The 72,089-nt window shown below is 36.0% G+C and overlaps 3 protein-coding genes and 1 long non-coding RNA gene across 5 annotated transcripts; all 4 read right to left on the reverse strand.

The window, feature by feature from the left end:
- Positions 1-13,274: 13,274 nt before the first annotated feature.
- LOC110465253 lies at positions 13,275-17,829 on the reverse strand. The gene is made up of 3 exons (XM_021520958.1): positions 16,866-17,829; positions 15,463-15,516; positions 13,275-14,491 (listed from the first exon to the last, which is right to left on the reverse strand). Exons 1-3 carry the CDS (start codon positions 17,122-17,124, stop codon positions 13,857-13,859), a joined length of 948 nt encoding a protein of 315 aa, XP_021376633.1. The 5' UTR covers positions 17,125-17,829; the 3' UTR covers positions 13,275-13,856.
- Positions 17,830-20,750: 2,921 nt separating this feature from the next.
- Positions 20,751-27,380, reverse strand: LOC110465263. 2 transcript variants are annotated; one of them, XM_021520966.1, is made up of 4 exons: positions 24,481-27,380; positions 22,647-22,700; positions 22,357-22,437; positions 20,751-21,494 (listed from the first exon to the last, which is right to left on the reverse strand). In XM_021520966.1, exons 1-4 carry the CDS (start codon positions 24,731-24,733, stop codon positions 20,869-20,871), a joined length of 1,014 nt encoding a protein of 337 aa, XP_021376641.1. In that variant the 5' UTR covers positions 24,734-27,380; the 3' UTR covers positions 20,751-20,868. The 2 variants fall into 2 exon arrangements, with proteins under 2 accessions (XP_021376641.1, XP_021376642.1); XM_021520967.1 differs by lacking the exon at positions 22,357-22,437.
- Positions 27,381-28,453: 1,073 nt separating this feature from the next.
- LOC110465256 lies at positions 28,454-34,621 on the reverse strand. Its single transcript, XR_002464589.1, has 5 exons — positions 34,284-34,621; positions 33,431-33,520; positions 31,665-31,784; positions 30,330-30,383; positions 28,454-29,425 (listed from the first exon to the last, which is right to left on the reverse strand). It is a non-coding gene; the product is annotated as an uncharacterized LOC110465256 (long non-coding RNA).
- Positions 34,622-40,858: 6,237 nt separating this feature from the next.
- LOC110465250 (protocadherin Fat 3-like) lies at positions 40,859-48,895 on the reverse strand. Its single transcript, XM_021520955.1, has 12 exons — positions 48,821-48,895; positions 48,308-48,389; positions 47,706-47,797; positions 47,373-47,555; positions 46,990-47,048; positions 46,628-46,715; positions 45,380-45,502; positions 44,759-44,814; positions 43,639-43,914; positions 42,841-43,312; positions 41,984-42,110; positions 40,859-41,687 (listed from the first exon to the last, which is right to left on the reverse strand). The coding sequence occupies exons 1-11, from the start codon at positions 48,893-48,895 to the stop codon at positions 42,048-42,050; spliced, it is 1,569 nt and encodes a 522-aa protein (XP_021376630.1). The 3' UTR covers positions 40,859-41,687; positions 41,984-42,047.
- Positions 48,896-72,089: the final 23,194 nt, after the last annotated feature.

Here is a 72,089-nt window from a genome sequence, read left to right on the forward strand (position 1 = left end):
AACAGGTAAAAATGACAGAAAGAAAGACGATTTATTTTTTGAGATACAATTGATTTTAAAAATGACAATTTTTACCCTTAAATTCGCAATTCAATGGTTGGACTATATTGACATGAAACGGCCACGGAGTCACAAAATTATTGGTTTCATATGAAGCTACTGTCAAACCCTATTGAATGATACCGATTTTTTTTTATTAAAAAACAATTTTTTCGTATTTAACTTTTTTAAATAGGAGGTCAAGGTCAGGGTTACGTTGCAAAATGACAATTTCAAAAATCTACATATAACTTAAGTTATGAAAAGGATATTTGAAATCCGATTTTTCAGAAAGAAAGCTTTGGAATTTCTGTTTAATATGATGTAAGACAATCTACATTTGACATTATTTTCCAGACTTCATGCCATTTTTCTGGAGGTAGGCATTTCGCAACATAAAGTACGGCAAAACAGGGTCCTAGAAAATTAAGATTTTTCAAAGAATAGGCCAAATGCAGGCTTCTACTTTTCGAATTTACAAAAGAGATAATCAGACAATCTGCCTGTGAAATATTAAGGCTATACCAGCACTTTTACAAAAGTTATGGCTGTTTCACCTCAGGAGTTAAATTTTGTCTTGAAATTGGTCGTTTCGGTAGACCTAGTCGATATATTGGGCGACTTCATATTTTCCACCTCAAAACTTACTTTCCAAGGGTTAGAAAATGCCGGAGTAATGCGAAAGAGGGTTACACAAACCCCCTCAAGAAATCTTTTTTTTTTTTAACCCTTTTTTAGTTTTTTTACATAAGTTGCATAGTCATATCGCAACTTAACCTTTCATAAAATGCCAAATAAAACAATTTTACCGAAATAGTTTAGATTAAAACTTTTTTTGGTTCGACGGCATGTTGAATGTTTTAAATAAGTATTGCCGTTTTTCGGGTTTTCTAATGACCGAAAAACTGTTAAGAAGAGATACGTTGATTTCCTAAATTTCCAATCCTAACCCTGAAAGTAGAAGTCTAATTATAGATTTATTTATTTATTTTTTTACGTTTTGCTGCACTGCGTCTGTTTGTTTGATCCGTCGTGGCAAAATCAGTAGCCATATTCCTACCTACATAGACCATTTAGTAGATACATGTCAATTATACCTGTTGGTAATAATGAGTAGAGGATAAAATGCGGTTGGAGTTGTAACAACCATATGTTGATGCGTAGAGATCTTTCTGGGGTTCAGAATCAGTCAAATGTGTTGATGTAACAAAATATCAATAAGGTTTGGTTTGGTTTGTTTTAGTATTGTTTAACGCCCTATCAACAGCTATGGTCATTTAAGGACGGCCTCCCTTGTGTGCACGATGCAAGCGTGTAGTGTATGCGTGTGTGTTTTGGGAGGCTGTGATATGTACGTGTGTGTCTCCTTGTGATAGCGCGGAACTGATGCCGACTTTATAGTGCTTCCTCACTGAAACATACTGCAGATGACACCCAGCAAGCCCCCCCCCCCCGGTCACATTATACTGAAACGGGCGAACCAGTCGTCCCAATCCGAAATTGCTGAGCGTGTAACAGGGTACAAAATACCATTTTTACAGATTCTGGTATTTCTCGGCCAGGAGACAGAACCAAAAGCCTTCCTCACAGGAGCGAACGCTAAGGGAGACATAAGGAAGGAGAAAGTTATTTAGAAAAAAGAGAAAATATAAGATCTCAAATTTAGTCACCTCTTACGAGGTACATTTGCAGTTAATGAGAGAGAATGGAACCATCTTATAACATGCAAGACAGTGGGTACTGTATCAATAGAGAGCAGTGCTTTGGTCAAAAGTACAGCTAAGGTCAAATCTAACGATTTGGGTAACACCGTGCATTAATTAACGGAGGGATTGTTGAATTGTAGATAGTGCTTACAGGGCTATCCATCTAGTGCCGACCAGGTCCGTCATGGATGACATAGAGATAAGAACGAGAGTGTGAACTCCCCAAACCAGACAGGGGTAGCTGTCATTGCCATATGGTACATCAAAGTATTGTTGTTTTGAACGGGAAAAGTTAGATAAGAAGTTAGATAAAAATTTAGCACGTGTCTAATAATATATGTACAATGGGTGGTACCGGAATCATGAATAATTAACGTTGTACATATTGTTAAAAAGAACTTGGAGACGATTTAAGAATAAAAAAGTAGTCCAGAGCTAGTAGTTGAGAGTCGGGATTCGAGGTTCGAGAATGTGAGCATCTGGAGAGAGAGCCGGGCCAGGGAAGGCTTCGGCTAGATGGGCCTGGGTACGGCTCTTGGTGTGCTTTAGATCTAAGTGTTTGTTGTTGTAACTCTATATAATCTGTCAGCAGGTCGGGTTGCTGTCGTGTTCCAGATCTGTGTTAAAAAAGACATTTGTTGAATTAAAGAGATATATTGAAAGAGGGCCTACTCCATGTATGGACCCTGACTGTCGCGGCTACAACGTGAAGTTAATAAAATGCAAGTCCACATGTGTTGTAAGCGTGTTATGTCACATTGAGCAACGTGATTCTATTTGAGATAGTGACACTATCGCGAGTAGGAAACTCTGCAAAACGATGTCAATATGGTATATGGTCCAGTGAGCAACACAATGGTATCTCAAACTGGTATTCGGTTCGCTTCTGTTGTGATATTGAATCAACTTGCTTTATACAGTCTTTGGGAATTTCTACATGTAGCACACAGGAATGTGTAACCGTTTAAGTCTGTTTTTCTCTTCTCCTCTTTGTGATGATTTTTTTTAAAACTGACTATATAATAAGTGTCACAGGGGTATACCAAGGTATATTAATATATATAGCCGAGTCGGTAGGAAGCGGCTAGTATTTATCAGAGAATTCGTCCTGAGTTTTCTAGGGGTCATAGCGATTCCTTTGCAAGTATCGCTGAGTATTTTTGTCATATCTTACAAGTCCAAACGTATAACAGAGGTCATACTTTTTGTCAATGCCTCCACTAAGAGTCGAACCCGGGACCTCCGGTTAACTAGTCCCACGCTCTACCGAATGAGCTAAAGAGAAATTGTCACTAGCCGAGTCAGTAGGAAGCGGCTACTATTTCACCAGATGACATAAGAATCATTTTGATGAACTGATTATGATGCGCATCATTTTGTTAAAGCAACTTTTGACCGAAATCAGACAATCCAACGGGTCAATGTCATGCTTTGACAATCAGATTTGATAATTGTTTAAAGTCTGTTAAATAAAATAATTGGTTCCAAAACTGCTGTTCAGTAGGATGACTAAGGTTTAACACTGCTATATATCGACTGCCGTGAAATAAACACTTGGTCAGTAACGCCAATATTTCCTTTTTAGGAATTTAACACAAGAAGACTTTCTGGCGTGTCAGACATAGTCATTATCAAACACCGCTACACACGTGGAAACGGCGTCTGGTACCGTTTTGGGCCAGCGATGTTTACCACCTTATGTAAAAAGAGCCTTCCAACATGAAGAAATACCTTCACGAAAACAATACTTTGGAAATATGTTGTCTGCCCATTTACACGTTAACCTCCGCTCCGTGTCTGATCATGAAACCTAGTAATCACGTGGCTTTCGTGAAGACGTCGTTATCCCGGGGAGTACGTTCGTTAAGCTGAACAGTCAGGTCACTGGGTCGTATCGACATATCTGTGTATGTAGGTCTACTGACCATCATTAGTTAAATCACTGACATCACTGTCCGGTCGTAGTCAAACATTAACAAGTCCAATACAATGTCTGTAGGATGTAAATAAAGGATCAGCCCCGTATTCTCTTTTAAACTTTGCAGATGTTTTAGTCGAAAAATTAATACCTCCTTCCATTCGCCAAACTAAAGGTCACAAGCAGTCTTTCTTTATTACATTTTTTTCAATGATATTTATGAAAGATCCTCGATGTATCAGAAAATGTTCTTCCAATCTGACCAAAAAAGCTTTGGTAAATCACTTCTAAAAAGAATGTTATACCTTGCCGAACATGTATAGAGAACTGATGAAAATGAAGGCAAGGTAAACAAAAAATACAGTCTTAAACACCATACATTTGTTCTAGGTCGCCAAATTATAAGTCTTCAAAACACAAACGCCAATTAGTGAAAATCACATTTTGCGTTCCTGTAACGGCTTACAGTAAAATGATTATCCAGTGCCCTAGAACATTATCATGGAGCACAATCGAATTTAAAACACAAACTAATCCATTTCCTTTTATATGCTTTTTATAATTTCTTGTTATAAGTGGTATGTGTGACCAAGACACCTTTGTTTTGGTTAAGGAGTTACCAGTTCAAAGACGGGCATTTCAATAAAAAGGGTGATTTCTTTCTTTCAAACTGAACATCACTTTCGTTCAGCTTCCATTATTGCACGGGCCGGCTTACTTGTCACGCGATGGTTGTGACACCTTCCCAGACAGCGGTTGTACACGAAGCGGTGATTAGGTCTGTTAATTCAGAGAAATCGCCTTTAGGAACACTGTATCAACATCGCGTCCTTTCTGTCTACAGTAATTGTCTAACGGTGGATCATTTAGAGCAAACAATACCGCAACTACACGCATGGAAATATAGTTAGCTACGATGCATGCCCATTGAATTGCCATTGCCATCAATTGAAACAACGGGAATCAGTAACAACACAAATTCTGTCATTACAGCCGTCACATACGATTTTTGAAAGAATTTGTGGTATAACCTTGATCCAAGGACTGGTTGTCACTTAGAAACAAACAGGGTATTTCTTCGCTTCTACAGTGGTTATGTAGAGGCTGTATTACGCCTCCTAATCCCCGACATCTATTTTCGTTTCAATTCTTGGATAACAACATTCCTATACAAGTGTAAATCAAAAGAGACATCCAGGTCCAAAGAAAAGAGCACTTAGGTAATCAATTATGTGATGCAAAATTTATGTTGCTAAAATGGCAGAGAAAGATAACCAAGTTGTAAATAATTCATTTTTCATCAGTTGTTATTTCGAGAGAGTGCGTTGATTAACTGTAAACGTGTCACGTTGGATACACTCTTGAGCTGTCGATATATTCGTTAAATTCAGGATTACTGAATAGGCGCGAAAAGTTGCGTGTAATCATACTATCAGACTACGAATTGTAGAAAGTAAAAATGCAATTGTTTTCGTATTTGAGCCTTGTTTAAGACATTGGTGATAATCTTGTGCAAATATTGACCTTAGATGTTGCGTGAACGTCAATTCCCATATACACGAACATGCATCTATATATTGTATCAATATTAAAGACAGACAGACATACAGATAGGCAGACAGGCAGACAGACAGACAGACAGACAGACAGACAGACAGACAGATAGACAGACAGACAGACAGACATACAGACAGACAGACAGACAGGCAGACAGACAGACTGACTGACAGACAGACAGACACACAGACAGACGAACATAATTTCAGACACACACACAGACACACACACAGACAGAATCGAGATTATAAACTTTCAAACTAGAAATATATTTCTAAGTAAGCTGATTTGTGATTTCCGTATTTCCATATCAACTAGTATGTCATTATAAAGGTATCTGCTGGTAGATTCAATTGTAGACATTCTGTTTTCAATGTTAAAAATAGCATTGGCGCCTTACTCATCCGGTACTATTTCCACTTAATTGACTGAGAGAAGTAGGAAACATACCATGCGAATAATTCCAAACAGTATTTGCCAATACCAATGCCCTTAATAATTCCCATAAAAAATCCGCTAAACCCAATTTCTAAAAAATGTTGAAATTTTATTGCCAATTACTACTCCACAGGATCGATACGGCGTATAATTTTGTCTTACGACACTGACAGCGTGGATTCTCCAGGAGTAGTTTTCGATAAGTTCTTTGACATCAATTGCTCTCTCTGCTGATCTAAACAACTGGTGGCGCCAGTCACGATTCAAACAGGAGTAGATGAAGCTTTAGACGGTGTTAAAAAAGAACAATTATTTCTATGTTGTTTTTATATGTGTGTCGAAATAACCATAGCATAACTCGTTTTCTCTCATTTCCTTGTGTGTAAGATAGAGCTGTCCAGGGTAAGAAAGGGGTGTAGGCAATTTCTATCTTACACCCCATTTCATGTGACATGACGTCACAATGGCTCTACAATGACGTGACGTCACAAAATTTGAACTCTCTGATGCTTCAATGCGGTAAAGGCGACGTGGTGAAATTAAAAACCTTTTACGATATATTTACCGGACACGTTAGAAAGATGTGAATAATTTTCCTGTGCAAACTGTGTTTGCCAATATATATGGGATATGCTTAATCCGGCTGGCTAATTCGTTTTTGTTTAAAAAGCTCAGGGGGGATTGATATTTTCAAAATGGTGGCCAGTCCAAACGCATTTCCATGGAATGAGAGAAAAATACTCTTTCATGCCCAAGGGTGTAGGATAGGGAAATTCCACCCTCGGGATTTCCCTATCCTATATAGCATACAAATTCGAGAACGTGGCGCCTTTTCCTACGTTACAACAACTAACAATTCAATGGGATTCGTCAGTTTAGAAATATATAATATCGAAGTTTTACTTTAACCACAAACATTGTTTGTGCATGAAGTCAAACTTTGATATAACAAGCGACATTATTTTTATTTATAATATTTTGCCGAATATATAAGCAGCATCTTAGGATAACAAGGCATTGTAAATATAAATTAGGTCAAATTACATTGTAGCATACGTCAATTGTCAAAGCTTACAAACTAAAAAACCAGCAAGGTTAATTTAGGGTTTTAAAGATTTTCTATGAGCTATGAATTTTCTTTCAACATTCTACGGATTTTTTTTTTTTCATAACTTTCTAGAACGCCAAATGCTGTTTTAAAGCAGAATTGAAAGGTGTGAATGTGTACACCTCGCCCTGTATATACTTGGCAAAATATCCAAAAAAGGGCAAGCAAAAATAATAAATGCTTGACTGGAATAAGTTTTGACAGGCATAGTACCATATTTTTTTTATTTTATTGCAGTAATAGTGGTACTTTTGGCGGTAATAATGATTTTATGATAATCTTTTATCAAGATTAAATATAACTGACCGCATGTACAGTGCCATATCAAGGTAAGGCTGTCATTATCCCGCCTCTGACAAAAATGTAGCAATTTCATTGGCTGGCACGAACCTCACACAAACCCATATTATGCTACATGCAGGGGGAATATTTTCCGTATTACCCCTCTGTGGAGCCTCACTATCGTGACGTGATGACGCCATGTTTTCGTGACGTCACACCGACGGCAGACGACGTAAACAAACATGGCGGCGAGGTTTGCTTCAAGAAACGATAATGAAATCAAGAGAATTAGGACGGAGCTATTTTCTCGCAACACACAAAAAAGCAACAAGAGATCGGCAACAACACTAAAAGCCTACTTAACGGAGAAACAGCAACCATCCAATTTCGAAACGTTCGACATTGGCTGTGTTCGGCTTTATCTCTGTATAGATAAAAACGAAATTGAGCACAAATACATAGACGTGCTGATTGCCCGGAACATCGTTGTCGTATATTGTTTCTTCTGCATTGTGCCTCGACACAGAAACACTTTTGTCTTAGAATTGACCTAAATTTGCAGGTATCCCAGATGTCGAGTTAACATATAACATAAGTTTATAGTCTTTACAATTTGCTGTGTATCTATGGAAAATAAAGTGATCTTTTATTATATGAGTTAAAGCAATACTAATTAATGGAACTTGGCAGCATCCAGATTGTCAATACGGTAAATATCGTTTTATAATAGGTTTTTGCCTAATATTTCTCTTAGTTACCATAGAGCGCACTCTTGAACAAACTTGATATTTCCCCTGAGGATGTATTACAGGTACCTACACATTATCCTTTGATATTAAGTTCGTTCAAGCATGCTTTCTACAGTTTCCAAGAGGAAAACTATGCAAAATATGACATAATTCACTGCATATTCATTCTTTTTCTATTTTTTGCAAATTTGACCTTGTTAACATCGCAACAATAATTAGAAATACAAATTAATATGTTCATGACAGTGTTCAGGAAGTATTTGAAACAAAAGAAACAGTCATTTCAAAGTTCATATAAAGGTTTTGTATTTTGATGCATTTTCGGGCCAAAACACGGCCAAACCATACATAGTCTTTTCTTTTATAAAATCTTAATAAAATAAGTAAGACATCTTAAATAGGTTTAAGTGAGTCACAAAAATATTTCTTACCAACAGTTTGTTGCAAAAAGGTGCGCTTTATGCAACATTGTAACCACCGTTTTTTCGGGGTTTTATATGTCTCGAAGGGACTTTCATAAATATTTCCCATGTAAAAGTATCAATATCAAACTTTTCTTCCATATTTTCCTTCTCTGTTCAGATAATATTGTTTTCACAGAGTAAATTCGCTAAATTGTAAAACAAATCCCTTATTAGTTAGGTTGAAGGAAAGGTATGATTTAAATATATTTTCCTTATTATGTTTATTAAATTTTTTAATACGTCATAAAACTGTTTGAAGTTAACATAGTTGTACATGTTATTATCTTCCTAAATAATCAACGTTGTAATGTTTTTTTTTATTATTATACCAGGCTACATAAGAGGTACCTCTTTGGAGGTTTTAACAAAAATTCTGCTTTTCAATACTAATCGTCAATTTTTTGAGTTTGTGCACTTCACCATTCCAAATTGAGCTGAACAATTTCGGCAGCTTTTGATGACATTTTGATAGATGCGGAAGAGCTATTAATGTAAGGCAAAATTGTTATTTTATTACATTTACTATTCCAATCGGGGAAATTATCCTTCTTTCAAAGGATTGATAATTGCGTTAAGCTTTACTTACTTTTCTATTTCAAAACGTAGCTTACTGATTAAATGCAAATCCATTTCAAATACAATACCTTTAAGAGTAAATTTTGTAAGGACCCATCGCAAAATTCATGCAGGATAACAAATGTCTTCTCAGTATTTTCTGCTACCTGTTCATAATGTTTTATTTTCCACAACATATATTTGAAGTCCATACATTTTCACAAATGCTGTAAGTTCCTTCATTGCTTAATTCAGTGTCATTTTAGAGCCATAATAAATTGCAGTGACATAAGCGTATTGTGATAATATAATTGAACAATTTTCATTACTCGTTCTCTTCAAATGAAGTTTTCTACAATAAGCGTAAAAATGTATGGCACAATAGGGTCTGCTTGTCTATACCCTCTTTTACTATTGAAAAATTATGAAATATTTCTCCCTGATTGATGTCTAAATTTGCCCTTATGGACTCTCCCCAAAGTTGAAATATTTTAGGACGTCTTCGAAAGTGTCAAAGAGACCAAACACTTTTCCAAAAAGTTCTTATAATTAATAGCATTTCTGGATTCTGCATGATGCATTATATCGTAAACTAAGCGAAGTATTTGCATTTCAGTGAAAAATGTATGTAAATAAAATAATACATTTAGTAGCAGTAAAATTCTCGGCTACGGTTAAAGTCACATCCTAGGGACCTGTAACAGCAAGCAGCATGTAGTCTTATATATACTAAAGATAGTGATCAAAACTTATAAAAATACACAAATCAATTTTAACCTTTATATTTTTAATAGAACATTTTCAGTATACATTTTGCTACATAAGTTCACTGCAATATCATTTACATATCTTATTCACCTTTTTGAAAATAAAACCTTATGAGATTACATAATTCATTTATAAATGAAGGGGAATAACTCCATTTCAAAAAATATAAAGATAAACTTCCTTCGTAAATCATGATTATGTCAAATTAGTTTCTTTTTCGTCGGTTCTTTGTAAATTGTGTATTACACGTAAAAGTATTTAGATAGAGATACAGGACACATTACATTTCATATGTAAAACACAAGTCACTGTACATTAATATTTTCATCCGTCTTTAATCAAAAATTATCAACATGATGAAATATATAACGAGGATAAGAAAGATTATTGAGCGATGACCGTTTGGGTGCGGCCTGAGATGGTTATTTGTCCAACATTTTCATATCCAGAGTTATATTTACACCATAATATACACACATATGTTGTATAGATCTATTCTACGCAGTTGTGTGTAATGCAAATCTTCTTCGTGTCCACCAAAGTCTGTATATATGCCAATGATAAGCAAGGTGACCTAGATAATCTAATTATTCAAATGAGGTTGTTGGACCTGCAAACATTAGTCACATAGTGCACTGATGTCTTCATTACATAGCAAGCCATGCTTTTTTTGGTGGGCATTTCTCATATTATGTCCTTTTTACCTGGTATGTTTGGGAAGTATTTTTCATTATCTGTTGCCATTTGGTCGACCAACGATGGACAATAAACACTGACATCATTTGACAACGGAAACTGTCCCGTGGCTCGCTTGTTTACATATACGGGGAAGGATGTGGGAAGAGCGTTTCGTCAAATACAAACAGGGAAATGTGTGTCGATTGTGTGACCACTTCCCTGACAGCTGTATAGTACCATTGTTGATCCCTCTTGACCTCGATGGTGTATGCTATGTAGTGTTTAAGGATATTCAACAACTACGTCGTAATGCGACAGTCTGCAGCGACAGCCTACACCTGTCACGCAGGGGCGTAGCTGGGGTTGATAAAATCCATAATCTGTAACTTTTATAGATCGGGTTATCTTACAAGAGAGGGCTAAGATCCTTTAACAAAATCCAAACCGAGGCGTAAAGCATTGGTTGGGATGGTACAGAATTTCAGTCCGAAACTAAAAACAAAAACGGTCAGTTACAGGTATTGATAATTTTGTTAACATTGTAGTCCGTAATTACATGGAAAGAAAACACATTTTCACAATGTAGATTATATTTTATTTACAACATTAGGTACCTATAAAACCACATAAGGATACATATAAAAACATTACCGAACTGTTCAAATATATTGACTCAAAACTAGGGTTGTGGAGATATATATTGTAGGTATGTTATAATCATATAGAAAGAGAAAATCTTTTAAAACAAGAGATACCGTTTATATGGAGTGATTTGAAGGCATTCAGAGTTGGAGCAGAGACTTTAACATTGTAATTATAAAGACATTTGTAATTAATCAAGCTCAGATTTGAAGTAATGAGTATACTTCTTGAAGTACCAAACAGATCATGCGTTTTTGCAATAACTCGTGACTTATATCCGTGACTTACTACTTAAAACTATTTTTTTTATATATCAACAATACACATTTTCATTATGCCAGGGCTGTCTCAAATTTGGAGAGAAAGAGGCTTTGACATGAGTCTTCCGGTAATGTCTCAACGTCAAGTTTCACAGGAATGTGGTAACAGTGCGAGGACGATACATATATTATTGAATCGTCTGAATAAACGACTATTCGGAAAGACAGCCGGATACTGTTCCTACGACTGAGACCGCGATGATATCTCTTGGTCGCGTATATCCGCCCGAACTAGCCAAAACCACTTGAAAGTAGACCAATCACAAGCACAATACCCTTACACATGAACCACATCGTCACCGTAACTGCCCGTACAAACCATTGTCGGATGTTACGCCAATTGAAAAGTGAACCTTTTCAGGATGAATCAAAATTCTGCTTGTGATGCCAGGCACAAAGTCCGGAGACGTCGGGGTAGACGCTTTGAGAACTGCAGCGTGTAGTTAACGGGACGGTAGTGTGATGGTTTAGGGTGGTATTTGTCGCAGGTGAGGGTTTTACATTTCTGCTAACTGTGGACCCTTAGATAAAACATTCTACATAACTGCTAACCGTGGACCCTCAGGTGATAAGTTCTTCATTACTGCTGACCTTTGACCCTAAGATGAGGAGTTATATACTACTGATAACTGTGGACCTTCAGGTGAGGAATTCTACATTACTGCTAACCGTGGACCCTCAGTTGCGAAGTTTTACATTACTGCTAACCGAGAACCCTCCGATGAGGAGATCTACCGTACTGCTAACCAAGGACCATCAGTCGGGGTTTCTATATTACTGCTAACCGTGGACATTAACAACTTCTCAGCTGAAGGGTCAACGGCTAGCAGTAATGTATATCTCCTCACCTGAGAGTCCTCGGTTAGCAGTTATGTAGAACTCCTCACCCGAGAGTCCTCGGTTAGCAGTAATGTAGAACTACTCACCTGAGGGTCCACGGTTAGCAGTAATGTAGAACTCCTCACCTGAGAGTCCTCGGTTAACAGTTTTGTATAATAGCTTATCTGGTGGTCATTTTTAACTTCTCTTGGGGTCCACCGTAAACAGTAATGTAGAACTTCTCACCTGGCAGTCCTCGGTTAGCAGTGATGTAGATTTCCTCACCTGAAGTTCCATAGTTATCTGTTAAAAAAATCTTCTCACTTGAGGGTCCTCGGTTAGCAGTAGTGTAGAACTTCTCACCTAAGGGTCCTCCGTTAGCAGTAATGTAAAACTACTCACCTAATGGTCCACAGTTAGCAGTAATGAAGAACTTCTCACCTACGGGTCCACGTTTAGCAGTAATGAAGAACTCCTCACCTGATGGTCCACGGTTAGCAGTAATGAAGAACTTCTCACCTAAGGGTCCTCGGTTAGCAGTAATGTAAAACTCCTCAGCTAATGGTTCACAGTAAGCAGTAATGAAGAACTTCTCACCTAAGAGTCCACGGTTAGCAGTAATGAAGGACTTCTCACCTTTGGGTCCTCGGTTAGCAGTAACGTAGAACTCCTCACCTAAGGATCCACGGTTAGCAGTAATGTAGAACTTCTCACCTAAGGGTCCACTGTTAGCAGTAATGTAGAACTTCTTATCTTAGGATCCACGGTTAGCAGTAATGTAGAACTTCTCACCTAAGGGTCCACGGTGAGCAGTAATGTAGAACTTATCACCTAAGGGTCCACGGTTAGCAATGATGTAGAACTTATTATCTTAGCGTCCGGGGTTAGCAGTAATGTAGAACTCCATCCCTTAGAGTTCTCGGCTAATCGACTATCCTTAATATCTTAGAGAGTCCAAACGCTACAGTGAGCCGTCAGTTAAATAAATACAACAACACGCAATTTACTCCAACTTTGGATTTCTAGTGACTGTCATGATAAGAAACATTTACCGTCTGCATGAACATCCTTTCCTGAACAGGAGGCACCATATTGGTTATGTTAGTTTTTTCAGCCATTACCATGCTTTGTCAAAAGAACGGATCTTTGGATAATTTGTTTGGGATCTTTCGTTAGATATAATTAAAATTATTTGTTTGTTGGAGCTGTGAAATATAACAGAAGCGTTGAAACAAGTTAAAACATTTATATATAATAACAGTATATCGTTTCAAATACAACAATGCATCTTATCACACGATATGTAACCCAGCACCGGTGTTGCCTCCCAAATGTCACTTGCACACGCGTACGCGACACATGTCTCACACTCCACAAAGGGGGATGTATTTCACGTGAATATTGGCCAACACGAACAGTTCACTCGCGATTCTTTGGCATGACCACACACGTGTCGATGTCCATCCCGGACAACGTCCACTTAGTGTCCTACCGCGCTAAACACCAGTCCAGATCATCGTTTTCTCCTTCGCGCCCGTGCTTTCCACCCCAAGCTATCTCTTTCTTTTGGGCCTCTCTGCCTTCTTCGTCAACCTCCCAAGGGCGACAACTCGTTCATTACTTTCGTTTATGGTTGCACACCACCATTATTTAAAACATTAAAAAAATACTATCCACATGCAACAAATAGTGCATGCATTTATTCTGACATGCTTAGACCATTTAATTTTTTAAAATTAATTTTCCCTTTTTTCGTTTAAACAACAGTCTTTAAATAATTAGAGTAAATTAAGGAATCAGTTTTAACCTAAGTCTAGAACAGCCCACAAGGAACACTAGTTATGTCGCTTGCAGTGTTAAGTCGAAAGCGAACAAATGTTTTTGTCGCTTGATAAACGCCGAACACGGGCCACAGTTCCTGAGATCCGTCCACGTTAGTAAAGGTGTATATCTTCCTGTTCATGTTAATGTCAAACACAGCGATGGTTCTGTCAACTCTGTTAATGAAGAATCCAAGTTTCAAGTACCTTTCTGTACCGGAAGTGGCGTCACTGAGAATTTCACTATGCCCTATACTGCCTCCATTACTTTTAAAAAAGAGAGTGACTCCCTGGTTAAAAGAATTGTGCGCATTTATAGACCACGCCTCATTTTGTCGACCGACATAGTGACTTTTAGCGATCGCCTTTTCAGTTGCAAACGCAACCTCGAAAACCAGATTTGTTGCACTTAAATCTTTTTCTATTCGGTAATAGATGTCAGTCTCAAAGTACATTTTTTGTCGGTTTGTAATGCCAATTGACCCCTGTACCCCTTCGTACACCCGGTTTAGGTCACCTCTTGTTTGTCCTTCATATGTGTTATCCACTTGTCGGTTTGACATTGTTAGTTTATCCCTGGACAGGAAACGTGTAAACAGGGTCGCTGGATCCATAAAAATTCGGGGACCTGAGGACAAAATAATGATATTTATTTTTTAAAAAGGTAAATATATGTTCACACCTTGACATTGTCTGTATTATAACTATACGACAAATAACGACGTTTTATACATCCTATTTTCTTTTAACTTTTTATCTGAGTTGCCGATATGAATTGTTGTATATGGTCATAGATCGTTACATTAGTAGAGTATTGTACGTTAAGCGCTGCAAAAACATGTCATCTGCATTAAAAAAAATGGAGATATAAATCAAATACAGCATATCACCAATGCTTCAAACTTGGTTTAAGTTTTTATCGCATGTCTATTTTGTTCCAATATTGCAATGATAAAGTGCACATAAAACTTTATTGAATACAAAATTAACCCCTGAACACAACTCCCGCGATTTGAGTTGTGTGTCACGTTTTCCACGTACTCCGCTATTATCATTTGACAAAGTCCTAAGTAGCTACATCCTTAGTGCGAATGATAGTCATCCTGATTCTAAATATTAGGTTTATAAACAGAAGGACAATACCCTCTGAATTTTGATGATTCATTTGAAGCCCTTTTGCAAAATATTGATTTTTGGTGACACGGAAACAATTAATGTTGTTTGAATGCAAACATATTGAATATGTCAACGCTTGTTACGACATACTAAACATCAACTCTGAAACCTATTTACGTCATATTGTGGCTTTCTGCTCTGCACCACTTAGTGTTTATATTGAAATACTCATAATGTTGTAGCAATTGACATCATACAAATTATCATGTTATATAAGTGAAGAACAAATTTTAGACGTTCTTACAATAAAATCAAATAGAAAAACAATACAAATACTCGAACCTTCCCATTTTTGTTTAATTTTTGACATTTCCATCCTTTATTCGTTCTTGTTTGTGACTCCATAAATATTATTACCAATAAATTAAATATTACAATAATTGTGTCTAAACTTAATAAATATTTTGATATCTTTAAACTTACACTCAAGACCAAAGACAGCACAGTTGTCTGATAAAGGGCAGCCAATCACTGCTTCTGTACAAAAAACAAAAGAAGAACATTTAGTGTCTTGGTGTCTGTTCAAATAATTGCTTCTTCTGTTTTGTAGGTACATGTAGCACCATGGGAGAATCACTACACTTCACTGTGAAGCAGCTATATATACTTTTTTAAATTAACAATACTATTGTGACGTCACTTTACTATTATAGTGTGATGATAGGTAATAGTAACGTCATCACGTTGTCCTTTTGTATTAAACAAAAGGAGCCCTGTGAAGGTTGAAATCTTTGTACAATTAGGTCATTATATCGTGTTCTTTCTATACTTAACCACTTCACATGGATATCTATTATATATATATAAAAAAAATGACAACATAGTTCATTGGTACTTCCTTACTACTTTCATCTCTTTAGAGGCTCATCAGGGGAAACTCTTTTGTCGATTCTTTTACATTCAACCATCACAAGGACTTGACATTTTTGATGTGTATTTATAATTAATACTTAATATTGAAACAGTATTCCTAAGTACTTTCCGTCTGCTTTCAAGAGCTCTTCATCCGACGACCTTGCTGAAAGCCGGCAGGAGGTACGTGTGATTCTTGTTTAAGTGTATTTTATAATTATATAAGTTTGTATAATGTGTTTTTATTACTCATGAAATGTGAAAAAATATAGCTTTATTACTTGTGGAATTTCTTTGTCGACCATTCAAAAAAGCTGTCGTCTTTCCGATCTAAGCACCCCAGCGGCAGTGGGCAAACACAGTTGAATTTGAAAGTGGGTATCCATAGGGGAAAATTTAAATCACGATTTAATCCGCCTTTATTATATATTTACTAAACCATTTATAATGATAATGGTATCAATCATTTCATCTGAAACACATTAGAGTAATATCAATATGTTAAGAAATGTGAATTGTGATTATAATAAACCACACTCGATTAAAACTGTAGACAACTAAGTAGGGACAGGAAGGGAAAATATAATTAACCAGCAAGTTATGTTTTATACTTTATATGATAATGAAGGACACAGTATTTGCAATGTTATTCACATTTTACGTGTCACCAGTCATAATCTGGAAATTGTCTTTAATTATGTAATGAAATTTGAAAAGCTAAAACACTGCACTCATTATATCAAAACAAATCTCTCACTTAATCATTTTATTTGCAAAAGATCAATTTCGAATGATAATTCCAGTTTCCTATATTTATTCAGGAAACACTACAGTACAAAATCGTCATCCGATCTCCCAGTCAACAGATATGCTCGTCTTACCTCCGAGTGGAACTCTTCTTTTCGATTAAAGCTGATGCAGTGGTACCTTTTACCTTAAACTAAACTCTCCCAATCTCCACAGGTTTGTCTTACCTGGTGCAGGCTTTATAGGATTCACATTCTTCAAGGAGTTCAGTTCCGATACAATTCGCTTGTTGTCCTCTTCCAGACTTCCTACTCTTGCTTCAAGAGTATTTGTAATTTCTAGCAATGTAGACCTCACTCGCTCCAACACAGCTTGTTCAAGAAAAACATATTTCTTTTCTTCTCCAATGAGCTGCGTATCTCCATAAAGGTTCATATGAAATAAAACCAAAAGAAACAGAATCGCTGAATTCCGTAGGCCACACATTTTAACATAAAGGTGATGTGAACAGTGTGCTTCAACTGAAGTCCCTTACACGATTAACACGATTACCATGTAACCTGATATTGTCATCTGACCCTGTACTAAGTAGGTGCATCCTGACATGCGAATGATACGATTGATGACTGTCTTCCTGATTCTAAATAAATAGGACCGAGTTGTTCGATAGATGATTAGGTTAGTCACTGACGAACGACATTTTTCCAATCTTCCATAATTTTGATAGCATACTAGATAAACACTCGTAGTTTTGGATGAAAATCAACTGTACGTAAATATTTGTTACCTGTTAGTTTTAACTCATTTGCTGATTTTGTTTTAACGATAAACAAAAAAATAATTTTGCGTTAAACACTGATTAAGCTAATCAATAGTTGAACAACAATTTTCATCGAGTGTCAGGTTTGCCATGTACTCTGCTATTAACATCTGACCCTGTACAAGTAGGTGCATCCTGATACATGTATGCAGCATGATACGATGAATGACAATCCTCCTAATTCTAAATAAATATGACCTAGTTATTCGAAAGATTATTAGCCTAATCACTGTTTAACGACATTTTTAATCTCAAACAATTTGGTTATCATACAAGGAAGAAACTCGTGGTTTTGTATGTAAATTAACTGTACTGACATATTTGTTATCTTTAAGTTTTAACCAAGCTAATGACTGTGTTTTAGAGATAAACAAAAACGTCAATTTTGCGCTAAACACTGATTAAGCTAATCACCATATGAACAACTGGGCCCAGGTTTATAAACTTAAGGACAATACTTTTTTCCTTTTTTTTTCAGGCTCCCTTGCCAATCTTAAGTTTGAGCTTATCTTTATTTCTATTTTTATTTCAAAACATATATGTTGTTGTTTCTTTTTTAATAAATAATAAAACATCAGTTATTATATATATATATATATATATAAATGTTTTTTTTATTTTATTAGGTTAGAGTCACTTGAGTCGAGGAAGTATGATCAGATTTAAATTTCCTGCTCATGTTAGGTACTTTATGACATTTCATCTCACCTTTGCGCATGTACGATACAAGTACCTCATGTGGAATGCCTACATTGGATGTATTTATCTCATCATTGCACCCTGGTGACCCCTAGTTTATTTTACGTACTAGATTTGTCTTCATAAACAAATGTTGGAGTTCAAAATGTTCTGTACCCTATCTGTTGATGTCCTGAGATGTGACGTCATTTTGTTGACACATTGGTCAGCGGTAGAATATCTAATGCAAAACAATAGTTGGCGTCAGGAATCGACTCACAAAAATAAATATTTCTTAACAAAACTTGCTGTGAAAATGTTCTAAATCCCTTAAATATGTACCTCCGAATTGACACATATTTCTCTCTAAATAGGCCCTTGCCTAACTTGAAATAGTACCGGTATCTAGAAAATCTACTATTTTTATTGTTGAGTTCACAATGTCTTTTTACCACGTTTCCTTGTAAAAAAAATGGAAAAAACTGGTGAATTTTATATGCTCAAGTAGCATTTTTCTATCCTCCAAAGCATCATAAGATATATTATATTACCTCATAGCTGTACCAGGATCATGCGATTTTTATGAGTGGATACAGAACAACTCTATTGTAAAAGAGATAATGTAGAATTTTTCAAGTAGAAATAATGTCAAAAAGCAGTTGATGTCTGTCTTAAGGATCCTTGTCTCACCGCAGACAAAACACTCGAGAATTTCGATGTGTTTGTGAATACTGTACACTGGAAACATTTCGCTGAAGTTCAATATTCGCCTTTTTCGCTATCGGTGATGCGGGCGAATTCATCATGACAGCAAAGTTAAGTAAACAGAATAATAAATACAAAGTTATTAATGGGAGAAATTAAAGTCTGATTTCATGGGTTTCCTGGTATACAGTATACTGAAGCAAGCCTTTAATTTCGATTTCGATGTAACTGTAGCGGAATAAGGCAAAAACAGTATCGTTGACCAGGTATTTAGTTTGTTGTAGGGTTTGCATGTTAGTATTACATACAGAATGTTCATTCATAGAACTCTTTTTTTTAATATACATGTATGTCTTACGTCACCATTATCATTTTTTCATGAAAGTTTTCTTGGATATGTTTTCCTTTCCAGAAATGATTTAGTAAAGCTATACTCATGCCGGAAACGATTTCTAATGCTGAGCATACATTTTCGCAGTATTACATGAATCTTCACAGTTTTAAACACTGATAATAAAGGTTTTCTGTTGCCCCTTAACGTTTGGCAATATCAAATATAATTTTTATTGAATTTTTGCGAGTTAACCATATGTCAAATAGAACTGTCCTATTAAACCCAAAAGTCAAATATATCATGTTGGAGAGTCAAAAACATGTTAAATAGCGCTTTTCTTTAAAATCCAAGAGTCAAACATCACTTTGGGGAGTCAAACCATACTTAAAAGGGTCAACTGAAGGCCCTGGTGATACTACTTTTATTTACAACTATTTAACAATCCAGAATATGTTGAATTGATTTTATTGTATTAGCAAACATATATGCATTAATCAATATACAATATCTTAAAATGTACACAGCGTATGGCCAATCCATAATTTTTCTACATATAAAATCTATAGACAACATAAATATATTTCTTCTTTTGAAAAGGGATCAGTGCAATCAATCTCTTCTATTCTGTTAGTGGAAGTGCGCTTTTTGTTTAACTAAGTCAGTCAAGATATACTTACCGGGCAATCACTGGGTTGGGTTGTCGCGCTAATCTCAAGTGATTTTGGAATAACATATCCTAGTCATATCCGGAGGGAAAGTATCCAAATATTGCAGTAAGCTCACCAAATAGGTATATCAACAAGGTAAATGGCCCAATGATCAATTGAATTCCCTTCTAAATCTAAAGAGCAAAGAGTACATATCTAGCGGGAAAGTGCCCTAGTCAGTAGTGACCCTCTATCAAGTCAAAAAATAAAGGGAAATATGCCCAAAAAATCCTAAGCTACGTCTATAGGGAAAGTACCACAGTGATAAAGTAGACTTAACCAAACGTCATATCAAGAGAAGTGCCCAAAACACCGATCGACTCATTTCTAAGCCATGTTTAGAGGGAAAGTGTTCTAGTGATAAAATCGATTCACTATTAAGTCATACATGTAGCTAAAGAGAAATATGCCAAAAATCCAGTCGACTCACTTCTTAGCCTTGTCTTAAGGAAAAGTGTCCCTGTGGTAAAGTCGACTCACGATTAAGTCAAAGTTAAAGGGAAAGTACTCAAAAATAAAATCGATTTACTTCTTTATATTTCTCTAATGGAAGTTATTAACAAATTTCATTAATGTGCTGATATGATTTAACTTCTTGTATATATTTGTTTGCCATTAATCAACTAACTGGTATCTAACATTTGTGTTTTAGTCTCCTGTGTTTTTTTTTTCATATTCGTATATATTGTGTATGTTATATGTATATACTATGTACTTTACACAGCCATGTTGTAAACAAGACAAACGCCTAAACATATTACCTCGTCTAAATAAAAAAAAAGATTTTATCATAATAGCATGTCAACCAAACATCTGACATTTCCCGAATTCACAATAAACTGTCAATTATACTACGAAATCTCAATTTGTGTCATAATTCTGCCACTGTTCTTCAATGTTTGAAATATCAAAAACTTGTAACTTTTAAAACATTGTCTTGCTTTTGTCGTATCCAAAGCAATCATTGATGAATATGAGAGTATTAGCTAAAATAGACCACACGGAACACTGATTATGTCTCTTTCAACGTTCAGTCGAAGGCGAACAATTGCTTTTGTCGTTGAATAAACGCCAAATACGGGCCACAATTCCTGAGATCCGTCCACGTTAGTAAAAGTGTATATCTTCCTGTTCATGTTTATGTCAAACACACCGATAGATCTGTCAACTCTGTTAATGAAGAATCCAAGTTTCAAATATTTTTCTGTACCATAAGTGGCGTCACTAAGAGTTTTTAAGGTCAGGAACTTTTCGCCTTTAAATTGGCTGCAGAGAGTAACACCCTGTGTGAAATTATAAGCAAAAATTGACCACCCCCCTTTTTTTCCACCGACATAGAGACCTTCACCAATCGCCTTTTCTGTTGCAAAACCAACCTCAAAAACCAGGTTTCTTTCACCTAGGTCCCGCTCTATTCGGTAATAAATGTCAGTTTCAAAGTACATTGTTTGTCGGCTGCTAATCACAGTTGATCCCTGTGCCCCTTTGTATTTCCGGTCATTTACTGCTGGCCAGTCATGGCTGCTCTCCAGTCGTCTGTTTGACAATGTTAGCTTATCCTTGGAAAGGAAGCTTAAAAATAAGGTCGCTGGATCCATCACAAATCGGGGACCTGACGACATAACAACGAAATTTTCTTTTAAAAAACGCAACAAATATTTAAAAGATAAAAACAGAAAATTTGAACTTGCATTAGGAAATATGTGTGCATAGATAAAGTCTTCATATTACTAAATTATGGTGTGTTGAATTAATCAATATTTTGCACGTGTATTAAAAGAATGGTATTTGTATTCAAAATCGATGCTTCAATTTTTTCTCTGAATTATTTTCATAAATTGCACATAACACTTTTTAATAGGTATCCCTGAACGCAAATTCTACGGTTTGGTATGAGTGTCACGTTTTACAATTACTACTATCATCCGACCCTGTACTAGGTAGGTTCATCCTGATATGCTTCATGATACAATAACTGACATCATTTCTGCTTCTAACAATGCTTCCTAAATTTTGCTAATTTAAGCTCATTTGCAAATTCTGTTCTGAGCAACACGGAAACAATACAATGTTGACACCAATTAAAATTATATATGCTTGTACCTGTTATACACCACTGTGTTTGTATTATAGTGTACTTAAGGTCATGGTCACGTCTTAGCAATAACAGATGCAATATAAAAAAGTCCCAATGGCTCTGCATTGCTCACCTGGTTTTAATCTCATTCTTGTAACCTTTAAAGTGGACTACGGTCAAATCGATATTGAGATGGACTATAGCTACAGACTAAATATCATTACCTACGACTCCTGGTCAATAGGCCCCTACATGTATGAGATTGAAAATCTTACATAGTTAATTCAGTTAAACAAAGTCAATATTTTATTTATCTAAACATGCGCCTGGTCAAAATATCACCAACCTGTGAATTTTGGTTGCTTAAGAGATGTCATTTAAACATTTATACACATACCTGATTTTGAAAGTGGACATTCGAACAAATGTTTTATTCCTCTATTTCGGCATGGCACTGCCTCGTTATCACCACCCTGGGCTTTTTAAGGTATTGAGAAGCAGTTAAAATATCATTTAAACATTTGACCTCACGGAACTTGAAATAATAGTAATGCTTATACTTGTTTTATCATACTAGTTTTTCTGTTTTAAATGTCACCCAATAAACATGTTGTACATCAATTGAAATAATTACAGTTACCGTATCTTAACTTGATAAAGATTTTGATTGCTTTTAGGTTAACTTACACTCAAGACCAAGGCCTGTGCATTTGTCTGATGCGGGGCAGCCAACCAACGGTTCTGTTCAAAACAAAATATAAAAAAATCAGGTCTGGTGTCGACTTATTCACATACATATAATACTTTCTCCCTTATATTAATAAGCAGTGCTGACTGCTGACTGAAAACAGGCTGAAAGTACTTTTGAATTTTTTACGGAATGCATATATACATTACTGGATCCGAACAACAGAGATATATGTACGAAGAAGTAATAGCAACAGTGTAGACAAAGGAATTTGTCAAATTGTCAAGTGAACCATCCCTCTTTCAAGACAGAAACATGAACAATTGCATAACACAAACTTTAACAAATATATAAACAATCACAATAATCAATATAACCAAAAAAAGATATACATCAAACTTGTACAATAAATGCTGATGTTAACACTTGTCCCTCCAGGGGAACCTATGTAGGTTCGGGATCAAAAAAAGAATAAATCTGCTGTTAACCATTACTGATCGTAAGGAGCGAGTTATTCGGGAATCCCATGTATTATTGAGAATTTGTGTTTGTGCCTTCTCCTTAGGGAACACAAAAGCAACAACTATGTATCTGCATCAACCATTGCAATTTTTGGGATCTTTCTATTTCTTGTTTCTCCTAACTATATTTTGTTTCCTAGTGTGATACCTTAATGATGGCTTTAGTGTTGAACGTTTGCCCAGGTGAGGAAGGCAGTTACCAAAGTCCTTAAGCATGGTAGTTGTAATCCCCTGATTAACGTTCAGTAATTAGGAAAGTGGTAAAATATGTTCACCTCTTGTCTTGTTGGTATATAATGTAACAGGCGGAATGTTATGCTTGATGCCTACGGCATGATATTTCTGTGAGATAACATTATGAAGTCAGTATAAGATCTGCGTTATCGCAAGAACGCAAAAACACCTGACGTCATCAAACATACAGACATACACGCATGCATTACATGAAATCATGAATAGATGTCTTACGCTTATAATAGTAACCTTATAAAACAAACCATACTAAACCCTCTGGTAGCTGATAACCAAAGGTTAAATGCAGTAAAGAATTCATCTTTATCAAATATATGAAACGTTCAATCTTATCAAAGCCTTTTATTGCATAGTTTTAATATGTAGATATAAAAAGACACAACGGCAGATGAATTTGATAATCGCTAACGTTTTCAAGCCTTACGTTTATATACATATATATAACTCCTAAGAAATCTATTTAATACGTTGATATGGTATTGATTTAAGATTTGTGTCATCACCAGGAAATCATTTGATCATATCATGAGATAAAAAGCCTAATAAACGCAAGATTTGTTTTAAAAAAATCCCTCAAATATCTTTTTATATTATAAAATCCCAATTTAAAATGACTATGTCATTTTTCCTTAAAGTAAAGGGTACCAGCAATTTATCATGAATATTATAATATAAACTTTTTCAAAAGAAGTGTCAATGTTGTTCGATATATAATTGTTTGCATATAGGAAAAAACAAATAAAATAAAGCAAATTCGAAATCAGCTGGGTCGAAATCGGGAAACATTCATGACGAAGCCTTAGCGTTATCAACTTCACCACCTTTGAATTATAACTACATGTACCAATGATAAAACATAGTTCCCCATGTATTGGCCGCAACGCTCATGAAAAGATAGTGTGTCTCTAAGCAAGAAAAACTCTTTTTAGCTTGTTTCATCTTCTACATAGATGGGAGTCAAAACACTTCGAGTGGCATTCCCTGTTCTCGATTAAGGCTGATGTAGTGGTACCTTTTCACCTTAAAGCAAACTCGCCAAAACTCAATGAGTTTGTCTTACCTGTTGAAGAATTAATAGGATCATCAATGGAGTTCAGTTTCGATGTAATTTGCTTGTTGTCTTCTTCCAGACGTCCCATTCTTTCTTCAAGAGTATTTGTCATTTCTAACAATGTAGACTTCACTCGCTCCAGCACAGCTTGTTCAAGAAAAACATATTTCTTTTCTTCTCCAATGAGCTGCGTATCTCCATAAAGGTTCATATGAAATAAAACCAAAAGAAAAAGAATCGTTGAATTCCTTAGACCACACATTTTAGCATAAAAGTGATGTGAACGATGTGCATCAACTGAAGTCCCTTACACAATTAACACGATTTCCATGTCACCTGATATTGTCATCTGACCCTGTACTAAGTAGTTGCATCCTGACGTGCAGAATGATACGATTGATGACTGTCTTCCTGATTCTAATTAAATAGGATCGAGTTTTTCGATAGATGATTAGGTTAGTCACTGATGAACGACATTTTTACAATCCTCCATAATTTTGCTAGCATACTAGATAAACACTCGTTATTTTGGATGTAAATTAACTGTACGTAAATATTTGTTACCTGTAAGTTTTAACACATTTGAGGATTTTGTTTTACCGGTTTTGTGTGCAACACTGATTTAGCTTATCACAATTTTAACAACAATTTTTATCGAGTGTCAGGCTTGCCATGTACTCAGCTATTATCCTCTGACCCTGTAAAAGGAGGTTCATCCTGGTGCATGTATGCAGCATGATACGATGAATGACAATCATCTTGATTCGAAATAAATATGACCTAGTTATTCGAAACAACACAACGTCAATTTTGCGCTAAAAACTGATTAAGCTAATCACCATTTGAACAACTGGTCTAGGTATATAAACTTAAGGACAACAGTTCCTCAATTTTGCATTTTGTTTGGCTCAATTGCAAAATATTGGATTTGAACTTATCTTTATAGTTTGTTAGAGGGCTTGAATCTTGGTATTACAATACTGAATATTCATTCATAGAACTCTGTTGCTTGAGTATATTGTTTACGTCACCGTTATTCCTTTTTCATGAAAGTTATCTTGGCTATGATTTCCTTTCCAGAAACGATTTATCAAAGCTATTTTTGAGAGCCAATGATATGTTAAATATAACTGTCTCTTAAAATCCGAGAGCTAAATATCATTTAGGGGAGTGAAACCATACTTAAAAGGGTCTACTGAAGGCCCTGGTGATAATACTTTTTATAAATACTAATAAACAATCGAGAATACTTTTAATTGACTGAATTGTATTAGCAAACATATATCAAAGATTCAATGCAAACATCGTAGACAGTTAGGTAAAAGATTTCACATATCGTTTAACGATAATCAGAAAAAAATAGATTATGATGGGCTTGATGCCCGAGGGTCAACTCTCTCTGACAACAACAACAGTTTTGGTTCACATATCCCAAAAGATTACAAAAATCTAATTCTTTACCATAACAGAAATCTTATTCTTTAACACAAACATGCATGAGTTGTATATGTCTTTGATAGAATAACGAGACATACCTACCCTTGTTTCGATTCAGAAAGACAGGACGCAAGACATGTACCGAAACAAATTATTTTGGGGGGATAGGGGATTGTTGCTGGTAAGTGATTGAATAGACCAAACAGGGAAGTAATAAAAAAGGCAACAAAAAAACAAAATTCAAACCAGAACAAATATTTTAAAACTGTATTTCTAGTGTTTCTTGGGGCAAACCATATCGTAAAATGTACACAGCGTATGTCCAATTCGTCATTTGTCTAACTATAAAAAATATAGAAAATAAAAATCATTTTTGTTTTGTTTTAAAAAATGAATCAGTGTAATCAATCTCTTCTAAGAAAAATGGTTAATAAAATTGCGCCCCTTTTTCAACTAAATCCGTCAGGTTGTAACAATCGAGTAATCAATGGGATGGTTTGCCTAGCTATTCTTAAGTGATTTGGATATATTATTGTCAATTCCTGTCGACTTATTTCTAAGCCACTCTTATAAAGAAGTATCACAGTGATAACGTAAACTGAAACCAAAAGTGATAGCAAAGGGGAAGTTACCAATAAACGACTGACTCACCTCCGAGCCATATTTAGAGGCAAAGTGTTCAAGTGATAAAAGTCAACAATCATACATGTAGCTAAAGAGAAATTTGCCCGAAAATACAGTCGACTCACTTCTTAGTCATCTTTAGAGGGAAATGGTCCCAGTGATAAAGTCGATTTACTATTAAGTCATAGCTAAATGGAACAAACTCGAAAATCAAGTCGACTCATACTAAGTCATGTCTAGAGCAAAAGTACTACAATGATTAAGACAGCTCATATCAAAACTCTTTTCAAAAGGGAACCCTAAACTAATCTGACTCACTATTCAACATAGAGAACGATAATCGATTGTACAGCAAATACATCATTCATTATTGAAAATATTACATGCACTGGAAACGGGTTAATTTAAGTGATTTATGTTTCTCTAAATGAAGTTAATAACATATACTAGCGGAAAAAAAAAAATGTTACAGAACAAGTATTATCAACTGTATATACCTGACAATTCGCACACATGACTGAGTATGACACATACCCACTATCCGTGTGGCGTTGTCAGTTTTCCCCGTTCAGTTTGCTATCTATAGGCGTTGACCAGTTTGCACGTTTTTCTCGTCCAGCCATCCAATTCGACAATAAAAGTTTATTTTTCAACTGTTCGGTCACTCTGTTGGAACCAGTGAAAAGCAAAAACAGCATTATAACGTTTTAATTTGTGATTAATGCTATGCCGAGGCTCAATGAAAATGACCGCCTTCGTATTATTTGTATGCTACAAGCTGGTATGGGCCAAGCCGTTGTCTCTACACGATTTCATGTCCATCGAAACGCAATTCTGGATTTGTGGAGACGACATCAACAGTTTGGCCACGTCGGTGATCGACCTCGTGCAGGACGTCCACGTGTGACGTCACGTCAACAGGACAACCATATTCGGCTTGTCCATTTGAGAAATCGTTTCCAAACGGCAAGTTTGACTGCACGGACAACTGTTCGGAACCGATTGCTTGAACTAGCTATCCGTCCGCGACGTCCTGCAATCCACCCAGTTCCTCTGCCACGTCATCGTGTAGCACGTCTGGACTGGTGGAGAAGGCATCTGCGATTTACTCGACGGGATCGGGCAGGCATTTTGTTTACGGACGAGTCGTGAAATCACCTGGATAGTAGTGACGGCCGTTCAAGAGTGTATTATCGCGTTTGAGAACGTTTCCGTGACTCGTGTGTGGTACAACGACGTTCTTCAGGCGGTGGCAGCGTTATGATTTTGGGCGGCATCACAGCCAACGGAAGAACGTTTCTTGTGGTTGTAAACGGGAATTTGAACGCGCTACGTTACATTGACGAAATCCTCTGGACCCAAGTCGTTCCATTCGTGCAAGGTCAGCAACGTCACATTACGCTACAACGCCAGGCCACACACAGCTCGTGTCGCTATGGACTTTGCTGCCCAGCAGAACGTTGACGTGTTGCCCTGACCTGCTGTATCCCCCGATCTGTCGCCCATTGAACACGTCTGGGATGAAATAAAGCGCAGATTACGGGCATTACCTAATCAACCGGTGACGTTGGCTGATTTGGCTGCAGCGTTGGTATAGATCCGGAATGTCATCCCACAAGTATTCTTGAACCGTCTGATCGGCTCCATGCGTCGACGTTGCCAGGCTTGCATTCCGGCAAGCGGTGGACATACGAGGTATTATCTTTGTGAACTCAGTATTAACCCCTGTTGTGTTTACGTCACTCCTGGACGGAACTTATTGATTCCATAACGAGGAAAATGGAATGCAACTGTTAGAAAATAACAAATAAATTGTCCCTGAAAAATCTTATTGTTCTACGTCATGCACATTTATTTTTATAACGCATTTAAGGCATGCACAGTTTCTTTTTTCCGCTAGTATATTTCATTAAAGTGCTGATATTATTTAAATTCTTGTATATATGTGTTTGACATTAACTTTCCACTAACATGTATATAAATCAAAATTTAATCAACTAACTGGTATCTAACATTTAGTGTTTTAGTCTCCTATGTTTAGGTTTTTCGTATTCGTCTATATGGTGTTTGTAATATGTATATATTATGTACTTAACACGGCCATATCGTAAACTAGACAAACACCTAAACATAGTAGTCAATCATGTCTAAATTAGAATAAAAAAAATCATTATTATAACATGTCAACCCAACATCTAACATTTCCCAGATTCACAATAACTGTCAATTATACTACGAAACGTCCATCTGTGTCATTATTCTGCCACTAGTATACACCGTTTTTATTATCAAAAATAGGTAATGTTTGAAATGTTGTCCTACTGTTGTCGTATCCATAGCAACCTTTGCCTAATATGAGAGTATAAGCTAAAACAGACCACAAGGTAAATTGGCTTTCAAAATCAATGCTCGTGTCGGTTAATAAACTCATCCATGTTGATAAAGGTGTATATCTTCATGTTCGTGTTAATGTCAAACACAGCGATGGTTCCGTCAACTCAGTAAATGAAGAATCAAAGTATTTTTCTGTATCAGAGTGGTGTCACTAAGAGTTTTTAAGGTCGTGATGTTTCCGCCATTAAATTGGCTGCAGATAGTTACACTCTTTGTTATATTATAAGCAAAAATGGATCACGCCCCTTTTCAGCCGCCAACATAGTTATTTTAACAAATTGCCTTTTCCGATGCAGCTGCATTCGGTAATAAATGTCAGTTTCGAATTACACTGTTTGTCGGTTGGTAATCACAGTTGATTCCTGTGCCCCTTTGTAATTCCGGTCATTTTCTGTTGGCCCGTAATAGCTGCTGTCCAGTCGTCTGTTTGACAATGCTAGCTTATCCTTGGAAATGAAGCTTGAAAATAAGGTCGCTGGATCCATCACAAATCGGGGACCTGACGACATAACAACGATATTTTCTTTTTAAAAAAGTACAAATGTTTTTACACTTTGGCGCTACACACATTGCTAAAAAACGCAACAAATAGTTAAATGATAAACAAAGGATATTTGAATTTGCATTGGGAAATATTGTGCATAGATAAAGATATTACTAAATATGGTGTGTTGAATTAATCATTATTTTGCACGTGTTTTCAAAAAATGTCATTTGTGTTCAAAATAGATGCTTCAATTTTTTTTCTGAATTATTTTATCTCCTGTAAAATTGATACCCATAAATCATTAATTGCACATAACATTTTTTTTATTAGGCATCCCTGATTGCAATTTCCAGGGTTTACAGGTTTTACAAGTACTACATTATCATCCGACCCTGTACTAGGTAGGTTCTTACTGACATGCTTCATGATGCAATAAAGAACATCATTCCTGCTTCCATCCATGCTTACTTAATTTTGCTAAATTAAGCTCATTTGCAAATTCTGTCTTGAGCGACATGAAAACAATACAATGTTGACACCAAACTATATCTGTACCTGTTATATACCACTGTGTTTGTTTTGAAGTGTACTTAATGCCATGGGTACGTCTAAGCAATAACAGATTCAATAAAAAGGCTCAGTTGGTCTGCATCGCTCACCTGGTTTTAATCTAATACTTGTAACCTTAAAAGTGGACCACGGTCAAACCGATATTGAGATGGAATACTGAATTTTGAGAAGGACGACATCAGCGTTTTCCGACAAAGAGCGGTAACAAGAACAAATATGAAAATGAAAATAGAAGTTATACTTGTTCTCTTCCTTTTTAAAGGTTTCCCCAAAATAGATTGAAATAAAAACAGTAACCGTATCTAAACACTGTATACATATTTTGATTGCTTTTAAGGAAACTTACACTCAAGACCAACAACGGCGCAGTTGTTTGATGCGGGACAGCCAATCAACGGTTCTGTACAAAAACAAAAATATAAACATAGGTCTGATGTCGGCTTGTACACATACATAAAATACTTCCTCTTTTATCTTAATAAGCAACGACGACTGCTGGCTGAAAATAGGCCGAAACAATTTTTTGAGTGCATATGTATAGTACTCGATCTGACCAACCGGATAAATAAGCAAAAAAGTTATAGCGACAGTGTAGACAAAGAAATTCGTCAAATGTTCAAGGAAATTCATCCCTCTTTCAAGGCATGAACAATTGGATAACACAACTTATAACACAGGTATAAAAAACCACTTTAATCAATATAGCATAAAACAAAAGGCCCAACGGGCCTTCAACGCTCACTTTGTATAAATCGCACACTTGAACCCTTAAAATTGCTTTAAAATAAAGTTTCATGCAAAATATGAGTATTTATGACTATGAGTCATTCAAAACAACCCATTAAAAAGATTTTAAAACATTTGGCCTCTGTGGCACAGTCGAACAAGGTCATTACGTTAAACAAACTTGTTAGCCCTTCATCTCAGCAACTTGCAAAATATCACCACCCTAGACCTTATGTTTATTGAGATTAGGTCATTTAAATGTTTATACATATCTGACTAAATGTGACCTTGAAAGTGGGTCAAGATTATTCTAATAAACACAGCTCAATAGCCCTTCATCATAGCATACTACTGGCTAAATATCAACAATCTGTGCCTCATGGTTATTTAGAAGAAGTCATTTAAAGATTTTAAACATATTTGACCCCTGTGACCTAGAAGAAAGGTCACGGTAATTCATTCTACAAATAAGGTAGCCCTTTATAGCAGCATGTTTCTGACAAAACATCAACATCCTGGTCCTTTTGGTTATTCAAGAGAAGTTGTTTAAAGTTTTTTTTAGACATTTGACCCACGAAACCTTGAATTTAAGGGAAGGTCATTAAATTGAACAAACTTGGTAGCCCTTCATCCCAGCATACTACTGGCCAAATATCATTACCCTGGGCATTTTGGTTAATCGGAAAAGATTGTTTAAAGTTTTTAACATATTCGACCCAGGTGACCTTGAATATAGGTTAAGGTAATTTTGTTGAACAAAATTGGTAGTCCTTTATCCCACTTTGCTTCTGGGCAAATATCACCACCCTAGGCCTTTTGGTTATTAAGAAGTTGTTTAAAGTAAAATATTGACGCTGGACGGGCCAGGTGAGCTAACAATTCAACCATTTTTCTACCTATTGGTTAGAAGGTGTAAACAATTTTATTTTTATTTTTCAGCCACAGTATCACTTACAACATTTCTCATCGGATTTGTCCGAACAGTCGATCTCGTGGTCACATACCCATTCTCTCGGGATACATAAACCATTGTCACAACGAAATAGATTCGCAGGACAACTGTTTATTGACATGGCTGCAAAATAAAAATTGCGATACATAATTAATTCGAACAGTTCAATTCTATTCCAAGTTATTGAAGTGATTTATTTCCAAATCAAGTGCACGATTGATTTCATCAACGTTAACAGTTAAGCTCTAGAATAGTCTGTGAACCCTGTAATGTTTCCATCCTGGATGTCGAAATTAATAAAGTCAATGAAAACCTCATCGTCTAACATGTGATTTATAAAATTGTCACAAATGTATGCTAAATATGTGAAGACAACAACAACAACAAACTTATGTTATTATTTGACTTCCATCTTACAATTAAGCAATTTTAACTAAAACATGACTTATTCAAGAAATTTGGCAATGCAAGATATCATTTATGTTATCACATCAAATTAAACATGATGAAAAATATAGCCAACATGTCAGCCAGTTAACCCTCCGCTGCTGTTAATAACATGAAATCAATGGAATGTAAATATATAATGCAACAATATATCTTTTGTAAGAATTCTGAAATGATCAGGGGACTGGGGGTAGCTCCCAAGCATTGCTGATTATCTTGTCATTACGTTGAGAAGTCCACAATGATTTCTCAAAGGTATTTCAGATGGAAATAAATGAGTTTTTACGACATTAAGATTGTTTGATGTCATAAGGACTTGAANACCAATTGAGCATGTGAAGGGGATATGATGTTTTATTACCATGTCATGTGACCTGAGTATCATTCAAACAGACACGTTGTTATAAAGATGAGGCATAATAATCCGATATATTAACCCCTTGGTGTTTGAACTATCTGAGTAAAAAACACACTTTCCCCCTTCAGGTAATACATGTATCACTTAGGTTGGGTCAAACACTATTTGGAAGTTTTCACTTTGTAATCTCTCATTCATAACGAGAACACAAGACATTTTCGCATCTCTTAAACGGTTCCTAACATATTGTCGTTTGAAACTTTAATTTAAAGCAGCTTTTAACCCACGTTGACTTTTGACCCTGGTAAGCCCTTAAATTTGACCCTTGACCTCATTACTGCAATAAAAAAAAATCACACAGCTGGTTTACAAAACACACCCAAGTATCATGACTCTAGACTAAATGGTTAAGGTATTGTTGTTTGAGGTTTTTAATATATTTGACCCCTGTGACCTTGAAACTTGATCAAGGTCATTTTAATGAGGATATGTTATAGCACTCCATCCCAAATACTTACTGGTCAAATATCATGATCATCGGCCTTTTAGAACTTAAGAACAAGATTGTGAAAGTTTTTAATCCATTTTGACCTTTGACCCCTGACTATCACCTAAAGTTGACCATTGCACTTATTACTGTAATAACGAAAAATATTCACGCATCGGGTCTTCATAACATACCCAAGTATCATAACTCTAGTCCAAATGATACTTAGCATATTGTTGATTAAATTTTTTAATATATTTGACCCCTGTGACCTCGAAGGTAGGTCAAATTCGTTTTGTTATAAGGAAAATCTGTAGCATTTCATTCAAGGTATCTACTAGCAAAATATTATAACCCTAGGTCTTACAGTTCTTCAGAAGAAGTCGTTCAAAAGAAAAAATGACGGACGAACGACGGACGAACGACGGACACCGCAGTACGGCATAAGCTCAAATATTTTCAAAAAGTTTGTCTTACCTGTTGAAGGATTAATAGGATTCATATTTTTGACGGTGTTCAGTTCCTTTTCCAACAGTCCTAGTCTTTCTTCAAGAGCCTTTGACATTTCTAGCAATGTACAAAGAATTTCGTTACAATACAGAATAAATCATCACATTTTAACAACTAATTCGCATATATTTAAGAAAGGATTGGTAGAAACTCCATACAGCTATTTTTGTAAAACAGAAATAGAAACGATAGTTCATTTGCTATGTGAAAAAGTACAGTCATTTTTTCAGAACTTTGAATTTTTATTGAACTCATTATTTATTCCGTTTACTTTTAATGAGGAAACTTTCATTTTTGGCATGCATAACTATAAAAATACTTACTATACAACTGATAACCTTATACTACTAATAATGAAACAGTATATCTATAGATCAAGATGCTTGGAACAAACTCTATCAAATGTAACTCCCTGCCACTTTACTGTTGAAATTAAAATTATTTTTATGTTTCAGGTTAAATAAATGGCTGCACTAATAAACGGACACACATGGACTCAACATCTTTACCACTGTGAATGCTTGTTGTCCTCTCAGACCCCCCCCCTCTCTCTCTCTCTCTCTGTCTCTCTCTCTCTGTGTCTCTCTCTGTGTCTCTCTCTCTCTCTCTCTCTGTCTCTCTCTCTCTCTCTCTGTGTCTCTCTCTGTGTCTCTCTCTCTCTCTGTCTCTCTCTCTCTCTCTCTGTGTCTCTCTCTGTGTGTCTCTCTCTCTCTCTCTCTCTCTCTCTCTCTCTCTCTCTCTCTGTGTGTGTGTGTGTGTGTGTGCAGTGGTACGTTTAACCTTTAAACAAACTCTCCTTATCTCAATATGTTTGCCTTACCTGTTCGCTTGTTGTCCTCTTCCAGACGTCCTACTCTTGCTTCAAGAGTATTTGTCATTTCTAGCAATGTGGACCTCACCCGCTCCAACACAGCTTGTTCAAGAAAAACATATTTCTTTTCTTCTCCAATGAGCTGCGAATAGCTATAAAGGTTCATATGAAATAAAACAAACAGGAACAGAATCGCTAAATTTCTTAGACCACACATTTTAACATAAATGTGATGTTAACGATGAGCATCAACTGAAGTCCCTTACACGAATAACACGATTAGCATGTACTGTTATTAGTATCAGACCCTGTACAAAGTAGGTACATCATCATAACAGGCAGAATGATGCAATGAATGACAGTGGTCCTGATTCTGAGTGAAAAGGACCCAGTTGTTCGAAAGATGATTAGCTTAATAACTGTAAAATTTCATTTTTCAAACCTCAATAATTTAGATTACAAACCAGATAAAAATCCATAGTTTTGCATGCAAATTAACTGTACTTAAATATTTGTTATTTGTAGGTTTATAATCAGCTGATGGTTGTGTTACAAAATGTATGAAGATTAAGAAAAAAATCTTTTTTTGCCTAAAGTCTGATTAAGCTCATCACCATTTTAACAACAATTTTCATTGAGTGTGATGTTTCCCATGTACTCTGATACTTTATTGTCATCCGACCCTGTACAAGTAGGTACATCCTGACAGACAGATTGATGCGATGAATGACAGTTTTCCTTATTCATACTAAATAGGACCCAGTTGTTCGAAAGATGGTCAGCCTTATCACTGTTTAACAACTTTTTCAACCTTTAATAATTTGGTCAATATACTAGGTAAAAACTCGTAGTTTTGCAATGTACATTTACTGTATTTAAATACTTGCTATCTAAGTTTTAACTCAATAAATGTGATTTAGAAATAAACATATTTTTTTTTATCTTACGCTTAAACCTGATTAGGCTTATCACCATTTGAACAACAGGGCCCAGGTTTATAAGCTTTAGGACAATACTTCCTCAATGTTGCAATCTATTGTTCAAGCTCATTTGCATAATGTTATGTTTGGGTTTACCTTTATTTATGATGTTGATCATTTTTATCTCAAAACATATATGCAGTCATAGTAATCTCAATTCTTTAATACTACCTCATATCCAGTTTTTAAAATGTTTACTTTCATATAAGTATATATACCGTGGACAATAGTGTTTTAATTTAACTATTTGTTTTGACGATTCGTTTACTCTTTCATTGGAATTCCCGGGATTCATCGATTGCAAAAATACTAACATACCTTTGCGAAAACAACTCGTTGTTCTTTTTCAATATTTAAAAGTATATTTTTTTGGTTATGGGTAATGAGTCTTTTTCTCTTGTATGTCTTAAAAAAAGAGCGTGCTGCTTAAAAAAAACCCAGACTTTATTTTGTCCACACTGTCAACATCGTTAAGCGTTCTTTAATGTATATGTATATATATACACACAGAAATGTTGTATCTACCGGGCAATGAGAACAAAATACGTTTTAGTATGAACTGAATAAATATATAATAAAGATTAAAAGCAAATTATGAGATTTTTCTCTGCACCCTGAAGGTAAGGGATGAATACATTTTTTCATCATTACACAATGGTAACAAAGGGGATATTACATCTTAACTTGCTGGGACCCTTTAACCTGAACAAAATATAAGGTTTTGTGAGGGATTTGTTAAGCCCTTTTCATATAAATATTCGAAAGCGATATATTCTGGTTATTTGATCGTGCTAGGCACACTTGAGTCGTGGACACATGTTGTTCTGTTAAAAACACATCCCCTTATAAACCTCTAAAGAGGTAAAGTTACTAGGGATTATCAAGACACTATTTGTGTCATTTCTTTTATATTAATATTAATATTAATGTTTATATTATATTATTTCATATAAAGTGCCGTTTAGCTGAAGGGCTAGGGACACTTGAGTCGAGGATGTTTCATTTAGTACCAGTAAATTAAATTTGGAGATTTCTCTGTTGCTTCCTTAATGGAGGGGAGGATTATTCTCCCAGCAGTCCAATACTTTACCAACAATAGTTTTCAGCATTTGTAACCTGTTATCCTGATATGGACATGAACTCGTCCGTTAAGTGCTGAATATGACGTTGTATCTGATTACTCCTGTGATGTTTAAGTATTAATTCTTTGTGTTTGTAATCAGCCATACCCTAAGGTGTGACGGATAAACCATACCAAAGGGGCGATAGTCCCATAAACCCATGAGGATTGCTTCTAAGTTTTAGTTTTATCGAACAGACTGCTGCTTGTAAATTGGTACAGGTAAAACCGTCAGTGAAGAGGAATGGTCGACAGGATCGGTCATCGTCGATTTCAGAGCAGGCATTATTCTACACTATGTGGTTTATCACATTAATTACGGGTTGGAAATTGAACTGACACTTTAAAATGATACATTGATGATAATGCCGCCGGTGGTGAATCTAGCTGGTCTATCTTAAGCAATTGCTGGGATATGTTTATGTTAACAATGGTTGCTTCCATGGAATAATTAAGTGTAGTGAAACGTTGCGCGGGAACGCAGAAACAAATTATATCAGATATATGAAACCGTGTTTAATTATGACATCTTAATTGCAAGGCGCATTCATAAGAACATTTTCTTGGCAGCCGTCTTACTTAACAATTAAGAAAGGTATTTTTCCTAGAAGCGAGATGCATAGTTACAGTTTCTGTCAGCGTAAAAATGACTCTATCCCTGACGATGCTATTTCTTTATCTGATCACCCTCATATTTTCCGTAAAGACAGACTTGATAGAAGAGGTGGAGGAGTTCTTATTTATACCAATGACAAAATTATATCTAAAAGGAGACTAGACTTAGAGAAAGCAGATTTAGAAATCATTTGGATTGAAATTACCCTTAGTCATAAAAAATTACTCTTAGGTTGCATCTATAGACCCCCAAACTCTGTTGTGGATTATTGGAGTAAACTTGATGATGTCTTGGACAATATCACTGAACTTGGTAAAGATTATATACTTATTGGAGACATCAATCAGGATATGCTAAACGTACAACCAAATTCTCACATCATGCGGATTATGACTAAGTTTGGCATTACTAACATTATTCATGAACCTACAAGAACTACTCCTACCTCTTCTACATCTCTCGATATTATTATGACTAACAATACTGATATTGTAAAAAATCCCTCTGTCCACACTCCAATTTGTAGTGACCACAGTCCAATTAGTTGGATATCTGCATATAAAAAGACCATTATGTACTTTAGTGATACTGACTTTGTTAATGCTAACATCTATTTATCTAATATTGATTGGGATACATGTTTGAATGAAAATGTTGATATAGAGACTATGAATAATTTTATTTCCTGTGAAATTCATAATTGTATTGAAAAATATGTACCACATAAAGTTGTCACTATTCGTCCAAATGATAAAGTCTGGATGAACAATGATATTAGATTACACATTAGGAAACGAAATCTTCAACATACCAGGGCCAAACATACTAATACTACTGCAGCCTGGCAAAAATTTAGAGATATGCGAAACACAGTTATTGACCTTGTAAGAGAAGCTAAGCAAAAATATCTACTTAAACTCAAAAAATCCCTTATTGACAAATCTATTCCTCCAGATAAGTGGTGGCGGGTTGCAAAGTCTATTATGAACACCGCTGTCTCTACTTATGACAAAACTGACCTTGACATTCCTCCTAATTGTCCTATCTCACAAGAAAATTATCTTCCATTAGGATGTTCATGATCAGCTCCAACTTATTAATGTAAAAAAAAACTGCTGGTCCAGATGCACTTCCCCTTATTTTATTAAATGTATTGCTGACTCTCTTGTAAAGCCCTTACTGTTAATTTTTAACAAATCCATATCCACTGGTTGCATACCTAATATTTGGAAGTGTGCTAATGTTACCCAAATATATAAGTGCAAGGGAGGAACAGGTGACCCCAGTAGCTATAGACCAATCTCTGTCACATCATTATTTAGTAAACTTCTTGAAAAAATAGTTTTTAAAAATCTCTTTTATTTTCTATCTGAGAATAATGTTATATCAAAAAATCAGTCTGGCTTCCTTCCCAATAACTACACAGTTAACCAATTAATATATTTATACTATGAAGTTTCAAAACAGCTTGATCAAGGAAAAGAGGCAAGGATAGTATTTTGTGACATCAGCAAAGCGTTTGACAGGGTTTGGCACAGTGGATTGATTTACAAACTGAAGAAATATTGAATTTGTGACGAACTGGATTCATTGCTATCTTACTGATAGACAACAAAGGGTATTAATAGTTGGCTACAAGTCAAAATTACAAACATTAAAAGTTGGTGTACCCCAAGGCTCGGTTCTCGGGCCTTATTTATTTTTAATATTTATTAATGACCTAGAAGATGAACTCCAATCCAATGTCAAACTCTTTGCTGATGACACTTCTCTTTACGTTTTGATAGATGGTGATGGCAGACATGCTGCAGATATTCTTAATGAAGATTTAAGGAGAATGTCTCTCTGGGCTGATAAATGGGGAATATCATTTAATCCAAGTAAAACTGAATCATTACTAATGTCTCATAAAAATAATTCTGAGACCTCTCATCCAGATTTGGTATTCTCAAATAGTGTCGTTATCAATGTCAAAAATCATAAACATCTTGGTTTGCTTTTTAATAGTCGTGGATCATGGTCTGATCAAGTTAATTATATATATGGAAAAAAAAGCTGTACAAAACTACAAATAATGCGAATGCTCAAACACAAGCTCGATAGAAAATCTCTTGAAATAATTTATAAATCTTTTATAAGACCAACACTTGAATATGCTTGTGCTGTGTGGAATAATTGCACCCATGGTGAAAGTGACTTATTGGAATCAGTCCAATTAGAATGTCTCAGAATTATATCAGGTTTGAGAAGAGGTACAAGTCATAACTTAATATATAAGGAGGTTGGTGTAGATAAACTAAAAATAAGACGTGATAATTACCAATGTATATTATTTTTCAAGATACTGCAGCATGACTGTCCTGACCATCTTTATGATTGTATCTTACCATATTTTAATAATGATAATAATCCTCGCCTTAGACATCATAGAAACTTTATTGTTCCCTTGTGCAGAACCAACTTGTATAAAAATAGCTTTTTTTCATAGAATGATGTCTCTGTGGAATAGGCCAGACTGTATTTTTCCAAAACTCACTTCATTGAGCCAGTTAAAACTGGAATTACTTAAGGAAAGCACATACGTTTTGCAACCATCTAACTGTACGGATATTTTTAAATACGGTGGCTCCAGGAAGTTGAATATAACATTATGTCAACTACGGAATAAAGACAGCCAATTAAAATCAGATTTATATAATGATCATCTTACAGATAATCCTAAGTGTGACTGTGGTTTTATTATTGAAGATGCAAATCACTTCTTCCTCAATTGCCCCAAATATATAGATGAAAGACAAGTTTTTTTCAATGCGTTATCTAATTATAACGAAATTGACAACATCATCTTAAATACTGTTACTTTCACTAAGGGTGATATGAACCTTAGCAGTGAATCAAATAAATTTATTCCCTCATGTGTTCTGGAGTTTATTGACAAATCTGGAAGATTATAACTTAAACTATACTAAAATTTTTATTACAATGTGTTTGTATTTGCTATGTTATAACAATAACTGGTGTAATTGGGAAGGATGGCACTGTGTATAGTGACAGTGTCTTTGAAGTGCCTCCAATCAAACACTAGGCTATAAATAATTGAAGTAAATAGACTATATTAATTGAAATGGTAAAATCTATGATATTCTAGTTACATGTATTATTTTCTGTGAACATGTATTAAATGGTTCTAGTATTCTCCTATTAATTCGAACATATACTTCATCTTCTCTATAATACTCTCTCTCTATATATATATGTATATTCTCTGGAAAGGGCTTTTGTAGGCAATGCCTTTGCCTAATCCAATTGTGTTTTTTTTTTAATACAATTAAATTGATTTGAAATGAAAAAAAACGGGGATCCTTCTATGATATGACCAACATCGTTTGAACCAACACATTAATACAATCTTCTTTAAATGAGAAAGTACTATTAATCTTGTTTTAATTAAATATTTTTATCACAAACACTCTCCAAACAACAAACGACGTTCTCTTCAAACGTGATTTGTTGCCAGACTATTTCGTACCTGCGAAATGCTCCAACATGACCTACTGATATTGTTTGATTGTTTGATACATTTTCATTATTGTACCAGATGCAGTCATTACCGGTAGTCGATCACAAAAATATCGATGTGCTATTTTTTCCATTATTTGACGAATACCTTCTGCTTTGGATTTAAAATCAAGCACCTTCCCTTTTCTAAAAATTCAAAACATTTGAATCATTTCAAAACTTATAGAAACACGGTTTTTACGAACTAGTGTTAACAAATCAAAAATCGCTTTGTATCAATTTTTTGTTTTAATAATTGGTAAAAAATCATATACATAATTTGAAACTATATTCTTTGAAACGATATTCTTTGGGGTCGTAGGTATCCATGTTACACTCTGCTTGACATCAGAGTTGAAGGCATAAACATCAGAGTATAAACAGAGTATCCGTTTTTGATCTGATTACTATACTATATTTGCATCATTTTAGTCTTGAAAGTCCCACAAGGAAAAACACAGTAAAGGCAACACATATTTAACGTAGAAATTTTAAAACAAAACACTTGAAAAAAGACCTATTAAACAAATAATGTTTTATAAAGCATGGAAAAGAGTAGTTGATACTAACTAATTTGTGCAAAAAAACTGCTACATGTTACATGCTTACAAACGTACATTTTAATTCACATCCTTAACATTGTATGCAAGATCTATCCTCCAGGGGTACGCCATTGGGATGGGGGAGTGGGAATGGGAGTGGGTAGTGGGTGGGGGGACCTCTTCGCTCGGTTAAAAGCAATCTGTTCATTTTTCTACTCCTCCTTTCCGTCACCACGTCTTGCCCATATTTGCTTTGGGACTGGGGGAGGTTTGTCATTTTCATCCTTTGAATCATTAGTCTGAGGAGATTTGGGGAGAATATATTCTAAAGTTTTATCCTCATTTTCAACAAGTTCGAGTGATATTTCATATTTTGTGTATCTCGGATACTGATTTCTCGTTTGATCGACAGCCTGCGTCTTCATGGCTGCTTTGACTGTACATCTTTTTCAACCAGTTCTTGAATTGCTTTTGTTTGGTTAGAAATGCCTTCCATGGAACTAAACTTTGTCTCTTCATTGTGAACATTTTGCGTTTTAACCACTCTTCTAGTTTTTGCAGAATAGTTGGCCTTCTTTGGGAAAAGTCCATAGTCTACTAAAGAAACAATAGTATTTATTTTATTCTTGTAAAATCATTATTTAAGATCACATTATGGATTTTCGAATGATGGGTTTTATTTCCTACTTCTTTGAAAAACAAAACAACAAACATGAAATGGCAATGTTAATGTCTTTCGTTACTGCAAGTAAATATTTGTTTTTCTGGAAGTAAAAAGGCTTTATGATATGCTCAATTGTTAAATCTCGGCCTCTCTATATTTGTTTCCAGCATTGTGGTTCATTGTTGGTGAAAACACCAAGACTCTCTATACGTAAATATGATTTACTTACTTCGCTATAATTCAAGATGTTTATATTTCACTCAAAGATTGTCCACACATCATTTAGTATAATATCAGAAATAAACTGTTATTTTAGGTTTTCCTTTGGATTTCCTCATTTCCTGTGGTAGATTTTCCTGAAAAAAACACAGAAAAAAAAGAAGAAATGATAACATGATAAATCTATTAAAAAGACTGATCATATGATACTCATATATGCAAGTTGAGTACTGAATATCATTTTCTGTCAGTAAAAGCTTTTTTTTTTAGTTTTTTGTTTGCAAGTAAAGTTGAGACGACGCAGATTTGAAATTTTCACAACTTACACGCTAACAGATATACATAATCTTGTCTATTCAAAAATTAATACTGATTCGTCCTTGCCAGCATCCTTGTACATATGTTCATTGCATGCATACAGATATGTATTTATATCTCAAGTAAATGTATTGAACGCAAGTTTGCTGTTAATTTTCTTAAAGAATTGTTAATTTCCTGAAAGAAATCACACAAAACTATTCATCTACCGAAATATAATTATTTACAGTAAGTGATTTTGCAAAAGATCGCACTCACACCTTACCAGTTGCATTTCTGGATAACTGTTTCATAAAAATGACATTCAATTTAATATACAAAAGTATCAATAAGAACGTTTATTCTCTTAGTTTAATATCATGCAATTTTCCGTAAACACTTATTCAAGTTATTTTTAAGTCAATACAATACTTTTCACGGTTTTTAGTTACTATCTTTTATCCGTTATTATCTGTTAGCAAAGAAATAATTTTATTTTTGAGAATATTTTTTTTAATTGAAATACTTCAAAGAAAGTTGTAAAATGGGAAATGTTAACTTAATGCGTACCTCCCAGTCGTATGAGTTGGTCCGGTCGTTGTCGACACAGGAAAGGTTATTGCTCTGACACAGAAATGTGGTCTTAGGAAGATGTACCTTCATCAGACCTCTGTTACTATCACCAGTACTGCCCTCGGGCACGTGGAAAGTCTTTAAAACGACATTCTGATAGGACCGTCGTTCTTCGTAATTGTTAAAGGAATTTCCGTATGGAATAACAGTTGTGTTTATATGAATATCGGTACTTCCTTCTTTAGAAATATTTGAAAACCCATAATGCATCTTGTCTTCTGATAACGGATTTTCTTGAATATTTGTTGGTATATCTGTGTTCGGTATCTTTTTAATATCACCGTTGTGTTTAATATCGACAGTCACTGAGCCCATGGAAGGTTTACTAGACGTGTACAGCAGTCCCTTGGGATCCAATCCGTTTTGTTGTCTCACTTTTGTCAGTTTTTCATTCGTGTAGGACAGTTTCCTATTTTCCAAAGATAAACACACAGATCTTTTAGTTTTTGACAATTAGTGGGACATTCTGATTAAGATATTACGTCCCACCATTTGGCCATAAATATTAGTTTTAACACCATATCAGGTTTCTTTTAACAACCACCCCCCCCCTCCCCCCCACCACACACACACAATCCACTGTAATTCTACTACAGGTGTGGCTATTTCAGTTTATTATTGAAATCTTACTTGCAAACAGAGCTGGTTGTATGAAATCTACTTCCTTAGTCTTTTATTGTAATATGTTCATAACGGACAATTCAGATGAAGAGACAATCTTACATATAAACTCACCAACGAATTATGAAGACTATTAGGATAACGGCAACAAAAAAGAGGACAGCCGCCAGTGCGCCTAATATAACAGCTAGCAAGTCGGTCCCTCCTATCGCAAACAAGCCATGGGACATAAGCATATGGCGTGGGAACTTGACCGTTACTAGGGCAACTGTTGACCTCTTGGGGACACCATCATCGGCAACATCGACCACTAAAAGGTAACTTTCCTGCTTTAGTTCTCTTGGTGTTGCAGTTATACTAATATCTCCGACTGAGTTGATGTGGAATAGTCTTAAATTAAAATGAAGTTAAAGCATTCAAATATATAGTAAAGAGTATCAACCATAAGCCAAATAGTTTAAACTTTGATTAATTAATGACAAGATTGTATTAAAGAAGTGCGCTGGTGTGAATCACCCCTCTAATTTGGATATTGGAATATTCATTCAATAAATAAAACCATTTTTGAAGCACAAGATATCAAGGTTCAACAAGCCCAGTAAAGGACGTTATAGTCATCCTGATAAAGTGTACGTCATATTCAAAAACTCCCAATTTAAAATTCATATGTGTATGTATTTTGAATTTATTGAACTTGTACATTAGCTATTAAAATGGGAATTAGCGAGGTTAACGCAGTCAATAATAAGACAATAAGGCTGATGTCGTCATAAAAACAGTTCACCGGACTTATAATATGTCAATCTCCTTTGCGTCCCAGCTGAAATCTACGAAAGTACAAATTATGTAAAGTTCATATATTTATACCTAGGTCATGCAGAGCTTAATTTCTCTTTCGTTTTGGGGGATAGGCTTGTTGGACCAAAACAATGCCATAGTTCATTAGGCACATCATTTCATATATATATATATATATATATATAAATAAAAGACAAGAGTTTCTTTGACTTCCCTAGCTCTACCCCTCTTTAGAGGTTCATCAGGGGAATCTGCAGTAATATGATTCCAGTAATTGTACCTACCTTCCATGCAAAAACGTTACAGTATCTTAAGGACCTTTACAGTATGTTCATCTTTTAAGAAAATATCAAAAACGCAGGTTACTTATTGAAATGGATACCTAGTCAAGGCAAAAAGTTGGTTAGGATTGAGATATAACTGTATATATACTCACGAGGTATACGTTTTTAACTGATACTGGAGATGTGTGTTGGGATCCTTGTCCCGACCCTACGATAGAAGATATCACAACAACCAGATCAACTAATTTCCAGTGATGTATACGTGGCAATTTTATTGGTGTTGAATAATGTTTTCATATGTAATAGTAATGACAGGTAGCAAGTAGAAATGTTTTAAACACTTTGTTTCTGGTCCATTAGACAGCATACTAAATGTGTTTTTATGTGGATACTTAGTTCACGATTACACCAATAACAATTATATATTTTCTTGCGATATGAACACTAATTGTTAGAAATAAATAACTTTTCAGAGCCTGTGATATGATATAACATTAAGGGTACTCGTCGTTACCAAAACACGGATGTGATATCACTCCAACTTGGGCACTCTAATTTAAGAAACAAATAACTTTCCTCAAAACCTTTCTTGAAAATAAACAACCAAAGACAGTCTTTATCATAAACCAAGATATACCCTATATCAGTGAATCAGAACTTTAAATCTTGTCAAAATTGTGCTAATTGGGGTAGCTGTTCATTATATCATATGTGATCAACCTTATGATATAATGTATTGCGTGCACATGTCAATATTCAGTTCATGCATGTACCTCTATGGCCGTGACGATGGCGCCCTGGACCCGTTCCGTGCTCACTGTAAACTCAGAGTTCCCTAACTCCGGCGAGTTGTCGTTGACGTCCTCTATCCGAATATGTATAGGTGTGGTAGCGAACTGAGATGATACACATATGACAATATAAGTGTAGTTTGTACAAGTAACTTGCCTTAAAACAAAAATACACACGTGTGATCAGTTATTATAACAACCTTTCCTCAATGATATAGCAATTGAAGTTGATACAGTTAGTAGTTGCTTGATGTTGAAATAGACAATGGTAAGAAGGATGAGGTAGAAATAGAGTTGAAAATTAAAAGATACCACACTAACCTACGAGAATGCGTTTAGTAGGCCTATTCTACTGTTGTCGCTTTATGCTTGCAGAAACTGTGGGTGAACAGGTCTTAAGGATACCGTTAACGTACATATTCCGTCTTTGCGTATTGCAGAGTTATCTTCTCTTTGGAGCAGGTATTGATTGTTACGTCATTGGTTTGTGTGAGAAAATCACGTCATTTTCTCAAAAATTGATGACGTTACTCTCACAAACAAGTGACGTAACAATCAATACCTGTTCCCAAGAGAAGATAACTCTGCAATACGCAAAGACGGAATTTTTACGATACGTTGATTTTACAATTTTCCGCGCTTGAAGAAGTGGAGTAAGTTATGACTACGCATATTGAGTTTCTCACTGTTTTCTAGTGAATCTGTTGTGCTTTTGTTAATTCGCCCATGCTAGAATCTGTTAAAATTTGATATTGTGCTTAAATTGCATTGCGCCAAATTATGTACTTTACCACAGTAGGCATGACCTTACTGTGACCGAGAGACTCAAAGATGTATGCAACCTTATTGTATCATGGACACTTACCGATGCTGCATTGTGACTTTCTATAACATGGAGACTTCGGGACGTATGCTAACTTGAAGTGATTTGCACCCTTCTTTCAAAAAACATTTTCTTAAACATAACAAATGAATTGTGTCACGAGTTATATGTGATTGATTCATAACACATAGGGAAAGAAGGCGATAAGACTCAGGTTGATAACACTCGTGTTAACTCTTGCAATGTACCAAAAACTGATCAAAACTTTAGATAGGGAGATATTTCTACGATAAATAAGTTGTATATAATCCAAGGTAGAAAATATCCTTAAAGCATTATGTGTTTCAATAAAAATATTCCGTGTGACCATAACGTCACAGAGGATCCCGTAGGCCTGTATCACTTACATGCATACCATCCGACACCTCCAGAGTGAATCGATATTCTTTGTCTTGTCCGTCGTAGTCTAAAGATCTGGTTAGGAAGATGTTTCCTCTACAACAAGCAGATTAGCGCAATATAATATACATGTAAAACACTTCGGCAAAGATCCATCACCATTATCATAACAAATGAAAAACGTACGCACGTTAAACGACATTGATACAGGTAAATGAATATTCATAACATTCAAATTTCGTCCTACACCTTATTGCACCATTATCTTTCCTAACATAACTTTATATTTTAATATAACGTACCTTTATATACTACAAAAGTGTACCAGACTACATTGCCTCTGAGGAATTAATTACTGAAAGAAAGTTACCTCTGATCAACTGCAAACTCCGATATGTTTTCCAATATGTTGAAGCTCAAAGGACCCGCCTGTTAACAGTGAGGTTCGATGACTTATTCATTTCATTACGAAATGATACATTGCGATATAAATACTTGTATATGAATGTATGTGTTTTATAACTCGTGCAAATTTCACGAATTGTCATTTTCTCTGTTTGATTCACAAACGACTCACATTAAGAACATAAATAGACACATGAACATTTCTTGCGAAAATGTGTCGAACGAAGTATTTAAAGCTATTACGACCAATATTTACATGATTAAAGTGAGACAATCAACTTTCTTAGTGTGTAGTTGAGTGAAACATGACATTATTTACTATAGGGATCAATAAAAACATAAACTTACAGGGTTCTTCACTGTGACTGGAACAGTCATAACGGTGGTTCCTGGTGGCTGGCTCTCCGCAATGGTGGTTTCGTACAAACGTTGACGAAATGAAGGACCGTTAGGCAATGTTAAGTTCAATCCTGCGACATTGATTTGTACAAGTGCAATTCCATGTCGTAACGGGTTGTCGATCTGAGTCGCCTGCAAAACAGGAACGATACATAAAAAATGAAATAATAAAAAGCAATATCAATATACGATGAATATTGTTATATAAAACAGTCTGTATATACCTATGTAGCTTTCAGATAGAGTATTTAGAGATTCGATGTTGGGAGTAAACTTCTCTACCTTGACAAGAGCGGAGTACATTGTTTTAGCCAGTTTGGAGTCTACAGTTACCGTTCCTGTCGTGTTGTTTATTAGGAAGTGAAAACTCGGATCTGTAAAGAGAAGACAAAGAGACTGGAATCAGGTTTTTATAAGTAGCTCTAAAATACATTTTTGTGTTTAGGAGAGTATTGAAATAAACATATAGCCTTACGATAAACCACGCTAAGGATGTTTATGAACAAAATTACATCACTATAAATTACAATTTAAATGAATGTATTGCCTATAACTTCATACAGCAATGCAATAAAACACACAGAGCCCCCCCCCCCCCCATTATAATCCCTTACGTCACATACGTATAAACATGTAAATTAACCTAACAAAGTATATACATAACTATAATAGCAATAATAGCACCAACAAGAAGATGGAGGACGAGGTTGACCTACATAAACCTACATAGGTCAACCGGTGTCCTATATAACCCACATCTACAACGCCATACCTATCGAAGCTTACTTCCGGACCACTTTTTCTACATCATAAAAATATACATAAACACTAGATTGTTTACTATCCAAGCGTATTATGGGTTAATGTCCAAGTGCGCCTCTTACCGTATATCTGATATATGACTGTAGTGTTGAGCTGGTCCTGGTCCCGAGCTAAGAGAGGCGGGCTAAAATTCACAGTAGTACCCTGGTAAAGTAACGATACACGGAGTTTATGTGATTATATGGACATACAATTTCCGAGTGGCAATTACTTGATCGTAGTACTATTTATTGAGCCATCAGCTTACGTAATATAATTGCTCTCTGAAAAAAAATGAACTAAAACAACAATGCTTTAAGGTTCCTCTTCGTGAATCGTCAGGTTGTATGCAGTTTAAATTGGAATTCTTTTATTTGACTTCCTACAGTTTGGACTGTCATTTCTTCGCTTTTACGTTTCATTTCTCAACAAAACTAACTCACGAATGCAAACATCTCACAAGTGTACGGTTCCAAATGTATATTTCCTGGAATCTGAATAATGAAAGTAAGTCGTTTGACACAAATGTATATAAAGATCGGAAATAATCACTGTTTTAAAATAATCTTATAAAGCTTTACTTTGTAAAAACTTACCCTAGTTGCATTGATATCCACATTTCCTGAATAATATTCTGAGGTGAATGTGGGAATTAGGTCATCGGTGTCCATAACGTTTATTATTAAGGTGGCACGGCTGTTCATACTGACACCACGAACAGGGTTATCCTGTAGAAAATAGCATAGTTATAATATTTGGAGGTTCTTATATACCGCTTTATCACAACCTAGTTCGTAGGTCGTCTCAAAGCGGTTCACAAATTATCATCCGTGGTTATAGGCCTTTGCAACCAGCCACTATCTTTCTCAACTCCCTCGGGAGCATACAGCCGGTGCTGCCATTTCGGCGCTCACAGCTAGCATGCAACAATTCTAGCACCGCCCAACCTCGTACTCATTTACAGCTGATTAGACTGAAACAGGCGGAGTAATGTATCTTGCTCAAAGATACAACACAGCGCCGTGCCGTGAATCGAACCCACAACCCTTCGGTCATGAGCTCGGCGTCCTACCACTAGACTACCGTGCCTCCACAATGATAAAACAACCATCGTTATACCATGTAAGTCATATCACATGCTATTTCGGTATGCTTTTCATATACCTTTTACAAGACATCTTAGCAGAAATGCTTTTTTCCAAAACCTTAATTTCATTTATCCACCAAACCAATATTGTCATTTCTTCACTGTGATTTTTAATTTACAACCATCCGTCCTATCGTCAATTTATTTATTAGTTTGATAAACACATTTTACTTAAAATATTTATACTCTACCTTAAATAGCATATCTGCAATTTATTTTGTATCTATTTTTATTATTTGCACGCGGTAACTATATCTTCCCTTGAAGTAAACACTTAATGACAAGAATGCATCACAGCAATAAATGTGAAGACACAAAAGCAAAAGGTACGACACCATAAGGTTATCAAGAAAAATAGAGAAACCAGTCGTTCAAGAAGGAACAGTATAACCTCAACATTTATAAACCTTTGCCTCTATGTCTACTGTCATCTTATTGAAAGTCTCGAAATCGAGTGGTTTCCTGAGTTTTATATCGGGATATAGGGGATACTCGATGTCGAAATAGTTCGAGTAGGAGCCGGGAAGGATTCGATACGATATCTGGTCATTTCCGCCGCCTTTCTGGTCCGCATCTGTTGCTATGGCGTCTCGGAAAATGATTGTTCCTAGGGCTGTGTCCTGAAATACATTAAACATTGATGGACGTGGTTGACAGTAAGAGGTTTAAAAATGCAAACTTAGCTAGTAGTTTGATTATCAATAAACATAGTACCGACAAAGTCCTTGAAGGATGAGAGTTGTCATAAGAAATAGGTGTTTTCAGACAAATTTATAGATACTCAAAATGTAAGCAATGAAGAGCGATCAACATATTACATGCACCTAAGTAATGCAGTTGAAGCTTGACTTACTTCTGTAACATCAATGACGTAGTTTGAATGTGAGAAGACTGGCGGGTTATCGTTGACATCTTCAAGAATGACCCTAACCATCAGGGGAATCTGTAGTGTAGAAATGCAAACGGTTAACATGTCAACATTCAAAAACGAAGTTTGCTAACTCAGCTCAGTCTTTTAAATTAACACTTAAACTATTTTATTGAATAACGCGATCAAATACTGTGAAATCACTAATCTCTGTTGGGGTTTTAGTTTCGTTGAACTCATGGCTGCTCTTCGTCTATTAATTAATAGGTCCACGAAGTAATTACAAGTTTTACACAAAGCTTTTCTATGTATGAAGAAGCAATTATATGTTTCTAATGATGAAACGCACCATCATTACAAATAAAAACACCACACACTTTTGTCGTCAAGATGTAAAGTCTGATGTCCGCTTAATGATGATCGTATTACATTGCACAGATTAAGATTACATTGTATACGAGTTCGTGGGTCACGAGTACTAACTCAAACGGATACTTGCCCTATATTAAACTTGTTACTACTTCGTGGACCTATGAATTCAAGGATGAAGATAACCCACGAAATCAACACAATTAATAACCCCACGAACATTAGTGATTTCACAGTATGAACATGTATATTTTCGCTCTAGAACGCAATACACATTATATATTTTTGAGCCAGCATCTGATAGAAAATTTTAGTTGTTTGTCTTTGCAATATAGCAATATTATATATTCAACAATAACACTTGTATATTTAGTGGCGACATTGTTTATTTTGACGCAAGACGTCATCGACGCAAGACGTCATCTAGATGCGTCAGCAGACCTACCGAAGGCGAGTCGATTTCCTTTCTGATGCTACATTCGACCCTGAGAATGATAGTACTGGTTCCCTGGTCTGTGTCCAGCGCCCTCTGGAGGGTGATGTTACGGCTGGCTTGATCCAGGAGGAGATAATCGTTTGGTTGTTGGGTTAACTCCACCTCGTCCGACCCTCCCGATACCTTCAGTTTCCCCAAAACTGAACCTGCCAAATGGTCAACGCCTTAAGGTTAAATTGTACACGTTATACCTGCGGTTTGTGAACTACAAGCTACCTTCCACACTATACCTGTGATTTGTATTAGAGTTAAGGCTATATGCTACCTTCCACATTATACCTGTGGTTTGTGTTAGAGTTAAAGTTGTATGCTACCTTACACATTATACCTGTGATCTGTGTTAGAGTTAAAGCTATATGCTACCTTCGACATTATACCTGTGATTTGTGTTAGAGTTAAGGTTGTGTGCTACCTTACATATTATATCTGTGATTTGTGTTAGAACTAAGAGTTTAGGCTTTATGCTACCATCCACATTATACCTGTTGTTTGTGTTAGAGTTAAGGTCATATGCTACCTTACACATTATACTTATGATTTGTGTTAAAGTAAAGGTTATACTCTACTAATCAATATACAGTTATTCGTGTTAAAACTAGGTTATCAATCCGGATACCTTGGCAGTACAGGTAATCAAGGCAAAAGTAGCTTTGTTAAGTTTCCTACCGACAGGTGTGTTCTCGGGTACGTCTCTGATAAAACTCTCGTATCCTGTCAGAGGAATGGAACACGGGTCTGAAACGACAAGAAATATGCTATAATAATGATAATATTTGAAAATAAAATTTTCAACGCAAAGATCTTTTAGTGAATTTAGGTAAAACTTTTGATAAAATAATATAATTCAATTTTGCAATGTAGTCAGAAACGCAGTCTGCATAAACTGGATGTTTATGTAAACAAAAAGATCCAATGTCCGTCAACCTTACATTTATCGAACATATTGTCCATATCATATTAGGTCTATAATGACAACGCATATATAAAATCATATACAAATGAAAGTAACATTTTAACGAATATAAAATCACTCCCCAAATACTCTGAACATGAATAGTTTTCACGTGCGAGAATGTTTCATAGTTATACACAGCGAATAGTCGTCCTAAATACGTTGACTTTTAATCACATAAGTGTTTATGAATATAAACTTTGAATACAGAATGTAGTTTTATAATTCGACTACTTGATCGTTCACAAGCGGTCGCTTATTGGCACAAACTGTAAAGGTCTTATCAATTTTCATCATTGTCAGTGGAAAACGATTGTGGCAACTGCATTTTGTAAATGACCAGCGACACTTCCGGGTGGCATTTATAGATGTAAGACCACCATCACGAGAGAAGTATGTCCCTCGGCATCACAAATCACGTCATTATGTCTTCATATAATAGTGTTCCAGATAAATCACTTTTCAAGCAAGATTTTTTGTTTAGTTTCTAGTTAAGTCACTATTAAATATTTGATCTCACTTCCCGTTAATAAATGTGCTTCAACTCCTACCAAGCCAAAGCAAACGACGGTAATTAGTTGCAAGAAATTGATTTAAACAAGAAAACGATTGTTTCTGATACTTATTCCTGTTAGGTGTCACGTTTTCGTGGTGTTTTTTTTTGGAATTGAGGACATATCCGTATAAAACAGAACTTTGCTAGGGTCCAAGTTGGAAACAAGACGGCGCTACAACGTTTGTCACGTTCTCAACGTCAAAACGTGATCAGGTCTGGCGAGATAAACGGATACAGCAGAGATATTTCTGTTAAAGTGCACAGTTTAATCTTCAGATCAAGAATATTACCTCATTTGACACCACAAGCTGACAACTTTCCTAGCAGGTTGTCGGCTTGTCTCGTAGTTCACGCATTGATCCACGTAACGGAAAGACCGACTATCACAAAGATATATGAACATGTTTAAAAAAACAACACCATCTATCTTTTGGGAGAAATTGACATGTCTCGACAATGCGGCATTTTACAATGTGAATATTACTAAATGAAGTCAAACCACTTGACAACAAATCGGTATTTAAATTACACAATTTCAACACACAAAAAGAGAAATTTGAACTCAAAAACAACAGTCGAAACAGTCAAAAAATCATAACAGAAGGATGACGTCAAGGAATTTGCAATAAAACCTGAGGGTAAACCTTGTCGTTAAAGACAAGCACTTCCTTGGTCATAATGCATCCAGTCAAATATAAACAAAACATTAAGTTCAGAGAGAAATACGTCCCAGTATACGCGACCTAAAAGGTTGATGATACTGGCGTCTTATAGTTGACAACCAGACCAAAATGACGAAAGTAACATTACTTTAATATCTATTTAATTCTTTCAGAACCTACCTGGGATACACAGTTGTATAGTCAATAGGACGTATCTATCAATAAACTGCTCACATCAAGAAGACAAAGCGATGTAGTAAAACTATGACGTGAACACTTTACAAGCCAGGTATTTTCTTATAAGGAAATGGAGGTCAAAACTACTGGAATACAAATTATACGTTTTTGTTTTTACTTTCATCGATGACTTTGTGTTAAGTCAATAAGGTTGTTATCAATATTGATCAAGCAATCCTGTCCCACTGCACTGTGGTTTTGAATAAAACATATACAGCTACCCCCTTAGATTTCGTTTTGGCTACAACTGTTGCAAGTTTTGGCCAAGACGCTTCATTTGACCTGATAAATCAGTTGGTTATAACGATAGTATAACAACTTGAAGTACAAGGTTCGATTCCTGGTCTAGCCCCTCCGAACTGTTACACTCCTAATAGTGTTGTTAATTAAATTTGGTTTATTTTATCTTTTATTCTATTTCATAACAGTTCCGCAAGGTATATGCTTTTCTTTTCAGAAATGATTTATCTAAGCTACAGTATAGCCGTAAAAACAGTTTCCAATGGGTAGTTACAGTTATTTGGCAGTGGTACGGGGATCCATAAATGACATAAGGTTGTCACATTCCTGATACAAGTCGGATAACAAAACACAGTGTATTGAGAAAATAATACTATAAAACACACTGAGCATCTTAATAGAGCTATATTAAGGACAGATTTAAAAGAGTGATGCATCGTCTTCTATATTTCTTTTGTAATCCCCCTGTGTTGACGTAAATAATGAAGATCTCCATTTTGCAAAACAACTAGGCCTGCCAATTGTGGATGTCATTAGAGATTAGACGTAATTCTATTGACATCTTACTACCAATTTCATCACCAACAACGTCACATCACGTAATCTCATTGACGACAGGTACCTATACTACTAGTTAGGGACGGAAGTAAGGGATCCCTAAGGGAGACAGTTCATCGAGTCTTACACAGTTCGCGACACAATAACTAGCGACATTTACAAACACAGCTGTGTCCGTTTCGATCAATGCTTCTGTGCATTACTTAAATTGGAAAAAAGAATACAGTATTGTATGTTTAACGGTGAGTAAACAACACAATTTCATTCAAGTTTTATTCAACTATACGGTAAGTTAAGGTAATATTGATAAAAAATATATATGAGTCGTGACGTAAAACAGGATAGAAATACAAAACAAACGGGCAGAAGTAGGAATCAAGGCAATTCTAACATAACATACTGAAAACTTAACAAAGAAAAATAAATCCTTCAGTAATTGATAGATATGTTATCAAGCATATCAAATAAGACAAGCTATATCAAACAGACAGTGTAGTATGATATTTAGGAATTTTATCAATTTGCAGCTTTGACCACGCACAGCTAGATCGATATCACCCTGACAGAAGGCTAAGTTGACATTACAGTGCTACATATAACACAGTGACCTTATCACGTGTCACACTGAACCAATCAAACATCGCTTAACACAAGATCAAACACACATCAACAACTAATGTCTACAATTATAATTGATAAAGGCAGTCGTTTTTGGTGTCCCCTTATCTACATATGGATACACATCGACGTGTAAAATAAAAAAATAAATAACTGTCCAGTGATGAAATCCCAGTATATGTATGCATATACAGTGTATATCACCTGGTCCTAACAGAACTATTTTGTCTCGTACAAAATAAATGTCTCCGGTATTGGATTCAATGTTTGTTTTGTCCCTTGCCACAATGTATGTAAAAATACACGCCTGTTGACATCGCATTACATCGAACTTCAGACGAGTCTGAACAGAGTGACCAATCTATAGGTATGGATAACGTTATTTACGTGTATTATACATGACGTTTACATGCTGAAAATAGCATGTTAAAGGAAACACATTGTGGATATCACTTTAATTGCAAGCAATGATTCCGTGGTGGTTATGTACAGAGACACACAACTCCCATTAATAACAGAACACACACATGTATTTAGCCGGTGGAAATAGACACATTGGCATTGTCCTAAGCTGATGCATGGGCCCGTATTCATGAAACCGTTCTCATGCTCAAGCATGGATTTTGTGCTCAAGTCTAGTTTCTTGTTCCGGTTATAAATTATTTAAAAAATCTTGTTTTGTTAAAGTTTTGAACAAAAGTGGAAGAAAGTTGAAGCCGAATACTGTTTTCAATATCTAAATTTAACTTTTTGATCGTTGACATGATTTAGGTGGATTACAAGAAAGCTGGCTTGATCGCAGAATCCATGATTGAGCAGGAGAAAGGTTTCATGAATACGGGCCCAGATACTATAGCAACTCGCCGATACATCAGAAATAACTTTTTATGCAAACTAACGCTAACTAAAACTATTTGATTTAGTGAAACCGGCTTAAATGCATCCCAGTTATTGTTGTCCCCTCAATTCCAGATAGAAGACGTTTAAACATGAACAGGTTTTGCTGCTGTGCCAGTAACGATATTAGTTGATGAATACTAACACACAAGGCCATTTGTGTACGTTTATGATGTGTGTTTGACATTACTGATGCATGTTTAATATATATGTATGTCTATGAAATAAAAAACAATAAAAAATAATACAAAAAAACCCACACAAGGACAGACATAATTTTACTTGAAATTTAAAATGTCAGGGGAAAGTAAATGAAATCAAGTATGTGTGTACAGGAGATACAGATAAAAAGTAGATCGTTTGAATAAACGAAGACTATGATAGACCACACAAGGACAGACGTCATTTTACTTGAATTGTATAATTGAGGGGAAAGTAAAAGAAAACAATTATGTGTGAACAGGAGATAGAGATAAAAAAGTAGATCGTTTAAATAAACGAAGACGATGATAGATGTCTAGCAAATTTGATTAACATGCAGATACGTCATTGCAATATTAGCTTGCGTGGAAAAACACCAATTCTACAATCTATATCTTTGGTGTGACAATCCCTAGACACTCATTATGGCAGACACAGATCATCGCTGATACATGCACATGCACAACTGAGGAATCGCTAGATCGTGAAACAACTAAACCAAACAGTAACTGAATCACAAATATCCGAACGCGTATTTGATATGGCTCCGAATAAATTTATAATTAACTTGAAAAAATACCCCAAAAAATCCAACAACATTCATACCGGTATGAACGCAAATCGGTTACATACATTGCATGAAGTTCACTAGTTCTTCATGTTAAATATGAATTCCCCTCATGCTATGTGTTTGAGGTTGTGCGGATTAAATCAATGGCGGTAACGTGTTTTGAGACCAAGCAAATCCTGAAACATACACATGTCTATATTCACAGTATACAGATGATAACGTAAATGCATTGTGAAATTAAGACACGTCTTGGAAAACAAATGCCCATCAATGAAGTACAAGATCTTATAAGGGATACGGGCTCATTGTCGGTGAGAGACCGTAGCCTATTTTCTTGTTTTAATATTAGGTCATTTGCAAATAATTTACTCCTTTCATCATCACAAGGATGCTCTCGCCGACCTTAATAGATCAAAAATAAAACGTTAGACGTGTATTGCCCTTTTGAGTTATGTTGGGGAGACGCGATTCCTACTAATAAGTTGCATTACTTTTCCAAGGTCGCAGACAACGTCGGTATATGTCTATAAGAATTCAATCGAAAACGTGAATAACCGCACCTCTGTCGAACTATCAGTAATCTAATAACAGACCGCGGTCGTGTTAAGTAGTTACGCGTTCGGATAAATAACAAAAGAGAAAATGGGGAAAAGAAAACAATAAAATATTAGCAGACATGAAAACTTAGATCTAGTCCAATATACTAGCGATTGCCTGGATCGTAGATAGCAGATCTCAGAAATGATGTCTGTCTAGAGAAATACAAAAGGATGGCTTAACGGCCAACGTAGAACTAACTGTCATTGCAAAACCAATTATAAAGGTTCAAGATCTACAGACAATACACCCCGGCACGAGACTCTAACACGACTCCTTCTAGTGACGTAACAATGTTAAACACGTATATCGACACCTCCTGTTGACGAAAATATTGTTTATTACTCACAAGAATCCTTATTAAAATTATATAACACACATATATATTTTAAATGTTAAACAAATCCCTAAACACAGAAAACGTTAGTCAAAATAATGTAAACAGACACTTGGCTTGGGTAGTCCTAATGAATACTGTACAATCAATCAATAAAGCAAGAAAGAGAGAAAGAAAGAGAGACGGAAGAAGAGGAAAAATAAGAAAAAAAGAAAGATAGAAAGAAAAGAAAGAACAAAATAAAATAAAGAAAGAAAGAAAGAAAGATGGAAAGAAAGAAAGAAATGATGGAAGGAAGGAAGGCAGGAAGAGATAGAAAGTACCATTGTGTAAAGACAATATTTTCGAGTATCAATCTCGAGGGAATACTGTTTGATATTTAATCAGGAAAAGTCGGTAAAATTATAACCAGAACATTTGTTTCTAAACGCCGACCTCCGCTTAAAAGAAAGCCCCGATAACATCAACAAGGTCTTTGAATATAGAAAACACGTGAAATTGCCAGGAGCACTACTTACTTCACGCTTTCACAGTTAACACTGCAAAAAAGGAGCTTAATGTTACAACGGTATATGCACACTGCAATCAAGTTCTTTAAAGCCTACCTGTAGAGTCAACTGTCAGGAAAACTGTGACCAGGAGTCCGAGGGAGAATACGGAAATGTCCATTATATACATTCCACGAGAATCTCTTTCCGACTTGTATCTGTATGTGAGAAAATAAACAAATTATGACAGGATGTTTTCTGTCGATTATTATCATCAAACATAAAAACATTACTTCTGCAAGAGTAAGTAAAGATGTGATCCTAATTGTTATGCAAGTCGAATTTTGCGTAACGTAAAGAAAATGGATTGGTAGTGGTAACTTCCTGGAATATATTATGTAATTTGCCTGTACCACCCTTTGTTCTTTCGGATGTGTTTTGGTATTTTATATATTTGGTTGCGTTACTGAGGTTATTGATTAGATGGACTACTTCAACCGAAGTCTATTTATAATTAAATACATTTACACCCGAAAGTATCAAAGTTTTAACTCTAAAATAGGGTTATATTTATTTTCAGTTCGGTTATACTTAAACACAACGACACAAAACGATATGCAGTCCGTAATGGAATGTAATTAACATAAAAAACGACAATTAAACTGCAGTGTACAATTTATATATAAAAAACGTCTTAGCAAAGGCAAAAATATATGTTTCTGTTGTGCGTCAGGACTATTGTGTTGCAAATAAGTCATTGTTCAATGTGTATAGTCAATACAGTAATAAGTTTATGTATTTAACAAGAAATCCCTTATATACTGTGCGGTTGTTTTACAAAGATAAATCATAAGGTCATTCCCTACGCATTTGGCACCATATGCTTCAATACGAAAGAAAGTATTAACAGACCCATACTAATTATTTTTGTATCAGAAAAAATCCTCTATTATCAAATGAGCACACTTTTTGTCATTCTAGATTCTAGAGAAGTCGTGAGGGACGTGAACAGCTCCAAATCCGTGCCTCCAGAGTGCTATAATTCGAGGTCGAATGGTCTTACTGTCGACACGTAGGATTGTTAAATATATACACCAAATATTTATGGTAGACGCGGATTCGAGGTCGACACGTCTCAGGTGAGCTTTTAGATCGCAGATGTTAGACTTTCATTACCAGTATCATGACACAATTATGTTCATTGGTGCAGTATCTTGAAGAATCACAAGCTGAACTAGTACCGGTATGTTGCATTCTTGAACATTTTGGCAACACAAATTAAGTTGAAAAAATAAAAGTGTCGCAAATTACTTCATGTATAGATCTATCCATCCCTAAATCTCCGTACAAAACTGTTTTCGGAGTTTCTAATAATTACTCTGGTTTGGTTTGTTTGTAATTTACGTCCTTTTAACAGCTAAGGTCATATAAGGACGTGTCAGGTTTTGGTGGTGGAGGAAAGCCGACGTTTCCGGAGAAAGATCACCGATTTACGGCCAGTTCCTTACTTCTCGGAGTAGGTCTCGAACCCGCGATCCAGTGGTGGAGGGCTAGTGTCGACAATTAGTGTGAGATACGTGATCTGTATCATACCTATAAATACCACTTTATATAAAAAGTGATTTAAAATGGTATTTATAGTTCAAGTAGATGAATGTTACTCCGTCCCTCAATTGTCTCGTCCTGACTTGGATGGTAAATATTCCACCAACAGATCAGTTCTGTCAACATGATTAATGTTTATCGATCAAAACTCTACAATACTATAACTTAATTACCCTCCCCCTCCCCCCCCCATAAAAACCCCATCTGCATGATCAATTTGGACAGAACTGTCCGTAGAATAGTCACGTGACAGGCGCCACTGTTCACGAGTAAGTTTATATAACCATGCAACTTACCATTTATGCAACCGGTAAAACAAACAAAGGAATACGTTTTACACCTACATGGTAGAAACTCAATGTTGTATGTATCTTACCTATTTTAAGAAGTTCCAAAAGCTAAAGCTACCTAGGAATGGATATTTGTTCGAGTGAAGAGAACATTTCAGAAAGTTATGATTTTACGTTTTGCATATTTTGCTTTCGTTGTGAAACGTGCTCCATAAGGACATTTCTTGATTAACCATAAAACCATAAAAATAAACGACAAATGTAAACTTAGCCACAGTTTCTGGTTTTGTATGGTCCAGCAACCTATTGCCCATTACATGCAAGCATGACGTTAAACTCCTCCGAGGCACTCGGAACTCCTCGAATGGATCGACTCGTTCCTCGAACACTAGTGTACATGTAGCGGAGTCATCCGATGATTTGCCGATTGCTACCGAGGTAGTACATTCTAGTAGACCTTTGTCCGCCGCGCTAACTTAGTCCATATAACATTGCAAACCGAGAATGAGTGTTACAAATCAAAGACAGGCTCAGTCAGTATCGGGCGTAAATAGGCAATAAAAGAGAATGTTCGCCATTAAACAATTCGTTTGTAAAGGCATAACGTCGCTCAATAGACTTTCAGGTGAGCCAGACCAGAGAAAAATAGTCATACTGATTTCAAACAAATTACTGGATTTCCTTTCAGATCGTGCAAATTAACTATATATCAACTGGACATTTCAAGACTCCGTCTGAATTCTACCATATTATCATACAATACATATATAATTTTCTCTGACGTATTTGTAGCTTTGTACTTTAACCAATGGCTTTTGTGGTGATAGACTCGATATAAGGGTATGCTATGTGATTCAGAAAGTTTCTATTTGATGTTGCGATTGATGTAGGTATGCGCCCGTTTGATCAATCTAGTAATTAATCACCGTGTGTAAGTTCCTGCATGTAAATCATAAATAAGTGTGCAACACGAGAGCGAAAACGCAACAGTCAGCCACAGGTACACAGAACATGTGACACCAGTACGTCAGACATGGGTACACAGAACAAGTACATGTAACGTCAGGACGTCAGCCACAGGTACACAGAACATGTGACACCAGTACGTCAGACATGGATAAACAGAACAAGTAACGTAGGTACGTCAGCCACAGGTACACAGAAAATGTGACGTAAGTAAGTCAGACACGAGTAAACAGGACAAGTAACGTCAGGACTTCAACCGCAGGTACACAGAAAATGTGACGTAAGTAAGTCAGACACGGGTAAACAGAACAAGTAACGCCAGGACGTCAGCCACTGGAACACAGAAAATGTGACGTAAGTAAGTCAGACACGGGTCCACAGAACAAGTAACGCCAGGACGTCAGCCACTGGAACACAGAAAATGTGCCGTAAGTAAGTCAGACACGGGACCACAGAACAAGTAACGCCAGGACGCCAGCCACTGGAACACAGAAAATGTGCCGTAAGTAAGTCAGACACGGGTCAACAGAAAAAGTAACGCCAGGACGTCAGCCACTGGAGCACAGAAAATGTGACGTAAGAACGTCAGACACGAGTACACAGAACAAGTAACGCCAGGACGTCAGCCACTGGAACACAGAAAATGTGACGTAAGTACGTCAGACACGAGTACACAGAACAAGTAACGTCAGGACTTCAGTCACAGGTACACAGAACATGTGACGTCAGTACGTCAGACATGGATAAACAGAACAAGTAACGTCCGTACGTCAGACACGGGTACACAGAACAAGTAACGTCAGGACGTCAGCCACAGGTACACAATAAACATGATGGTAGAATGTTAACTACAGGCACACATTTTATGTGAGGTGTGCTTACATCACACACGGGTAGCCATAACGTTAGATGCGCTTACATCACACACGGGTAGCTATAACGTTAGGTGTGCTTACATCACACACGGGTAGCCATAACGTTAGGTGCGCTTGCATCACACACGGGTAGACAGAACGTTACACTTGTAGGTGCGCTTACATGTGCGTTTACATCACGCACGGGTAGACAGAACGTTAGGTGCGCTTACATCACAAATGGGTATCAAGAACATTTGGTGCGCCTATATCACACACGGGTTTTGTTTTGTTTTGTTTAGTATTGTTTAACGTCGTATCAACGGGTATGGTCTATGAAGGACGGCCCTCCTGTGTGCAAGATGCATGCGTGTAGTGTATGTGTGTGTGGTTTGGGAGGCTGCGATATCTTGTTCGTCTCCTTGATAGTGCAACCTCACTGAAACATACTGCCGAAGACACCCAGCAGGAAACTCCTCAATTGCTAAGCGTTAAGCAGGAGTAGAAGCTGTCATTTTTACAGACTTTGATATGTCTCGGCCAGGGAACAGAACCCAAAGCCTTCCTCTCAGGGGCGAACGCTCAACTAAAGGCCAAAAGAGAGGCATTGGCAAGGGAGACATTAAAAAGAAGAAAGTTGTGTCGAAAGAAGAGAAAAGATCAGATCCCAAATTCAGTTGCCTCTTACGATCATGCAATGGGGGCAGCAGGTATACTTATTATGCCCTATCTGCAGGAACTCACACACACGGATAGCCGGAACCAGGGAACTGTAGCTTATTACTGACGTTCAGTATTGGCTACACTATGTAACTAGTCTGGGAGTTTTTGAAATATACGCACCTAGTAAACCCATTCCGTGATCATATGGAAACAAAGATGGACCAACGACCATCCATCAGTCGTATAATTCAAGCTCTTTTATACCGCTTTATGACAACCTTTTTCGAAGGTCGCCTCAAAGCGGTTCACAAATTATGAACCGTGGTTACTGGGCATTTGCAACTAGCCAATACCGTCCTCAACTCCATGGGGAGCATACAGCCGGTGCTGCCATTTCAGCGCTCACATATATCTTTTAACAATTCTAGCACTGCCCAACCTTGTACTCAAGCGGAGTAAAGTATCTTGCTCAAAGGAAAAACACAGTGCCGAGCCGTGACTCGAACTCGCAACCCTTCGGTAACGAACCCGGCATCCTACCACTAGACTTCCGTGACTCACGATTGTAGGAGAACACTGAATCAGCCGTATTGTTTAGACACTAAGGTGTGCTAGTTCTAAATCGATTCCGTTCAGTTTTTTGTTTGGGTTTACATATTTGCTTTTGTATTGACAAGCCCTCGGTTCCAGTTGTTGTCTGCTTGTATTTAATTTAGTTTCCTTGCATATTTGTATCTATTTCCCTTTAGATTGGGCGATGTTTCCTTGTATTTGCTTTCCTTGCATATGGACGAATTTTCTTGTATTTGCTTTCCTTGTATGTGGACGTTGTATCCTTGTATTTATTGTCTTTCTTTGTGAACGACGTCTCGAATCTCTTTCAGTTTTTATCTAAGTGTGACTGAATACATTTAATACAACCGGTCGTTGACATATTCTTTCGCTTTTGTCAATCAAACATCCCCTTAAACCCCGCGTAGGTCCGTTCCTTCTATAGAACACAATAATCCATAAAAAAACTTTATTCCAGAGACCATGGAAGCGTCATACCCCTGACATCGAACACGGCCCAAATATATATAATCAAAACCTGAAGAGCTCTGTGAAAGGTGAAAGCAGCTTTTTTTAGCCGGGCTTTCTGCAATAATATGTCATCAGTCGGTGATCGATTGTGGCAAAGCCTACTGCATCCGCTTTTCTGTTAAAGAATCATGAACTCTATCGAGTTAGGAAGATTCTACAAACAGTGTGGTGTCACAACAGGGATTAGAAAAAAACACATCTGCGACCTACTTAATGGGCGAGCATTGAGAAATAATTCTGCGTTCGATCGTTTTCAGTGTGTCAAGATGATGTGTCAAAAATCCTTAGGGTTTAAAACAGCACCAATGCTGAAGTAGAATAAGGCTGGCAATCTTAAAACATGATGAAGAATACCTGTGAGTGTACAAAGTTAAGCGATCAATACATCCTATTCGTTATCTCGGTTCTCGGTTCGCTACATTTGGATTCATAATATACATGTACACCTGGGCTACACCTAAAATATTGACAAACCATAAATAGGCCAATAATGTTTTATGAGACATATCTGAGAATATTTTTTTATTTTTTTTACAGATGAATCTTTAAAGAAGGATATGATTTTGCTATTTCGTAGTTCATAATGCATTCCCTTTACCAATCTTTGGAGGAGAGTGGAATATACAGATAAGTACATGCGGTAGGTATGAGAGAAATATAAGAAAAAGTATACTTTATTTGGTGTTGTCGTATAAACAGCTAAGGTCATTTAAGGACGTTCCTCCGTGTGTATTATGTAGGTGTGACAAAAAACCCCTCAACATTCAAAAGATATTAGTCCTATGGAGTTGTAAAATACGGCCTGGTATCTCAGGGCCCCCTTTCTGGGAATCGTCCGCCCTTAAAACCTGACAACGGCACAACAATCCTGTGATGCAACATAATGACTAATCAATAAACTTGTGTTTAATTTATTATAGAATAAATCCTTTGACTTTCTTGATTAATCTAATAATTTTATCATTTCAAAAACAATAACAACAAAAAAACATTAATAAGTATTGTTACAATAAAAGATAATTTCAATTCAATGTCAGTGAGTTTTGTTTTTCAAATTTAAATAATCTTGAAAACTGTGATTGGTTATATGATGATCAGCTTACATGTAAATCAATAGGTTATTTAAATTCCAATCAAACAAACATTAGTGCTTTAGTAAAAAGGGGTTTTATCCTAGACTCCTGCCGACCATGGAAACAAATATTCTTAATTGTCGTCATGACTGTCAATTATACAGCATATCTATTTTGATCGAAAAAAAAAGTTTTTTAGTTCACAACTTTCCCGACGCCTAAGCAACGAGTGACAGCGGGTTATTATTTCTATAATAGTATCCTTTGCATGTGATTGTCACTACGCTGAAAAGATCCCTTTAATTTCATTGGCAAATTGATCGTTTGTATTAGGCCACTTCACACTGGACATGTGGTAGATAACTGGATCCATGTTTACCGCCTCCTGAGCGTGACTGACGGTCAAAAGGAAGTAACTCGAGAAACGGATGCGCGTCATTTACTGAGTAGAGTGATTTTTTAATATAGACACGATATACTAGATTTTGTTTTTAGATTTGCAATTTTTATTTACCTCTGTCCATATGAATAAATCAGCCATGTTATGTGAGCTCATATCACCCGCCTAACAACGTAGAGAACTAGTATAATCACCCTGGAGACAAAGACAAACTTGTTGGCACTTGCATAGACATACTAACTAGTGGGGAACGTTACACCTATATACTCACATATCATATCGACCTGCAGCCGGCGTCTTACTTACAAAACAACTTAATGTCAACCCAGGGATTTCATTTAACTTACAAAATACGTGCACATCACTTCCTAAAACATGTCCATTACATTTATAAATATCTTTCTCTCTTTAGACTTGTTCTGTATGTCGCTTTCATTCAGACACATAGTAGACAAATATCGGTAAACGTCCATTGGGAATACAGCTAGATGTTTTACCCTTGATGAGTGCGTTTTATGGTGAAGAAGTGAACCGAACGTTAATTAATTATATACCGATGTCGTTAGGGATGTATTAGGAGCCTAGCTGAATTACTAGACGGATTTTATGTGAATGGCGCCATAAAACAGCTTAGCAGCCATTATCATGCCAATGACGCGCAGGAAGTTCAAAACGTAGTATGTGTCTTAGAAAAAGGTTGACGGTGAAATATTTTCCGGTAAACGTGATAATTTCTAACTTATTCCGGTACGGTGTCAATTTTAACCGAACGGAAGAAAAACATGAGTTTTATTTATTGTCCCTTTGGTTTTTACTAAATATCAAAGTACTGCAAGTACTGTATCAGTTCTGCCATCTGATCTAAAAAGCGTTTTGTAACGCGATCAGCAACCCTCTATTGATAAATTGATTGGAATTTACTCAAACATAACAGTTTATGTTCATGTGCATGATGCATAATCCTTGATGAAATTGTTTTCAGTCATTGCCATTATACCGGGTATATAATTGATATTGAATATGGAATTTCAATTATCCCCCTAGCCTTACATTTCTTAACAAATAGGTCTTAATTTCTGAACCTATTTCCACTCTCTGGCTACGAAAACATGTGAATTTCATTATTTGAAAAAGCATTCATATTAGCTACAATTTAAATCATAACACTATGCCCTTGAATGACCCTGTATTCAACATTTAATAATCGATAGACTTGCATTCTAGCTACACATTATTTAAATATCACGACCCTAGGATTTTTGATTCTTCAGACGAAGTTGTTTTTTGAAGATTTTAACATATTTTACCTTTGCGACCTTACAAGATGGTCGAGGTCATCTATTTAAACAACATTAATAGCCATCAATTCTATTTGTCTACCGCTCAAAAAACATAACCTGATATAATGGTTGCTGCAAAGACCTGTTGGACACTCTTATAGATTTGACCGTACTACCCTTGAATGGAGGTCAATGTGATGTATTTAAACAACACTAAAACAATAATTGGAATTGATTATGCAATGTCACTTCGCAAATTTGAACACTTATAGCCCAGTCACGGTCAATCGGAAATTGAGTGAGTGGCAGCAAATCTTAGGTAGAATCTTTGATTTCAGATAGACTTTAGAAACAACACATGATTGCGAAATCATATTAAACATCAGTAAAACGTTTTATTTCAATTGACCCAATGTCAATAACCCAAAGAAGTCGAATATATTCAATTTTTAAAGGTCTGTGAGAAAAGAAAGCCTAAGTAAATGTTCCTATATTGCATATTTTAAGCTCATTGTACCATGAAGATTGAGTGTCATATGATGATAGCTTAGAATATGATTTAGTAACGTAGGCTCACTTGATTTGACAAAACTGCATTATACAGTAATACAGAAATGCCACTTAGTCTGATTACCGGTTAATATGCATATGTTATTTAGAAGACTTTGTAATTTTAAGGACTTTGGTGTGTTCTAAACGTAAAACATCAAAACATTAAGTTTGATTGATAACTGTTCGTTAGCCTTACGTCCCCATATCGCACTATTTTGTACACTTCACATCCCCCTCCCCAAATTGTAGTTAATACTTAAAACCAATAAAGATAAGGAAATTGAAAACTAAACAAAATATCTTCAGGAAGAGGAAGCCATAGAAAATGCACAACGAGAATAAGGACAGTTTCTCCGAAAAGGTAAGCATCTCCTACAACATCGACAATAGGCGACATCAAAATATAGGTCAAACCAATTAAATGTAACATTGTACCGTAGCGTATGATTTATTGCCATGACGTGTAGTAATGCTTTCGCTTTAAAAATATAGGTAAGAGGATGTTTTAAAAGAATTATTGCCCAAGAAATTTCCATCTTTTAAATCTTGTCTGGAGATTTCGGATATCCGTCCTGAAAACATGCAGGCTTTACTATGGTGACCAAGTAGTGCTTTCACTTCGGAATTCAACGATCTTTAAAAGAGTTATCACCCTTTTTCAGTATTTCTAGCATGTCCGGTAATATTCTTGTTCAGATTTGAATCTTCTCAAAATTTGACCGGGTTTATTGCTAAAACAGATAGTTGTGCATTCCAATATAAAACCATGAGAAAGAGATTTCACAGAGTTAATGACCTTTTCTGTATCGACGAGCATAACAGCCATCCGGCATCCGTATGAGGAGCTATTTTAATACCGAACTTCGTTAAACTTTGTCAGACTACTGTAGAGAAGCAGCTTTTTGTAGGTAAAATATGCAAATTGCGACTATTCAACCCAGCCCCTGTCCTTTATAATCGACATCCAGAAGCCATTGTGTACAATATGTATGTAAGCCTGGTAATGACCAAAGGATGGAATGTGGCGTGCTGATATGTGAATACAATCCAATATGTGAAAACATGAATACATTACATTCATTTATTAATGTGTGCAAATTACATATTAATAAAAGTAACTCAATGTGGACCATCCCAACTAATTAGATCCGCTAATTAGCAAGAACAAATAATATTGATATTTTTTTTCCCTTTTCACAAATAGGGTTGCACCTGCTAGGACAAATCATATAATTCGTAAATCGCCGTGTGTTAATAACATTATTGTTCAAAGTAACTCTAATATGAACAATTCCCATTAATTAGATAGACTAATTAGCCAAAAAAGGTCTACATGTGTCGTAGTGAAGTTACTGTCAATATGCTGTACGCTTTAAACGTATCTTCATTTATAAGATACAACTGCATCGAGAATAAACTACAATTGATTTAACAAATAAAGTATTTAAAGGAAATATCACTTTAATCGGAAATACTGACTTTAGAAAATAGACAACTAAAATTTGCAAAGTTAAAAAGGAAAAAAAGAAATATTTAATGTAGAGAACTGAGAGAAACGAAGAGCACGTTTAAACTGTTATTGCCTGACTGACTATGACAGCCGTTATTTCCCCGTGTAAGCTGAAATTTCATTAGAGACGAGCAGATGTGGTGTTTTATAATGAGTTAGTGTAGAAAATCTGATAAAATTTACAAAGCGTCTTACCTTGACAGCAGCCAACAAGTGAATTTAGCTGTGAAGCTGGAATGATTGTATCCAATACACTCTAGTAACACCGCGTTTTCTGTGGAAACATTAACGTATCTACGAAATCCAAAAGTCACCAGTTTCTGATGGCTCCGTTCACACACCTGTGATCCTTTCTCACATCTGTAGTTCCTTAACAGCCATTACACATGTACTGTATCAACTGTACGATCAATAGATGAGAACTGTAGCAACAACAAACTGTTAATACAACAATACCGGTATTACCAACGAAAGTCGTATTCCCGATACTGCAACTCCAGCGCCGTTTCAATCACCACTGTACGAGATACGACTGGCAAAGTTTCGATAGTTCTCCCACAGTGTCTTGACTGTATTGGAGGTTTCATAGCAGCGACGCCGTTACATATGAGGGAATGGTTCAGATTACACGTACAGTAGACATTGATTCCTGTTTGCTATCTGCTGAGCTGTGGATGTGTAAGACTTCTTCTAATCGAAACAATAATTGTAAAATATTACCAATGCAACGTGACGCGGTGAACAAGCGTCATTAGAAAGCATCAGTGTCTTACTTAAATTGAAAATCAGTCGGTCTAGTGAAGAACGTCTCATAGGGAAAAATACGTTTAATTGTGCGTGTTATCCTTTTTAACACTTTGATATTTTTTTCTCTCAAAATATAAAGGTGATCCTTAGCAAAATGTGAGTAGTATATATTCTCAAGATCGAGGTAAACAAATGTCTTCTTACCTATAAAGCACATCGTCAATATATCTGAAAGGGAAGTTCAAAGACTTGGCGATGTTTTTGTTACCAGACCTGATGAGGTCATCAATAATTTAGCTTCATATGAAAAAAAAACCCCGAATAGGCCAGACATTTTTTTTTTATGAAAGGGAAACTATTTTGTTCACATGTTTTTCAGACCAAAATGAATTATGATGTACAAGTTTTAAACATACTATTTAAATTCCCAAAGCATGGTTGATGTTAAATCACAATTCATTTTTTTTTTCTCTATAAGGAGGTACGGTAGGACTCGTGACCGAAGGGTTGCAGGTTCGAGTCACGTCACGGCACTGTGTTGCATCTTTGAACAAGTGCTAGAAATGTTGAATGCTAGTTGTAAGCGCCAGCTGTATGATCCTCAATGAGTTGAGAAATATATTGGTTGGTTGCCAAGGCCATATAACGTTAACCACGGATAATAATGTGTGAACCGCTTTGAGACGACTTACAAACTAGATTGTGATAAAAGCTGTATATAAAAACCTCGAATTATTGTTATTATTATTTATATACACTGTATAATGTTCAGTTTCAATTTATTTACAAAGGATATGTTATTAAAAAGATAAATAACATGAATTCCGTCAAAAGAACTCAAATGCTTTGAATGAGAACATACGACCAAAAACAAAGGAATGAAAATTTGTAGACTGAAAATGCAAAGTAGACATGTGAAGTACATGTAAAAGACTATGAAACTGCCAATTTAAACGTTCATCGTTTCAAAACTCGCATAACGTGTGCCTATCAATTACTTTCAAAAGAGTCGATCCCTGTGATATTGAAAGTGGTCATGAATTTGAATAAACTTAACAACCACAGGTAGATAGATTTATACACACTGAGAACTGACACATTTCTACCGATTTTTCCGAGGTGTTCCCGGGTTACATGTCACCAGAACTATCCAAATTATATGTATACTTATGTGCGACTTTCTCTACAAACAAAAAATATAAATAATAATAATAATAATTCGAGGTGCTTATATACCGCTTTATCACAACCTAGTTCGTAGGTCGTCTCAAAGTGGTTCACAAATTATCATTCGTGGTTATAGGGCCGCTGCAACCAGCCAATATCTTTCTCAACTCATTGGGGAGCATACAACCGGTGCTGCCATTTCGGCGCTCACAGCTAGCATTCAACAATTCCAGCACTTCCCAACCACGTACTCATTTACAGCTGATTAAACTGGGACAAGCGGGGTAAAGTGTTTTGTTCAAAGATTCAATACAGTGCCGTGATACGACTCGAACCAGCAACCCTTCGGTGTCGAGCCCGGCGTCCTACATTTTACTACTAGACGACCCTGCCTCCCGATGTTTTTTAATCTGATTATTTTTTGATACAGTGTATATTCATATCCGTTTCATAATTAGATAATGATGCATATTCGGAATATCGACTTTCGGCTTAAAAATGTGACCCCTGTTGCGATTGCACGCTCGAGAAAAAAGGGATCTGTGATAAGGTTGGCAAATTGGTGTGTGATGGTGAAGATATCAAAAATATATAATAGAAAAGCAGATTTCAAAAACGATCCATTACGAAATATTAATATCTTGTATCATATACACGGACAGAATAAATGTTACGCATTTGAATGTAATATATAATATTTGTATATCAGTATGAATAACCCTCTTTAATAAACAAATGACCAAAACTTCATTAGATTGTGACCGATAATTCATGAGTCATTGAAGCACATTTAACAGTACCCCAAATATCGCGAAGTGAAATCGACTGACTGGTCAGTGTCTCCCCCCCTCCTTGCGCATTTGTAACAGCTCTGATTTGCTTGTACATGTAGTTCATCAGTGCATTCATCCTCCTCATGGGTATATTGTTCCACTCTTCCAACAACGCAGTCCTATCCCTCCCAAGAACGCAAGCGTCGGCGAAGCGTTCCCCGCCACTTCGGTTTACATGACGTCGACAGCCCGGACGAAATCGAGTGAACTGGGTCTCATCTCTGAAAAAGTCCCGTCTCCATTGAATCATTGAAAATCGTCTGAGAGCATGTACCGCCAACCAAGACATACGACGCGCGCGATATGCATAAGTGAGAGGCAGACCAACGTAAAGACGACGAGCTCGCAGACCAACCTCTCGCAATCAATTTCTTGCAGTAGTTTTTGTGTGAATGTGGGGATTATGATTACCTACCGTATTGATAGCAGTTTCAGTGGCAATAACGTGGTGATAACAAGACGAATAGCCCTGATTTGACGTCGCGTCGTTACGCGCGGACGTCCCGATCGCAATCGGTCGACAACCCTGCATAGCAACCGTTGTTGCTTTTGACGTTGCATCAGCAATGTAATCGCCTGACCCCTCTGAACTTCCGCCAGCCGTACAATGATTGCAAGGGATTCAAACTGACAATAAATAGCGGAATATGATGTATATACCTCAAGAGTATCAAGTGGTATGACAAGATGTGTCATCTTTTTTTTTTATATTTTAACACTTGTGGTTTGTGTCATAATGTGTGTCAGGTAATAAGACCCAGATGTTTATGTATTCAAAATATTATCGATATATTTATTTGCATATATGTATGTTTAAAAAACCCACAATGAGCATCATGCATTTGGTATGGACACTAAAATGTATTATTATAACTTTGATATACAATAGGGCTCAATTAATTTTAAACTTTCTACAAGCTGATCATAAATATATCACTTCATAGAGCAGCATAACAATGTTTATGAAGATAAGCAATTTCCTCTGCGAAAAGATGACAGGCAAGTTCATGAGGGATAAAAATAAAATATATAGGTACATAATTAAATG

Source organism: Mizuhopecten yessoensis, unplaced genomic scaffold, assembly GCF_002113885.1.
Source record: "Mizuhopecten yessoensis strain PY_sf001 unplaced genomic scaffold, ASM211388v2 scaffold11067, whole genome shotgun sequence".
NCBI classification, from domain to species: Eukaryota; Metazoa; Mollusca; class Bivalvia; order Pectinida; family Pectinidae; genus Mizuhopecten; species Mizuhopecten yessoensis.

Coding starts and splice junctions, on each gene's coding strand:
- LOC110465253 (XM_021520958.1), bottom strand. CDS start 17,124: ATGTGTGGCCTACGGAATTCAGCGATTCTGTTTCTTTTGGTTTTATTT. Junction 15,517..16,865: donor TCCTATAAAGCCTGCACCAG/GTAAGACAAACC, acceptor TTTTTTGTACAG/AAGCAGTGATTGGCTGCCCT. Junction 14,492..15,462: donor TGCTGTCTTTGGTCTTGAGT/GTAAGTTTAAAG, acceptor TTTTGTCCTCAG/GTCCCCGAATTTTTATGGAT.
- LOC110465263 (XM_021520966.1), bottom strand. CDS start 24,733: ATGTGTGGTCTAAGGAATTCAACGATTCTTTTTCTTTTGGTTTTATTT. Junction 22,701..24,480: donor TCCTATTAATTCTTCAACAG/GTAAGACAAACT, acceptor TGTTTTGAACAG/AACCGTTGGTTGGCTGCCCC. Junction 21,495..22,356: donor ATGTCCACTTTCAAAATCAG/GTATGTGTATAA, acceptor TTATGTCGTCAG/GTCCCCGATTTGTGATGGAT.
- LOC110465250 (XM_021520955.1), bottom strand. CDS start 48,895: ATGGACACCGATGACCTAATTCCCACATTCACCTCAGAATATTATTCA. Junction 47,556..47,705: donor TGTACTCCGCTCTTGTCAAG/GTAGAGAAGTTT, acceptor CCTGTTTTGCAG/GCGACTCAGATCGACAACCC. Junction 44,815..45,379: donor CCATCGTCACGGCCATAGAG/GTACATGCATGA, acceptor CTTCTATCGTAG/GGTCGGGACAAGGATCCCAA.